Source organism: Alosa sapidissima, chromosome 7, assembly GCF_018492685.1.
Source record: "Alosa sapidissima isolate fAloSap1 chromosome 7, fAloSap1.pri, whole genome shotgun sequence".
In the NCBI taxonomy this organism is placed as follows: Eukaryota; Metazoa; Chordata; class Actinopteri; order Clupeiformes; family Clupeidae; genus Alosa; species Alosa sapidissima.
The window spans coordinates 30546742-30618830 of NC_055963.1; the positions used below are offsets into that span (position 1 = coordinate 30546742).

General features: G+C 42.3%; 1 protein-coding gene and 2 long non-coding RNA genes across 6 annotated transcripts; all 3 read right to left on the bottom strand.

Annotated features, from left to right (window-relative positions):
- Positions 1-3901: 3901 nt before the first annotated feature.
- On the bottom strand, positions 3902-40766 carry spsb1 (splA/ryanodine receptor domain and SOCS box containing 1). 3 transcript variants are annotated; one of them, XM_042097257.1, is made up of 3 exons: positions 40171-40766; positions 8073-9001; positions 3902-6069 (listed from the first exon to the last, which is right to left on the bottom strand). In XM_042097257.1, the coding sequence occupies exons 2-3, from the start codon at positions 8764-8766 to the stop codon at positions 5942-5944; spliced, it is 822 nt and encodes a 273-aa protein (XP_041953191.1). In that variant the 5' UTR covers positions 8767-9001; positions 40171-40766; the 3' UTR covers positions 3902-5941. The 3 variants fall into 3 exon arrangements, with proteins under 3 accessions (XP_041953191.1, XP_041953190.1, XP_041953192.1); XM_042097256.1 differs by lacking the exon at positions 40171-40766 and adding an exon at positions 22702-23165; XM_042097258.1 differs by lacking the exon at positions 40171-40766 and adding an exon at positions 14516-15073.
- A 759-nt stretch (positions 40767-41525) lies between these two features.
- On the bottom strand, positions 41526-42961 carry LOC121713029. Its single transcript, XR_006032720.1, has 2 exons — positions 42519-42961; positions 41526-41638 (listed from the first exon to the last, which is right to left on the bottom strand). It is a non-coding gene; the product is annotated as an uncharacterized LOC121713029 (long non-coding RNA).
- Positions 42962-63257: 20296 nt separating this feature from the next.
- Positions 63258-66905, bottom strand: LOC121713028. Of its 2 annotated transcripts, XR_006032719.1 has the most exons (4): positions 65410-66905; positions 64541-64609; positions 63435-63561; positions 63258-63278 (listed from the first exon to the last, which is right to left on the bottom strand). It is a non-coding gene; the product is annotated as an uncharacterized LOC121713028 (long non-coding RNA). The 2 variants fall into 2 exon arrangements; XR_006032718.1 differs by lacking the exon at positions 65410-66905 and having other exon boundaries at positions 64541-64798.
- Between the last annotated feature and the right edge of the window lie 5184 nt (positions 66906-72089).

Here is a 72089-nt window from a genome sequence, read left to right on the forward strand (position 1 = left end):
TTGTGTAAACATGTTCTAGAATTTTCTAGGAGCTATAATCCAGTCTGCTGTGCAAGACTTTAATCTCTCACTTTAAACATGTCTCGACAACATTATATAAGTCAGCCACATGTAGCAGCAAATTAATGTTTTGATCTTCAAGCCTTCAACGGCTGACATGTATGCTGTTTTGGCCAGAAGAATGTTAAAAGGTCTCACCTGTTTTGAAATCTCTGACTACAGCTCCAGCTTTCGGTAAAATCTTATTCCGAATAATTACAGCATACATGCTGACACAGCAGGCAGATAAACTTCATTGTCTGTAAATGCAGACAGGTTTCTTCACCTCTCCCCAACCACAGCGCTGTTGCATATTACCACAATGCTGAATTTCTCTTGACGTCATGATGTTAGAGGAAAAGTTTAAATAAAGTTAAAGCTGACACTGAGGTACTGGTCATGTCAGTGGTTTCAAAATGAGGTCACCGGTGACAAATAATTAGCTGACCTTTAGCACATTATGGCCTGGGTGTTAAAAGCTACTTTTCAAAATATGACATTTTGAAGCTCTAAGCAGAGAACCTATAAGAATTCAAATTGAATTAAAGGAAACTTTCGGTATTTAGCACTTTGAGTCCCTTTTCTGGTTTGTTTTGGATGAACTAGAGTGGTGGACACCGAAATTGTGACGATTGGTCCTATCTCGACCTTTCTGACTCGTTTTGAATCGCCTTTGACTGCTCAGGGTGGCTGCCAACAGGCATACTGTAGTAGGCTACTCAAACATGTCCTAAAACAACTCTTAACGTTCGTTTTCAAAACTGTGCAACTCACCTAGTGGTTAGTGGTGTCCGTTGATGTTCCAAAACAAGTAGCGTAGCATGACATGTTTCTGTCATGTTTTATTTGGCATTTTGTAAAATCCCTTTGATTTCTGTTGGAAGACTCATTGCACGTTGATATTACTGCGCCACCGTCTATGCTTCAGGTTCAAATATTGAGCGGAAGTTTATTCACGGTTGTGAGGTGTCTGAATAAATAGTTCCACAATAGGCCTAGCAAATAAGACGGCTGGAAATCATACATTGCGCCGATATATTTGCTGTTAATAGTCAACGAACTCCACGAACCACTCGGTGAGTTGCACAGTTTTAAAAACGAATGTTAAGGGTCGTTTTAGGACATGTTTGAGTAGCCTACTACAGTATGCCTGTTGGCAGCTACCTGAGCAGTCAAAGGCAATTCAAAACGAGTCAGAAAAGTCGAGACAGGACCAATCGTCAAAGTTTCGGTGTCCACCACTCTAGTTCATCCAAAACAAACCAGAAAAGGGCCTTAAAGTGCTAAAAACCGGAATTTTCCTTTAAGACATGAAAAAAGGAGACTATTTGAAATCTTACCTGAGGTTAAACACTACTTATAAAAGTATATGATATAGTACATATTTGTACAAAATCATTAGTACTTATAATTTAGTACATATTTGCATTTTACATCCAAATATGTAAAACCTTATGCAGCTTTCCTCGCAGTAGCATAGTACAGTTAAGTTTGTGCTGAACTCTGACACTAAATTCCCTGTAGCAGCCACCTACAAGAGCAGCAGCCTCTGCATCTGTAGTCCATATTTCTATGTCTACCTTTGGAGACGCAGATCTACTTAAACAGGAAATGACACGTCGCTCTGGCTCTCCATTGATCCACAGGCAATCTCCAACTGCCCCTGCATCTTGTGATAGTTAGTGTCCTCCTTTTCTAAACCGTTAACAGAGCTCTATACATAATGACTGGAGCAGTGTCTTGTAAAGGCCCAGTGTGGGAATGCACATCTATCCCAACATGGTCCTCTATACATTTGTGCTATGGCTATCACCAGGCCATTGTGGGGATGAGCATCCAGCTCTTGTGATTCCACAGGGAGCTGGCACCCATAGATCGCCAACTGAAAGGAGCATCCCAGCTGGGGCAGAGAGAAAGAGAGAGAGCAAAAGAGAGAGAAAGACAGAGAGCAAGAGAGGAAAGAGGGAGGAAGACAGAGAGGGAGAGGGAGAGGGGAAAGTCTGAGTCCTTTCTCTGGGCCAGTTACGTAACTCCTCAGGAGTTGCCGATTCTCAGGGAAAAGAACAGTCCTCATTCTCACACGCACACCTCCCCAACCTAGCTATGGGTTCAAGCTCACTATTTGTATATCAGTACTCCGGTACGAAAGGGAAAAAGTGAACAAGGCCTTGTGTCAAGCAGTCACCGGGTGGGTGAGCACTCTGCTGGCCTTTTGTTGGTGGACACAGTTATATTATTGTTATGTGTTATTTTAATGAAAGCAGACAGCAGACAAACTAATATCATGTACTAGGAATTATTCCATAAAGGACATCATTTTAAAATCTCATTTGTCTCTCTCCGAGGAGGTGCAGGGTGAAGGACGCCTCTCTGTGCCCTCAGATATTTAATGGGAGGTTGCTGAATTTTGCAGAGCGGAGTGGAGCCGGTCTGTGGTCCAGGCCCCAGTCCAGTGGCTGGTCCTGCAGTGAGATTTCACACCAGACGAGTGGCTGTTTACAAGAGCTTATTATGCTTGTGCACATGGATGACATCCTCTGTGTGCCATCAGGCACATAAAGGCAGCCCACCTCCCTCTCTCACCCCGATGAAAACACCCACTCACAGGGAAAGCCCTCTCTGTCCAGTGACCTCGTCGCTTACGAAATAAAAGATTGGGATTAGAAGAGTTCTTTTTTTAAAAAGCCCTTGGGGAAGAGTTGCTCAGTTGTCCTCATGTACTTTGGGGTTTTTGGTCATCAGACACCCAATTACAAAGGGAGGAACTTAGACACAAATGTGGTGTTATCTTGGTTACTTTAGTCCTCAAGGCATGTCTTACACATGGCCTGTTGTGCAACAGACTGATGAGTGCAATAGTATCTTTCTTTTTGCCGAATTCCAATCACATCAATGGAAGCCAACAACAACCAAAAGTCCAATGTGCCTTTTCCCATAACACAGGGGCTCAGAGGTGATGAGTATGCTTACTCAAAGTGATGGGCTGGTACGAGACAGCTGTTTTCTAACCCAGGAAAAATGGCGCAAGAGCCTATGGCCCTGAACATTTTGAAACAATATTGAGCCGAAGGAATGTGCCTTGCCAGACACCCAAACACGGAGCCGTTCCAGCCAAACGGCATACTTGAAATGAATGACCTCATCTCCAAGTAGCACATCACTGTGTATGCAAACACAGCGCCATGGCAACAGGCGGCTGGGTGACGTGTGAAGCTGTGATATAAAAGTCACTCGGTGTATGGCAGCAACAGCATTACATATTCACTTTCAGGATGATTAATCAGCCAGCAGAGTTGTTCCACTGCATCATATCAACCTATTAACTATAACAAATGTACAGTCGAGACAACGTTTGGTCGTGTCTGTGGGATAGCTTCTCTGCTCCTCGCCTCGGTGACCCCCTGAATTGTTATGTCTGCAGATAGAGTTTCCACTGTGTATATTTGAGACGTGAATAAAACAATTGGTGACAGTGCAAGTACAAAATGGAGGGGGGGGGGGGGGGGGGGGGGGTCATCTCTTTCCACCAAAGGAACAATGATTCAGCCAGTCAGCCGAAATAAACAGAGCTGCAACACACCAAGTCCATGCTGTTCAAGTGTACACAAATATAGTCTGTCTGAAGCAATATGCAGTCCCTTAGGAATGCAACAAGCAGAGATAAGTCATGAATACCACCAGGACCATGCCTCCCAAAGTGCTAAACTCATTTAGTCATTGTTAGCAGTGTACCATATATTGAAGGGCAGCACTAAGTACAGCCATTAAAATAATGTTGAATTATGATGACAGGCATATTATGTCACTTAATCATAAAACACCATAACAGGGGCCATCAAAAACAAGCATGTAGAGGGGGAAGTAATTTATAATAAACTTTATTAGAGTTAACATTATCTACATCACTGAATACAAGAGAGAATGATCACCTGCAGGCAGAGAGGGGCTATTAAATGCGGCCAGCACCTCAGTCGTCCATACTCAATTACATGAACTCAAACCACAGCTGGCATTCTGCAATTTTCATTTTAAAAAAGCCTATGAATGACAAAACAAGTCTGAGAGAGAGAGAAAGAGGAATTAAAAACAAACAAAATAAAAAGGAAACAAAAAAAACATTACTATATCTTGGCAAACGTTCACCATCTCTGCATCAAGTTTAAAACAGGCCTCTCGTATGATCACAGAAACAAGTTCCTAATCATCCAATCCCTCACCCCAGACAGAGAAATATCAAATGGCTCAAATGGATCGAGAGTGAGCCACCCAATGACAGTGTCAAAAACAAACAGAGTGCAATGTTGCCACCAAAACTCCATTGAACTGAAATAGCATTTGGTGACAAGATTGCCTACATATAGTCCTGGCCTTGGCCTATCGTAGACCCTGGTCGTATCAATACACTTTTTCCCAACATATGAAAACAAAGAGAGAAAAAAAAAAAAAAAAAAAAAAAAAAAAAACACAACACACACACTATCTTTAGACATCCAAGATGGGCTAAATGATTAAAAACCATTGATCAAGTGATTGTACATTAATTTTTCATGACACATTAAAAAGATAAGATGGGGTGGGGTGGGGTGATGCTGGGCATGGATGAAAGCTGTGCAACTTACATCCAGGAGCGACAGGATGCTACAAATTTTCACAGTGACATAATCCTTCAATCATTCTTTTGAAAAGCACTTTTTTTTTCAAAATGGTTTCCTTAAAAACTACCCCCCTCCCAGTAATGCTCTGGTGTTACACTTACAGGCACTTATGTTGCAGTGGGAACCTGAACACTAGGGTATGGGGAGTGTAGCCAGGGGTGAGAAGGGAGTGGGGAGGGGAGAAGGAGGAAATGTCCACCCTGGAGCTACCTCATAGTCCAGAGAGGCAGGGCTAGCTTGGCCCCGTGGTGGACGAGTAAACTGCTGGGAGATTGTTACACCTCACCAGCGCTCCCCTCCACATCTACAAACAGTTCCCCACCCACTGTTCGTATACATCTAAGAATAAGCATGATGTACTCTTTACCCTACGGTAGCAAATTTAATGCATATACAATGACAAGAGGCGTGTGTACGTGCATCATGTCTATATGGGGTATTAAAAATGAAAGTACCACTTTTGAAAATGGCATCTTATGGGCTTAAAATTGTGTCCCAGTCCAAATGAACCATTTTTAGCCAGCAGTTTGGCATGTAGTGACCAAAAGAGACTAGCATGCCTCATAGGCATCATACTGCTTTACAAATAACTCATAACTAACTAAAGGCAAGACATAGTGCCAGCAGATAGAAATACCAATGATCAGCCACACAAGCATGTCAGATAGTACCAGACGGGCACATCATATGACCATGACATCATATCCATTCTGCACAACTGGAACGGCTTTTAAAAAAAGGAAAAACAAAATGGATGAAGCAAGGGGGATGAAGGGCGGAGGATGAGGAGGCCATGGCAGCCATGGATGGGACTCCACCAAAGCTCATTGCACTTTCAACACACTGACAGGTGTGAGACTCGAGAAGAGGCCATTTTGTTTTGCAGATGTCTTGGACCAGTGCCTGTACAGTGTTCAATAAGCTTTTGTTTGATACTACAAAAAAAAAAAAAAAAAGATTCCAGTACATGATCATCAGTATGTGACTGTAAACACGTCAGAAACATTGGACGAGAAAAGTCCTGGGTCAGACTTTGTTTAAAAAAAATAAAAAAACAGAAGTATTGTACCAAATCCAGAGTCAAAGAAATAAAATCCTAGAGAGAGAGAGAGAGAGAGAGAGAGAGAGAGAGAGAGAGAGAGAGAGAGAGAGAGAGAGAGAGAGAGAGAGAGAGAGAGAGAGAGAGAGAGAGAGAGAGAGAGAGAGAGAGAGGTATGCCAGGTGCTGAGGTAAAGGCACTCCCAGCATCATTGGTAGAGCAGGTAGTTCTTGAGAGAGGCTGGCAAAGGCAGTCCGTGAATCTCGCTCAGACGTTCCCGTCCAAGCGCGACGCGCACCGAGCGCCGGCATAGGTCCATCAGAGGCAGTGGCTCCGCTGTAGAGAAGCACACACAGAGAAGGCTATTAGACAGACGCACACACACACGTGGATGAATCACATAAGACTACAGCAACAAAACAAGGCAAACTAGGGCTGGACTAAGGTCAACCAGCAAAATGGCTCCAGCTTGTGAGAAAGTGAACTTCAGTTAACCACCAGCATCACCTGCTGAGTTTTTTTCGATCCACCCAACCAACCTCTCTAACCCCCATTCAGATGCTCACACATTGCCTCAGGAAGCCGTCGTCTGACAAGCCCCAGCCCCCCACTCCAAACTTAACACGCGCACACACACACACACACAAAACAAAGAAGTGAACAATGTGGCGAGGCTGAGCCATCTGGGAGCCGACAAACAGCGGGTGTTCAATGGGAGGAAGTGTGCAGCAGACAGACTGACATGAGACAGACACCACTCGCAGCCCAAAAGGCCTTGATGTCATGTGGGTTGACTAATGCGCTGGCTCGCCGCAGACACGGCCTCTCGTGCTAAACCAGAGGAGAGAGACACAGTGCTCCAGTTCCCACTGAAAAAACAAGAAAAAAAACAAGTGCTGCACCTGTATCCTGTGATGAGGGGCTTGGCGTTAAAGCTCCATTAGCAATATCTTCCTGTGGTCTGACAGTCGGTCACAATGAATAAAAAAAAGAAACAATAGTAAGAGAAATGAAAAGGTTCCCACCACAACAGGGACATTAACAGCATAGCTCTTAAGGCCATACAACCACCACCACCCATGGGCAAAAAAGAAAAGCGTCCCTAAAAGGAGGATGGATGGATTTCATTAGGGCCCACTTTACTAGAGGGCATGCTAATGGACACATGCTTTGAAACCTGCTGCCCCTGCTGCATCGGAGCGGTCGGCAGGGACGAGTGAGTGAGTGATCACGAGCAGCTGGGTCCCCTGAGTCACTGGGCACACGGGGCAGCGTTCATTACCCAGACACCAGACTGCTGAGGTCATCACGACTTGACCAAGCTGTTTTCCATCACCTCAACTCTGAGGGACTTTAGAGGGATATTTGATACATTCGCAGGCCCTGAGAAGTTTACGGCGCCAAAGCTGGGGAAAACGCAGACATACCTGCACAGCTTGGAGCGTTATGTTAAGGGACTGAGGCCTGGCTGCTGTAGAATTATCACACACACGTGTGCATACATGGACTGATACAGGCCATGGCTTCAGGTGTAGATGGATCACATGGAAAGCAATCTTGACTGATTTGCGGTGGAGCACAGCTACGACTGTCGGTTCCACGGGACACATTCATGGAGCCTGGGTGTAATGTGGAACAGCCACCGGGGTGTTCCAGTGGAAAAGGGTAAAGTGTCCGGATTAATGATTGCCTTCCTGGAGCCACTGGCAGAGATGGAGGAATGATGTCACAGACACATACACAGTGTGGCCCTTATCAGGAGCGCTAACCTAGTTTACATAATTCATGGTGGAGAAACAGGAGCCAGTGCACCGCTGACGTCCTGCTCCAAAAGTCAGTGCTGAGCTCCAGCGAGAGGGGAAGAGACACTGTTCCATGACAGAGGTGATCAACTCAAGGCTGCATGAGGATCTACTCACGACTCAACTGAGCCTCTCCGTGTAAACACCCATAAGTCTATGGGTGACTCTACATCACATATACTTTGGAGTTCTGTTCTTGCCCCTCCCTTGAGAAAACACTGACACACAAAGGTTCAACACATTGTTCATTTTAGTAGACACACAACATGCTCTAATGATCTGCCGTCATTACTAGTTTTCCTTGTTTCATTATGTATGCCTACATCTTACTCATGGAAGTATTAGACGTAAACAAAGATCCTTGATTACCGCTTTAACCCTCTCTGACGTAAAACTCCAGAAAAGAGTATTTACATAAGTGCTGGTTGATGAAATCTCATTGTTAACTCCACGTGCCACATTATGCAATGTCTCATCTTAACTTAAGTAATCAATACACAGACACACAAGAGTTCTGAGGAGAAGGCAAATACTCACGATCAAGCCCATTGATGTACCGCATCCTTATTTCACAGTGTCCCCACACCGCACTAACTACAGGGTACAGCTTCCTGCCCTTCAGTCCCCGGAAAGCCACCCCCAGATACTGTCCGTCCACCATAAAACTCAGCGTGCCCTCGTCCATGTCCAGCACCACCAGAAACGAGTCCGGCACTAGAAAGGTTTCGTCGGACTCCAGGAAGGCTGGGTAGGTCTTGCTGGGCTGGTTCTTCCCGTCATGGTAGAGTTTGTTCCGACCCAGGTCCCAGCCCCAGGACTCCTGGTTGTTGCCCACCAGCGCCGTGTAGCCCACCGAGTGAAGCGGCGCCTCGCCAGTGGCCACGCCGACCACGGCGTGCGTGCCCCGCTGCCGCATGGCCCAGTGGATTTCCCAGACGTGTAGGCCGCGCGTGTAGCCCACCCGCCCGCGGATGGCGTCTGTGCTCTGCGCCACCGGGTGACGGTGGAAGACGAGCTTGTTGTCCTCCTTGACGAAGATGTTGAGCGAGCGGTCATCATTGTTCCACGAGTGCTGCACCTGAATGTCCGCTCCTGCCCCCGGCATGTCCAAGAGCATGTCCAGCCGTGAGGGCTTGGCGTAGTCCTGCGCCTGCAGCTCCAGCTTGAGGGGCCGCAGCGCCGGGTCACGCATGTCCACCGCTTTGATGCCTCCCGGAACCTTCTGCCCCATGCTGGGCTGTTTTATCCTCCCGAACACCCAGGCCCACCCCCCTCCTCCGTCAGGGCTGGTGATACAGGGAGAGAGAAACAGAGAGGGAACAGAGGAGGGGGTAGAAAAGGGGGGGGGGGGGGTGAAAAAATGTCTGCCGAGGTCCAATGCTTCGTGCTACTGTCAGCCAATCAAGAGGGCCAGGTGTCACAACTTGCTGGGAGACCAAGTCAGGACAGATGCACGTCAAGCCCACCTTGGGAGATTAGAAGGGACATAAAAGAGCAGAGACACAGGTCTGTGTTAGCTAATCATTACACCTGTCAAACCTCCACTATCAGTCACTAAATTTGCTGTAAAAGCCTAACCCCCCCCCCCCCACACACACACACACAGGGCACCAAAACAAAGCACTACACAACACAGACTATACATGCAAGTGAGTCATCCTGCAGTTGCATAAGTTGTGTGTGTGGTTTCGTAACCGTCAGTGGTGCGTCTGTGCACCTCTGTCTACCAAAGTCTACAAGTGCTGATTACTGTACAGATGAAAAAAGGCAGACAGTTTGCCAGCCCCCACATGGAAATATTCACTTCTTAAAAACTGCTTTCACAGTAATGATAAACAATATCAGGTCTTAAGAGCTTCATCTCAGAGAGTTTCCACAGAGGAGCAAAGGAAAACAGGTTGAAATTTCAGATTGGATCAAAAAAAAAAAAAAAAAAGGAAATCTCATAGGGAGGAAAAAAGAGCCATTTACTTTTATAAGCTTGTCTAGTCTGCAGATAGCAGGAAAAGCAATAAGAAAATGTCTGGCTTAAAAAAATAAATATATAAAGAAATCTACGCAGCCACGTTGTATTCAAGGAAACCACAAGTGACAGTATTTGAGCCGGGCTCCCAGACGAGGCCGAGACGGAGGCGAGGAGCGAGTGCACTGACGCAACACACGCCGCTTTCTTTCCTCTGAAAAATTACAACACTTTTCCACCATTTACCGCATCCCACTGCCTATGCAATGTCAGCCATTTACAAAGGTAATGCCTTGCAGAATGTCAACTGATTCATGAATGTTACCTTGGTCAGAGCGCGATCAATAACCCATCAAGGGTAATGATCGTGAAAAGTGATGCTGTTGGCATTAACATGCAAAAAGTTAATTTTTTTAATTAAAAAAAAATTAAATAAACAACAGCAAAGAAACGGTGGTCTCCTGCATGGTCGGTCACGGAGGGCAGACGTGCCAGGAATGCTGCAACACAAACAGCCCAAACAGAATGGGCCGCTGGAGGGGCCAATCTGTAATTGAATTGTAGACAAGAGTTCATTGAGAAGTGTCTTGGCTCTTTTTTCCCCCGACACAAGTAAACAACCATTGGAAATGGGTCATGCCTCTCCAGCGATGGGCCAAACAGAGGCGGCCCAGGAAAGCAAGCAGAGGGTGGGCAGTTTGGGGATGTAAACAATATCTTTCTCAATGCCTGTCCAGTCTTTAGAAAAGTGGGAAACATGTTCATTTGCACACTCTTGCGCACAAGCCCTTTAACCGTTCCCCTTTCCTTCCCGGGCCTCAGGCTAACACCACAAGCTAACTCAGTCTCCCTCACCCTCATAGATTACACAACCTCAAACTCAGTTCATATTGGCTCAAACATGATTAGTTGTGTAATTAGTTTGTTTGCGAGCTTTATTCATAGCCATAATCATGTGCATACGCCCTCTGTAAACAAAGGGCATCCGCAGAGTAAACGTGAAATGTGACCAGATGGAAGTGGGTGAATGACCTAGACGCTTACAGGGCAATGACACCGCACTACCTGGGTGTGTGTTTAAGTCATATGGTTTTACTTTCTTTGCCTGAGGGCTGAGTCTTTCAGCTGGTGGGGGTTCTCTCTCTGGTCTGCTGCTGTGCTGGTGGGCTGTAGGTAATGAGGAAGTGTGTGCTGTGGTGTGTGAGGTGTGTGTGTGCGTCCTGATTGAAATGTGAGGGTCTGTGTGTGTGTGTGTGTGTGTGTGTGTGTGGGGGGGGGGGGGTCATGTGGATTTTACAGGGCTTGTGGGCGGTGGGGCTACAGGTAGAGGAAACACTGGTGCCCTTTGTGTGGGGGGCCCCCCCATCTAGTCCACATTTAATATGCACACGCACAATTGGACTTTGGTCTGAGCCCCTGCTCTGTTTAAAAGCCCAACCTGGAGGTTCATCCGACCCGGTGAAACTCCTCATCGTCACCCACCCCCACCTCAGTACAGGCGGAAGAGAGTGAGATCACGAAGCCAGCAGGAGATGGGGTGGACAAGAGCTTGATGGGACAAGGAAGGAGACCAAGCTGGGCAACTGTGGAAAGTGTGAAGACAGGTCTCGTCATGAACATGACTGACGACAACAAAGAGGACACATCATGTGGGATATTTTCAACAAGGATATGGAGACATCTGGCAGGCACATGTTTCATATGCCGGCTTGCCTAGGCCAGTAAGGAGATTGAAAATGCCTGCACAACACATTGTGAGCAAAACTGTCACACAGATGCTCTATTCAGTAGAGGCAATTGGATATACTGGCTACTTTCACTGGTTAAAAAATACATAATTTCAATATCATCCATACACACTCTGACGTGACGAATGTCGCTCAACATGTTGCACTGCCTGAACTCCAAGGCTGTTCTTCTATAAATATGGACTCAAACCACCATTCACTTCAGCTTTCAAAAACATTCACTGCCTGCCTCCCAGAATAAACACTAGACACAGTAAGTTGGCAGCTGAAAGTGTGTTGATTACAGAGTCAAACTGGAAGGATCAATTTGACCACATGCTCAATATTTCTGTGAAACAGCTCCTTAAATGAGTGCTTCATATAAGAAATATACAGATAACATGTTAAAGCTTTCCAATAACTTGTCCACATGATCATAAAGTCCTTCATATTATGTCCAATATTGGAATGCAAAAGCAGACAGTATTCTAAGAGCAGTCAGTAACATACCTGCAAACTCAGAAGGGCTGAAAAAGGTGACATATTTCCTCATGTTATGTTGGTGTCTTTCTGCTCCTCTCGTGTCCAAGTAGGCCTACCCCTGGCTGCAGCTTGCAGATCGGGGCTGGGCTCAATGTGGGGCGGAGCGCAACGTTGAGCTCAGCCCAAAATCAGCTCGTCATTCCCTGTTGACCTCTCTGTGTCCGTCTATTTACCCGGACTCGGAGTTCAATTTTTCTCAAGGAAGAATGCTTAACTCTATAAAAGCGTATCCTCCTTTAACTACTGCCCACGTTAATCATGTCCGCCCCCCCCCCTCTAGCGTTCTAGAATCTGTGCTACACCATCGGCGTTTCTTGGGTAATCTAGGCCTAGGCTACGCTAAAAGATCATTACATCCAGTCTGCATAAACATAGGCCTATGCTATAGCAATAACATTATCAATGCATTTTATCTCTAGCCTATAGGTATTTTATTTATAGAATACTTTATAAGGTCTGCTAAGAGTAGAGAACATAATATTGGCCTATAGCCATATTGTTTACATAAATTTAATTGGGTGCGGCACAAAAATCATATAACTCGCAATCCGAAGTGTTCGCGCGATAAAAATCAGTTCATTTTGCCATAGAGAAGGGTGTTACAACTTATTTTCATCATGTTAACTTGAAACAGAGGGACTGAAGATATGAATGACATGTGATTGAAGTCCACACGCTCAAATTTCACGAAGCAAACTTAAACAAACAGTTACTGTTGTCTAACCTCCGTGTTTTGAGTCGAGGAAATGCTTTTATAGATTTAAGCATTCTTCCTAGATTATGTTGAGAAATATAACTTGGACAGTAGGAAACAAGGTAGGCCCTAGGACATGGTCAGCGTGAGAAGACGTGCTGAAGGTGGGCTGAGCTCAACGTTGCGCTCCGCCCCACATTGAGCCCAGCCCCGATCTGCAAGCTGCAGCCAGGGGCTTCTCCTCGTGTCTACTAAGTCGGCGCGTAGCCTACTGTACATTCACTGTCACGGCGGCGGAAGGCTGCAATGATCACATTCCAACTAAAGGGGCGGGTCTCAGCAATAGGTGCGTTATGTCAGTCTACTCTAGAAGCCTAGGTCTCGCTTGTTTGGGCGCTAATTATCAAGAATTATGATCTATATGCTACACAGAAAATAAACAAATTAAACACGCATCACTGAGCAAGTCAAAAGATTTTGCTAGGTCCACTTTCAGATTTGTTGCAAATAACTACATTTGGCCTGGGAAAGGTCTGTGCTCCCTGAGAACGTCATGTCTAACCATCATCGACACATGAAAAATATAGGCTAATGCTAAATGAAATAAGTATAAGTATGTATAAGTAGGCTATATATACTCTTTTGATCCCGTGAGGGAAATTTGGTCAATAGCCCGTGAACAAGCAATGGAAATAACCCGTGAACAAGCAATAACTTTCCAAGACAATATTAAACCTATTAAGCCGAGCTAAATTCACAATCGCACTCAGTGCAGAGTCGTTTTCTTTCGCAAAGCAATTCAAAACGGCCAGCTGCGGGAACATGAATTTGCGAGTAAACACTTGTTAACCTCACCTCAGCAAGTCTTTCCTTTAACACGCCGAGGGCAAGGGAAAAGTAGCCTAACAATATGATGTTTTACCTTGAGTTTATAGTCAGAGAGAGTGTAGCATGTGGCCATTGTTAGCTAACATTTTCTTTTTTCCTTGGTCATATCGCTGCTACAGGCCATAGCCATAGGCAGGCTATGCGTACAAGAAATTGAGAGAGATAAAGCCCGCCCTCAGAAACAACTGATAGGTAGGTCTTCAAAAAATGAATGGCAGTACAGAATAACCTCTGACTAGTTTGCAGGTATGCAGTAGGCTGAGGTTAACATTTCTACCAACCTGTTTGCCCATGACATTTTTGGAGGCAGTGGCGTCTGCTTGAACTCACCCCAGCCCAATGGCACACAGTGGTAAACTCAAGGCACCCTCCACCTCCCTGCTCCGCTCTGACAGGTTCCTGCCTGCTCAGGCACCTTTGCACGGGCGGAGAAGAGAGCCCGCTGTGCATCCACAAGCTTTGACTGGTTTAACCGCTCTGCTGAGTGCGCGGGTGGAGCACCCAGGCCCCAACAGGTGCCATCAGGGTCCGACCATATAGCGTGACAGCAGAGGTGCTGCCAACAGGCCTTGCGTCGGCCTGCATGACTAACCAGGCCAACGGAGCCAGACGGACTACATATAATGCCCAACCTGGAGCGGTAAATTCATTAGCTTGGAATCTAACATGACGTACTCACACCCCCACCTCCCCATGTACGATGCCACATAAGAGTAACGGTCATCGGCCCGGATTGAGGAGTCATGCCAATATAAACACACACACACACAGGAAAGGAAGTGATGAGGGAAGTGTATTCACTCATGAGAAGCCACAATATGACGCTGAGTGCCGCTGCGAGACGGACTTCCTGACTAGACAGACACTGGTGTGTGTGTGACCGCTGAATCACCGGTGGCTTTGAAGCTCCCCATCGGGTGCCTCCTGAAGGATTTGAGGACAAGAGAGGAGACTAAATATGTGCAGCACACAGAGCAGCCCACAGAAACGGCGGGTGATGTCGTCCAAGAAACATCTCACTTGCCATAAGGGCCGATTACAGTGCATACGGGCAGTCTTGTCACAAGCACACACATGCTCTGTTGAATTCCTCTACTTGGAATCTCATTCAAATATTAGTTGTTCTCAGTGCGGAAAAATCTGCAGAATCTGAATGTTTCCCCACCTGTGGTCAGGAACCATCTAGGGCTGCACTTAGGCGAGGATCACATCAGCCAGTGGCAAGCGGCAGCGGCAAACATAACGCAATGCCCAGAGTATAATACGTTTTATCTCGTTCCTAAGCAACACAAACGGTTTGTCAATTGAATACGCTAGTGTTGCGCTAGAACCAACGCTAGCGTTATGCCAGCGTTGCCACCGATCCGCTGCCGAAACATAGAGAACAATAGGAAACCTGCCGCTTGGCGCTGGCTAATGTGATCCCCGCCTTACAGCTTGCCTAAAGGAGACCTACCACTGAGGACTTCACTCACAGTCAGGGAATACAGGAAAGGCTCATATGACCAAGTGTTTCCGCTAGATTTTTTTTTTTACAGTGGCGGCAGCTCCCGGGACGTCACGTTAACCCATGCATTAAACCACATTGTCACTTGAACACTTGAACATACCGGTAGTTCACGTTGACAATGGAGAAACGCTTAGCTTACTTTGTTTATGACAGAAATTAAGTTTTGTGCCAACACGTTGTAAAAACACAACCCACAACACTGCCTTTATTTGGTGCAAATCTCATTTAGCCTACTTTATAGTCCGCGATTCACATTAGGCCAACTAGGCCATCACTGCGAGTGCATACAAAATGTTTTGCAATTTACCTTCGTTACTACCAGCAGTCGTTGCTTTTTTACTGCGTCGATTCGCGATTTAGTGCTCATCTAATGTAACAGCGGTGTGGAGACATCCTCTCTCCAGTTTCATTTTTGCTGTTGTTGCAAGCGAGCTTAGGCCTATAGACTACGACATGGGAAATACTTTATAGGCTACGATCAGCTTTAGAAATGAATGGGTTTTCCTTGGCCTGCATGGCTACACCTTTCCACCAAGTTGTGCGACAACTGTAGTTTTTGCGATGTTGACAAACATGCGTAGCACATGTAAGCTCTTGATAGCGCATGCCACTAACGTCTATAAGAACAATATATTTATGGAATAAAACTAGACAGGTACCGCGGATTAGCATTGCTGTTTATTCTTAAACTGCAATTTTCCGCAGCCAGTGGAGGACATTTAGCCTACTATGCTTCCGGACAATATTTTGCATCTCCTCTAATTATGAAGCAGTGGCACCAATAAATGAAGAGGAAACACTGAGAAGAAAGTTAATGCTTTAAATAGGCTACATGTGAACTGAAACTGGACGGGCCATAATAACCTCTGACTAGTTCAGGCTACTCATTGTTAAATTGCAATGTGAGCGGCAGCCAGCAGGGGAGGATACGTCAGAGGATTATTTAAAAAGCAAATGTGCTGTCCTGATTCTGATACCGTGGCGGTATTAATTAAACCGTGGGGGGCCGCCATGCTGAAATAAACTTAGAGGAAACACTGTGACCAGACTGATTAACATCACCTAGGCTACCTTTAGACTAAAGGGTATTGCCACTGAAGGTGGTACATCTTGATGGAAAAGTGCACTGAGAAGCTGCTCCTTATAAAAATTCTAAAAGCTTTGTCATAATGGTAACAGTGATATGGGGATTCTTCTAAAACATATAGTTCCGGTCCTTGATTGTGATTGGCTGAATCACGTTCGATGCCATTGTAAAATCCAACATAAATTACAAACGGTAGGTATGACTGCATGTTTTGGTGGCTAGCTGAGTAGTTCTGTATTTCAAGGATTGACAGGCTAGAAGTTCGCAATTCAAAATTCCACTGGAGCTCCAAGCGGATTTGTAGCCTACACGTAGCCTTCAACACTGTTTACAGCTCTTTGAGTCACTGTAACATGTATTTTTTAGTACATAGCTAAGATACACCTATGGTGCTTGTGTTTCTTTAGGAATCCGCCGTCTTGGTTTGTATAGAAATTAATATTAAGTGACACTATTAAGACAATATTAAGTACGATGTATTTCAACCTAGCCATTCACATACTGTACATATTTAGGTCAAGAGTGGCGTGTTGGGTGAAGGTCTGGGGGCGAGGTGTGGTTGGTCGTGGTAGTGGGGGATGTGTGCATATGCTGGGGGCCTGGGGCGATGGGTGGCACGCAGGTCCTCCCCTCTGTCAGCTCGTCGCAGTATAACTGCAGGGGCTGGGTGGAACTGTGGCCATTAATGGGTGCCCAGGTTGGCAATCAGTCAGGCAATCAACCAGGCAATCAGTTATTCCTATTATTATACTTATCATTAATAGAATAATTACAACTCCTCTCCTCTGAAACCCTCCCTCTCTATGTTCCAGCTTCTCTCCTCCTGGCCCAACAGCAAGCCAGCCTTATACATATGCGCGCACACACACACACACACACACATACATCCTCACATACTCACTACCCCTCACCCCCAATCCCCATCCCAACACCACCTCATTCACACTCTTAGAGCTACCATCCGCACCCCCCCCCCCCCCCCATCCCCCCTTCTTTTCATTCCGGTCATCAATTTAATCCCTGATAATCATATCTGTAATCATCCTGGACGCAAATCATCCTTAGCCTTTCTGTTATTAATGTTATGTTGTGTTATGTTTGTGGAAGCCAAGTCAATGTGATGTCTTGTTAAGTTACAGTATGTGTTTATGTAATGTACGTCTGTTTGTCGTATGTAGTATTCATGTGCATGTCGTAGTGTTGCATTTTCTGTAATGTCAATGATGTTTGCAAATAAAAAAATAAATAAATACAAAAAAAAAAAAAAAAAAAAAAAAAAAAAAAAAAAGGAAATACGATGTTTGATGGCTAGCTATTAAGTGATATAGTTGGAAATAATGGACAATAATGGTTGATAATAGGCGACATTCCTATTAGGGGTTTGCACCGACGTCACGTTCTGGCCGGTAACTATGGTAACCCAGCACGCGCGGCCATATTGACGATACTCAGTGAATGAAGTACAATGGAGTATTATGCACTTTGGATATCTTATGTGATTTTAGCCGTGTCTAAACAACAGAAAAGCTCATCAAAATGCGTCTAAGACGCAAAAGCATATAGGGCAGGACTTGGACCACAAGAAAAGGCGCGATATTTCGAGAAATTACGGATTATTGGCAGCGCAGATCCATATGAGTTGGGTGAGGGAGACAAAGTACCAAGTTCAACCACAAGCGCCCCCCTTCCTCTGATAACTTTTGGCATTATTGTCCCTTCTCCCTGGTTTTTTAATAACTTTTGGAAGTCGATACCTACACCAGATGTTTCTCAGTCTGACCTGTTGGTACAACCTAAAACACAGCAATAATAAACCATTTTCCTTGACGATGTTAGGGATTTACTTCAGTGCCTAATGCTTTCTAATGAGGCGAGTATCTCCAATATGGCGATGTCCAGATCTGATGACACGCCGTGCAAACCCCTAATAGGTAAGACAGTACATCGATGTTTGGTGGCTAGCTGGTAGTTCTGTATTTCAAGGATTGACATGCTAGAAGTTTGCAATTTAATACTGCAACAAATGTTTTATTTGTTTATATTACAAAAACGGTAGGTAGGCCTATCGGTGTTTGGCGGCTTGCCGGCTAGTTCAATATTTCAAAGACACTTGCGTTCCTTCCTGTACGTTGGGTCCTTCAACAGAAAACAATAAACTCAGGCGAATTATCGAACAGCAAACAACATTCTGACCAATTAAATTCTGGAAGTGCAACGGCTAATAGACCAATCAGTGTTCACTGCAACACTCTCCAAGGGTATTTCTCAATAAAATATTAAACAAGACAGCATTGCTAACTAGACGGTAATATTAGACAGCTTTTGATTTCTGTTGTTCTTGGCTGCTTCAAACTATTTCGAACAAAGGCACTCCCTGCGGTCAGGCACATTGACCGAGTGCAGGTTATCTCTGTGCACCAGACAATAGGCTACAAGCTGTGCAATACCACAGCTCTAAATGACAGCAGCTCTCAACTACCAATTTCACTGTTGCATATGATGGACAATTCATAAATTCAAAAATACTTTTCAATATAGCTTTCTGGTTTAATGATTGACGACTACTAAAGCCATATATTAAAATGGCATCACTTTGAAAATTTTGGATGAGAGCATGAGCAAATACTGTATAAAATGATTAACTGCTGTGTGTCAATTTACATTATGAACCTTACTGAATAATGACCACAACATGACAAGGTGTATCTTCTATCTACAATAAACAGGTCCATGTGGGTCCAACGGGGCAACTACTGAAATTGTAAAAAAATAAAATAACAATGTAAAATGACCAGGAGCTGCAAAAAACGTACAGCAAAAAGGCAAATGTGGAGGGGGCAGAGTACAAAGGAAGTATTCTTATCTTAACACTGAATAACAACAATCTTCTCAACTGCCATCTGTATGATTTTGATGAGATGAACGTGAGAAAAACATACACTGCAGAACAGGTAAGACAACTCGCCAACAAAGGTCCTCGGTGTCAAGTCCATACACTCCAATAATTCTGGCATGTGAACAAAAGGAGTTAATGACAGAGTGGAATTTAAACCTCAGTGGTCTAAATACATCGCCATTCACTGTACTGCCTTCACTTAATGCTTTCAGCGCCAAACGCGCTCCCATCTCAGAGCCTGCCGAGCTGGATTCCATCCTGAGACACTCCCCGTTCTCCCTCTCAAGGCAGAAGTTCTTTCAAAGCGGGGAGGCTCCGGCATAAAACTGGGTGACCTGTGTGAGCACGCCTGGCCTTGTCTCTCCATGATGATGCACACGCAAGGAGAGGAGAGAAGCGCAGAGAGAGTGTGTGTGAGAGAGAGTGTGTGTGTGTGAGAGAGAGTGTGTGTGTGTGTGAGAGAGAGAGTGTGTGTGTGTGTGTGTGAGAGAGAGTGTGTGTGTGTGTGAGAGAGAGAGAGTGTGTGTGTGTGAGAGAGAGAGAGTGTGTGTGTGTGTGAGAGAGAGAGTGTGTGTGTGTGTGAGAGAGAGAGTGTGTGTGTGTGTGAGAGAGAGAGTGTGTGTGTGTGTGAGAGAGAGAGTGTGTGTGTGTGTGAGAGAGAGAGTGTGTGTGTGTGTGAGAGAGAGAGTGTGTGTGTGTGTGTGTGAGAGAGAGATGGAGATAGAGAGACACTCGTGAGTTGAAGCCTTGAACACTAGTGATAACCTTTATCATCAAACTCTGACAGCCCTGAGTGGCCTGGCTGTGGCATGGCTGTAACCTACTTTCTGATTGGGTCTGTCCAGGGCAAACTGCTGAATCCAATCTGTTCTAATTCTACTGGCAGACCACACATTGTGGAGTTGGAAGGGAACTTGATATAGGGTTTATCCAACCCAAGATGTAATATGTGGGGCATCTGGCAAAAAAAATGCTGAGCAAAGCTGTTCTGTTCACATGCATGCACTTCATACAAGCACCACTTTCCTCCAAAGTCCTGAACAGACAACTCTTGCATGCATAATAAGGAAAAAAAGAAAAAGGACTCAAAATACACTGCATGTCTGCATAATGAGCAGGCAAATTAGTCGAGTTACATAACTTGGCAGGCAACTGCCACTCTAAATAATTCTGACAATCACCAATGAGCTGAGCTGAAGTATGTTGTAAAAGCACTACGCTCACACAGGCCAAAATGACATAAAGGTGAATCCTTAATGCATGAATGCAATGTGACCATATAGGCAGACTTAATCTAGGCTTAAGAGATAGAGATCCTCATCATAACAAGGAAAGTGCATGTTTGAAACTGAAGGTCTTTGATCCCATTCTGTACATTAAAAGGTCACTTTATAGACATGTGATAACAGCTGTCCTGTCTCAAATGGGGCAGGTCAGAGAGATGCCACAGGCTATATCAGCTGCATCAGCTGACTGAGAACTTTCATAATTCAAGAAAAACACTGAAAACCAGACCAGTGCCTACAATGCCTGTTTGGATTGTGATTTTAAAACATCTAATTTGCAATTATGTGGAGATAGGCCATGCCTCATTAGGTGGGTTTACATTAAGTTTTTTTTGTCGATCCGAAAAAAAGTCATGCCATCTGTTTACAATGGGCACATTCTATTCCAATTCGGTGCTTACAGACACTCTAGAATCTTTGATCGGAATAGCTGTTGTGGCTTTACTTTTCCTTGAGAAGATATGGCTGTTCAGAGTACACCACCCCTTCCTTCCAATTGAAATTCTAACCGAATCAGCATTTTTATTCCAATCAAGGTGTTAATCATTTTTATTCTGATTGAGCTATTTTTCCAATTCAGAATGAAAGTGTCAATGTAAAGCCACCTATTGAGAGGACAGAAATAAGAACTACGTAAAGGCAGCTTCAGGAACACAGGTCTTAGCACTACAGAAAAAAGAAAAACAACCAAACAAAAAAACAGTTCCACCTTTAAGTTCCCAACATTCTGCCAAGAATCATGGACAACACAATGCATGAATCATGTCAGTTTAAGGAGTCTAGACCAGCCCTAGACCAGTTCCTGTCTTCCAGATATTCCCTGTCATTTCCAGGTACCCGATGGACAATCCCACAAACTAGTGTGATGAAATACTCACAATTACACCTCACATTTTTACCCAGTAGGCCTATTCAGGATTACAGCTACAGTAATGGTCTAACTGGCATACCCTCAAATTTGAGTATTGCACATTCACACAACCACTTGGCTTAAAACAACCAATGTTCCTCAGCATTACCAAGGGACCTGCTTGGGCCTCTGTCTTGAGGAAATTGGACAGCAAAAACAACTTCATGTGGAAGCCTTTAGATGAACTAGTTTGCAGCCACTGGCACAGGCTTGCATCCATGGGGTTTACAGAACAGTCTGTGACAACACACTGGCAACTCTAACTGGAAAATGTTGGCTAAAATTAACTGTTTGTGTGAAAAGGAATGTGACCATGTTTCTTTTCAAATTCTGTAATCTAGGCTATGGTCTTTCCCAACACAATAGGCTAGAGAAAGACTATAGGGTTCTTTCCTGGTGAATTTTGAGCGACTGCATGATGGTCTACTCTACTGTATGGAGGTAGACTACAGGCTTGGGTTATTGAGTCAGGCTAGAACTTTCACCAGGTAGACTAGTTAGTTTATGCTTGTAGTCTACCTAGCGAATGAAATGCGTCAATGGTCACAAGAACGCTAGTTCATGTTGTCTGAGGACACAATTGGCCTTTGAACCAACAACGTTACCTAAACTGATACTGTAACAGAGCAATAGGCTTTAACGCAATAAATTGCCACAGAACCTTGTTCAAGTCAGAATATGAGTGTGGCTGGCTGAAGGCCATAAGTGAGGTGCCATGAAGCGGCCGAAGTGATCCGAAATAAAAGTTCGACAAACGGTCCAAAAGCGATTGCTTAAAAGGTGACGTCAAGCCTGCACTTAAACGCAATATTATTGCTTCAAAATCAGCTCGGTAGGAGGAAACAGTTCAGACAAAGGTCTGACAACGACCGACACTGAAAAGGCTTAACAATTGGTATATTATTTGGAACTTTGCACGAGCTTAGATGCGCAAACCCTTACAGTACTTGCGCATGAAGTGAAGAATGAAACTGTAACAATGTTGCCTCTTCAAAACCGAAAGACTACTTTTAAAGTCGGTGAAAGGTAGCCTTCTTCCCTCTCTAAAATGAAACTGAAGTGTGGTTAGGTTGATAAGGGACAACGGATAGCACTTGATAATCCGCAGAACTTGTCAAGTAGGAACATTTTTCTTCAGAAAACCAAACAAATGTGTCTTAGCCTACGTCAACTGAGTAGCCTATCCCACAATATCGTTAGCCTGCAAACATAGGCTACATTAAACCTTTCAAACCCATTTCTATCCAGAGTATGCTATAAATTTAAGACCGCTTTGCCGTGTTTAAACAACATTTGTCGTAGCCTATAGCCTATTTGTCTGCATTTCAGACAACATAACACAAATATAGCCTATATTAGCCTACCCTTCTAGTATTTCTAAAATGTTCTCATAAAACAGGAAGTGGTGGATGCATTGCCTACCAATTTATTATTTACATTCGGGTGCGGCGGCAACAAAAAAAAAATCTAACGTTAGCTTGTAGCCTATCTTAGCAAGCCTATGTAGTTTAGCGACGCAGATTCTTTCTAAAACAATTCAAAGCGTCTCTAAAACAGCATGCCCCCCTAAAAGCTGGTAATATGATCCGTTTGCACATGCAAACATTCCGAATTTAGGAAGACAAAAGCTTTTAGAAAAACGATTAAGACATTCAAACTTACCTTTACTTCTACAAAAGTAAGAAAACAAATCATAGGTGGAAAAGGCGATGTAATCAAATCTCGTTAGAAAGAATAATTCTCCCGTGTTAATCCATGGTTGGTTTTATCCTTGTGCTTCTTTCCTTTTTTAGGATGGACTGGTATTGAGTGTAATGATGGCTGCTACAGCAAGAGAAACATCACTCCTGTCACGTGGTAAAATAGCTCCCAGCTGCTAGTATGAACCTCCCTACCACAGTGCTTGGTTGATTAGCATATTTCTCCAGGCGCGCAGTTCTAATCTGCAAGAAGAGACCTAATCAGTTAACCTGTGCCTTTTCCTCACAAGGATCGTGATGAATAGCAGCCTGCAATTGTTGACGTAAACATTTTCACAATGCCCACTGATCAGTTTGCCGGACTCCCATTAAAACGAAGCATATTCAAAAATGTTCAGATAGTTTAGCATATTTTATAGGCAGACGCATGCGATTAAAGACTACAGCATTTATTTCAACTTGTAACCTAATTATTATTCAGTTGATCCCATGCGCAAAAATATTTATTTAAAGGAGAATTCCGGTGTGATATTGACCTAAAGTGTATTGAAACATGATACCGAGTGTGAACGTATGTCTCATAGCCCATCTCGACTTGTCCCCTGCACTCCAAAATCTGGCGCTAGTTAGCCGATGCTACCAACAACTTTTTCAGTAGTGGTGCTTCGGCATCGGGCTAGCCATGCAAATAAATCACTGTTTTACACCCATTTATGAGGCTCAATGTATCTCCACACTTCATTGGTAGACTTCCTAGGGCCCTGACATTTAAAACGAGACATTGAGAACTTTGAAAAAGCACTGGTAGTTTACTTACAAGACGATTTATACAGACAGTATCTTCACGAAGTTTAGCGTTTGCAGCCATCTTGAATTTAGTCACGATAAGTCGAGCAACGAGTAAGAATGAACAGCTATGATAAGGGATCAGATTCCAAAAATAATTCAGTGGAAATGCATGGATTCCAGTTGCTGCTACTGGAAGAAACTGGAATCCATGCATTTCCACTGAATTATTTTTGGAATCTGATCCCTTATCATACCTGTTCATTCTTACTCATTGCTCGACTTATCGTGACTAAATTCAAGATGGCTGCAAACGTTAAACTTCGTGAAGATACTGTCTGTATAAATCGTCTTGTAAGTAAACTACCAGTGCTTTTTCAAAGTTTTCAATGTCTCGTTTTAAATGTCAGGGCCCTAGGAAGTCTACCAATGAAGTGTGGAGATACATTGAGCCTCGTAAATGGGTGTAAAACAGTGATTTATTTGCATGGCTAGCCCGATGCCGAAGCACCACTATTGAAGAAGATGTTGGTAGCATCGGCTAACTAGCGCCAAATTTTGGAGTGCAGGGGACAAGCCGAGATGGGCTATGAGACATACGTTCACACTCGGTATCATGTTTCGATACACTTTAGGTCAATATCACACCGGAATTCTCCTTTAAGACATTTCAAAAGTAGCCTAGTCTAACACATTATGGACCTAATCCCACTAGGGGGGCATTAACCATGGTGGAAATTAAATACTTGTTGACCTTATTTGTAAAGATAAATCTGCCAGTGTTTGCGATAGTAGAGTAACGACATGCCCACAGGACACCTTTGTAAAGACTGGCAGCGCAGCTTTCTGCCAGTTTCCGGGTGATGGAGACGGAATAGTTCCAAACACTGGCATTCTCTCTGTTCATTTCCCATGCTTGCCAAGCATGTTCAATGTTAAGTTGATCAAATAACAGGTTTTTAAAACAGCACTAAAAAACTGCTGCTGTCCTTCCAAACCAACTGGGCTCACGGATCATTCATCCCTGCAGCATTACATTTTAATAAATTAGGAAGGGAAAATTAAATCTCTATGTGTGATAATACTGCACTTCAATACCATATTAAAATGCCACTAACCTCACTTTACTATTCCATTTAGAGAAATCAAAGTCAGCTTTATTGTCAATTTCTTCACATGTTCCAGACATACAAAGAGATCGAAATTACGTTTCTCACTATCCCACGGTGAAGACAAGACATATTTTACCAATTTAAGTCCACAGACAAACATAACATTCAAGTAAACAAAAAAAGTAAGTAAATAAGAGGGCACATATAATAATGAAAAAAAATAAAAATAAAAAAAATAATAAGAGCAGCAAAATTTGGTTGAAATTGTGCATAGACAGTCAATAAAATACTAGTGCAAAGTCAGGCCAATAAAAGGCTTGGGTAGTTCTGTTTGACCTAAGAAAGAAAGTGACATAGTGGTGCAAGTTATGTAAGAGCAGCAGAAGTGTTGTGTTTTCAGGACAACAACAACAAGTTGTAAAGTGTACAAGTGTGCAAGTGTGCAAGTGGAGTAGTGCACGCGGCCATTGTGGGTCCAATGTCCAGGATGTTATGTAGCTGAGGGTGGAGGGGGGAGAGGAGGGAGAGAGTTCAGCATCCTTACAGCTTGGTGTATGAAGCTGTTGGTGAGTCTGGTAGTGCGGGAGCGCAGGCTTCTGTACCTCTTCCCAGAGGGCAGTAGATCGAACAGATTGTGAGCGGGGTGACTTGCATCACTCACAATTTTGGTCGCCTTGCGGGTGAGGTGGGTGGTGTAAATGTCCTTCAGGGAGGGGAGTGAGGCACCAATAATCCTTCCAGCTGTGTTCACTATGCGCTGCAGGGCTTTCCTGTTGTATTCAGTGCAGCTTCCGCCCCACACAGCGATACAGCTGGAGAGGATGCTCTCAATGGTGCCTCGGTAGAATGTGGTCATGATGGCTGGTGGAGCACTTGCTCGCCTGAGTTTCCGCAGGAAGTACAGGCGGCGCTGAGCTCTCTTCGTCAGTGATGCAGTGTTGGTGGTCCAGGAGAGGTCTTCGCTGATGTGCACCCCCAGGAATTTGGTGCTGCTTGCTCTCTCCACCACAGCACCGTCGATGGTCAGTGGCAGGTGTTGGGTGTGACCTCTCCGGAAGTCAACAACAATCTCTTTGGTCTTGCTGACGTTCAGCAGGAGGTTGTTGTCCCTGCACCACGTGGTCAGATGGTCGACCTCCAACCTGTATTGAGTCTCGTCGCCCTTGGTGATGAGACCCACCAGAGTTGTGTCGTCAGCAAATTTCACTATGTGATTGTTGCTGTAGGTTGCAGTGCAGTCATGCGTCAGCAGGGTGAAGAGCAGCGGACTGAGCACGCAGCCTTGGGGGGCCCCTGTGCTCAGTGTGATGCTGCTTGAGGTATTGTTGCCAACACGTACTACTTGAGGCCTCTGACAGAGGAAGTCCAGTAGCCAGTTGCAGAGGTAGGTACTGAGTCCCAGTTTGTCAAGTTTGCAGATGAGTTGTTGTGGTATTATGGTGTTGAATGCAGAACTGAAGTCTATAAACAGCAATCTCACATATGAGTCTCCTTTTTCCAGGTGGGTGAGGGCTGGGTGGAGGGCAGAGCAGATTGCATCCTCTGTAGACCGCTTGGCTCGGTATGCAAACTGGAAGGGGTCCAGGGTGGGGGGGAGAATGGATTTGATATGTGACATGACAAGCCGCTCAAAGCACTTCATGATGATGGGTGTCAGTGCCACAGGGCGGTAGTCATTGAAGCAGGATGGAGCAGTTTTCTTCGGCACAGGTATGATGGTGGCAGCTTTGAAACATGATGGGACGATGGCTTGCTTCAGGGAAGTGTTAAAGATGTCTGTGAAGACATCCTTAAGCTCCCCTGCGCAGTCCTTCAGCGCACGACCTGGGATGTTGTCTGGACCTGTTGCCTTACGGGTGTTGATAGCAGCAAGTGTCCTCTTCACGCTGTCGGCAGAGAGGCACAGGGGCTGCTCATGTAGAGGGGGATGGGTCTTCTGTGGGCAGGTGCTGTTTTGTGCTTCAAAGCGAGCAAAGAAGCGGTTCAGGTTGTTGAGCAGAGGGATGTGTGGTGTTGTGTGGGCCTATTGCTTTTGTGTAAGTGTGTGGTTGTCCTGTTGTTGCTTGTTGTCTCCGTATCTGACGAGCTGTATGGTGCAAGATTAATTTGTAAAATGATCAATAAAAACATCTATCTATCTTTATCTCTTTAACCCTTTAACTGGCACACCATGATAAAAGTGATGACAAAAATATTTTGTTGTTTTATCTTGCTCTATTAGGCTGTAGTATGAAAAATCTGTGAATTTTTTTCCAAAGTAAGTAAGTATACTTTTTTGATCCCGTGAGGGAAATTTAGATCTCATTGGTGGGCATTTATCCCAATCCGTGAATTAGTGAAACACACTCAGCACACAGTGAGGTGAAGCACACACTAATCCCAGCGCAGTGAGCTGCCTGCTACAGCGGCGCTCGGGGAGCAGTGAGGGGTTAGGTGCCTTGCTCAAGGGCACTTCAGCCGTGCCTACTGGTCGAACCGGCAACCCTCCGGTTACAAGTCCGAAGCGCTAACCAGTAGGCCACGGCTCCCATTCAATTTCTATGAACCTCTACCAAACGGTTGAGGTGCCAGTTTAGGGTAAAAGTCAGTTATCTGACTTTGGCATGAGATTATTGTCTTTTTCCCAAAAAAAGTGGTATTATCTTGTAGCCCAGAGCTTAAGAAAAATCATGTTAACAAGAAATAAACTCATTCCCACTGTACCTGCAGACCACTTAAGTGAATTTACCATTGAAATGAATGGGATTTTATGGATTTAGGTGAAGAATGTGTACACATAATACATTTTGGTCTGTACCATGAAGAGAAAACTGATTCAACTATATAAACCATATATTTTCTGAAAGCTTAGACCCTCAGGATGTGATCTAACATGACATGAGACATGTCCCACCCTCCTCATTAGTATGCAGCCCATGCATAACACATTGGGTATTGGTACAGTAAATCGGTATATGGCTGATACCTTTGGGTCTGTGCCATTTAGGAAAAACTGGTTCAACTATATATACACCATATATTTTCTGAAAACTTAGACCCTCAGGATGTGATCTAACATGACATGAGCCATGTCCCACCCTCCTCATTAGTATGCTGCCCATGCCTTACACATTGGGTATTGATAAATCGGGTATATGGCTGATACCTTTAGGTCTGTGCCCTTTAGGAAAAACTGGTTCAATTATATAAACCATATATTTTCTGAAAGCGTAGACCCTCAGGATGTGATCTAACATGACATGAGACATGTCCCACCCTCCTCATTAGTATGCATCCCAAGCATAACACATTGGGTATTGGTAAATCGGTATATGGCTGATACCTTTGGGTCTGTGCCATTTAGGAAAAACTGGTTCAATTATATAAACCATATATTTTCTGAAAGCGTAGACCCTCAGGATGTGATCTAACATGACATGAGACATGTCCCACCCTCCTCATTAGTATGTTGCTCATACATTACACATTGGGTATTGGTAAATCGGGTATATGGCTGATACCTTTAGGTCTGTGCCCTTTAAGAAAAACTGGTTCAACCATATAAACCATATCATTTTCTGAAAGCTTACACTCTCAGGATGTGATCTAACATTACATGAAACATGTCCCACCCTCGTCATTAGTATGCGGCCCATGCTTAACACATTAGGTATTGGTAAATTAAGCGTATGGCTGATACATTTTGGGCTGTACCATGGAGGAAAAACAAATTAAACCACCTAAACCATACATTGTCTGAAAGCATAATACCCTCAAGATGTGAAGTGACATGGGTTTTGACATTGGTCACCCTCCTCATGACATGATAGCCCAAAACGGTATTAGCCACTATTTACCAATACCCAATGTATTATGCATGGGCAGCATACTAATAAGAAGGGTGGGACATGTCTCATGTCATGTTATATTACATCCTGAGGGGTCTAAGCTTTCAGAAAATATATGGTTTATATAGTTGAATCAGTTTCCCCTTCATGGTACAGACCAAAATGTATTGAATTGCATTGAATTAGCATAGATAATAAGCCTATTTGATATATTTCATGTGTATGCATGCTTTTTAAACATATATATGCTGTGTTTAGAGTACATGAAATACATGGCACTTGGCTGTGACATCAGAGTGTCACAACTCTCACTTTCTTTATGGCTCCGGGCCTATCTATCTACACGAGCTAGAAGAACATATGATTGGGGTTGATGGTTTGGGAGACCATAGTCATCCATAGCTAGATAGTTGGATTATCCTTCTTAAAATTCCAAATGGTTTTCTTACATCAGAGCTTGAGAGAGCAGCTTCAAGCCGACATCAAACCACCATCACTTTCACAATCTCTTTCCATCATTAGTCATGACTGTCATTTTTGATGAGTGTGCTCCCCTCTCTCTACCAACCACCACCTGTACTCATAGCACACCCTACTCTCTTGTGGTCTGCACCGAACTCCTCTGCCTGAAAACCATATGATTCAGTAGACGAGCATTCTGTGAGGTAATACCCAACCAGGCGGTCTACAGACACACTTATTTGTGGATTTTATGCAACCCGTCACACCCCAGCACCACGCCTTCCTGAGCCTTGGCCTAGTTGGGTTCGGCACCAAACGTTCCCCTGCATCCCTCCCATCGCAAACATCTCATGCCTCAGAATTGCCCAAGTGCTGTACATGCTCTGATGGATGGGTTGGAAGAGAGGAAGGAACCAGGGAGTTTAGTGAAAACCTGGCAGTGGACCACTGTGTTGTAAATGTTTAACAATGTTGAATGTTACAGCTGTTGTGGGAGCTACAAACTGTAAAACGTCTTTACTGTCCCCCTGCGTTGGTGCTGGCGGTACATAGAGCTGATTCACTAACTGCTTGCTCTGACCGTCCTGGTTAGAACTGTTGTTTAGAAACAACAACCAACTATTTTGTAACATACTATTTAAGTTATTTAAGATGCATGAGGAGGCTAAATGTTGTGTATAGTTCTTGTAAACTTTCTTCATTATCCTAGTGATACATCGCTGTATATTAAACAGATGACTTGATGTTGGGGAAGAGTCAGGGGCCGGGCACAGCTGAAAGCAATCCCAGAGAATGGATGAAAGCACATGAATCAGTTGGTTGTTGCAACAGTATCCGTGCATTTGAAGTTACACTGGCCGGATTCAAGCATAAAGATGTCTCATACAATAAGACGATTTAGCTCAGCAAAGGCCTATTCCCCCGTGTCCTTTAGTGCAGGCCCTTTGAAGTCGACAGCAAGGGGAGTAAAGGAACAATTTAAAACACTAGAGGTAAAGACAAAAGGGAAATGAGGAAATACATCTGATCCCTGTCTGAGTAACAACCAAGACACCTGAAGTTTTGTTGCATTACTGAACACAGGCCAGAAAAACATGTGGTCATTCCTCGAGTGGCGCACCAGAACACCTCTTGACTTTGCAGGCCTGTTTTGAGAACTTGAGTCCTTTTTCTCTCTGCTGTGCGCGCATCCACCTCTGTGTGCCATGTCCAGTCCAGTGTGGTGGAACATAGCCGCATTGGCAGGCCCATTCCCACACAGGCAGCAGCATAAGGCTACGGTGACTGGCGGGGCTGCAAGGAATGACTCAGTTCTGAAGACTTTTCCATCAGGGCCTCAGCACTCAGCGTCTCACGAGAAACACCCACCATAGAGAGAGAGAGAGAGAGAAAGAGAAAGAACCTGGCAGAATGCAACATTGTGACGCTACTCCCAACTGTCAGCTATGCTCACATATTTCATTCTCTAGTCACTGTGTGGGAATTTATTTTGCCTATACTGTGAATCACTGGAAATTGGGAGATTGGCATGCTGGGATATTACGTCTTGGAGGCAGTCATCATGAATCAGTTTGATTAAATGGCACTCTGGCAAGTTCTACTGAGTTTTTCTCCATGGCCTGCTTTTCTAGTGTGAATCAAACACACAACATTGCAAGCAACTATTGCTAAATACGCTGGCTTGGTCGGTGTACCTTTTTTTTAAAGGGACACCAGGCAAGCCTGATGCTTTTCCTCGCTCGGTCTGAAGCTCTTTTCCTTTTCTTTGTGTCTTCTGTCAAGGGTTTTCGCTGCTTCTTCGCAGGCTCTGCCATTATACACACGTTTGCAACAATCTCTAGCGTTTCGTTAGCCTGCCTCTGTGCTGTAAACTGATCCTGCTTCGGTCGGCGGGTAGGATACACCGAACTTGTAAGTGGGATATTCTTCCTTAATCCATTACAGGGCGAGAGAGCCTTCATTCGCCCCGTAATGAGTCATTTAACCATATACAGACTTACGAAGATGATTAATTAACACGAAAACGTTGCCTGGTGTCCCTTTAATAGACCATGGCCATGGTTTTATGTGTGTGCTAGTGCCCCCAGTTTTGCAGCAGCAGCTCTTGCTTCATGTCCAAGCTCCATAAAATAGATCAAAAAAGGGCTGCGAGATACAGTGCCCCTTAGTGTGCCTACTGTCTTAAATATACTGTTAAAAGATGATTTATATCTTAGATGTGTCGGGGGGAGGCTGCCATTAATTTTTGAGCAAGTTCAGAGTGCAGCTGCTGAACACAAGAAGGTCCAAAATGTCATCTGTAATTTCTCAACAACAACTTAGCCCGTGGAGATGGATAATTACTCCCAGAGGAGCTGTGTTCAGAAGCATTCATAGGCATTTTCCTCTGCCCCCTGCTAAGAAGTCATTAGGACCCACTGGTGTAACAGAGAAAGAGCTTTACTGCCACCCTGTGGTAGATTATAGCATTACCGTTTACAGTCTAATAATTCTCTAACCTCATTGCATGAGAAATATATCTCATAAAAAATGCTTTGACTAATTTGAGAATGTTTTGTACTCCAGTTGATTCCATTGAACATGCTACTCAGAAACCACACAATTGAAAATGCCAGAGCTGTAAACATTTATGTCAAAGATTTTAGACTGGCATGGAATGTCAGGATTGGCATGGTGAATAGCAATGGTGGCAGTATGTACAGTATGTCTGTGTGTGTGTGTGTGTGGGGGGGGGGCATTCACACAACACACAATAACATGCAACCATCACCACAACCTTTGTTAGCTTTCTAAATAGCGTTGTGTGTTCTTTGCATTCTTTTTATTCAGACAGCAACTAAAATGAGCATGAAGATGACCTTTTAAAAAACACAATTGAGTTTTTCATGAATGAGATGTTTTAATGGCTTTTTGGAGCCAGAATGTCCCTTGTTTTGCTCCCTTGTCCACAGAAAGCCAGGTTGAACACCTTCGAAGGTAAAGTAGCTCACCTTACTCTGCTGGCCGCAAGGCTCACTCCTGAATTAAATTACCCTCCGCTCAGCTGTCTCCTAGTGAAATTCACATTTCCTGTACATCCATAGCCCCTGCAGAAGCAGCACAGACACAATGTGCTAAGCAGGCTGATAATATTGTGCTGCAGGGAAACAACCATTCAGGCTCAGCCACAATGGAAGAAAACGGAAAAGTTTCCTCTTAATTTCTCTCTTCTTCTCCTCTTCCTGCATCTTCTCTGTCTTGCTCTTTGTCTTTCCCTGAGCTATTAAAGGTGCTACATTTTACGGTAATCAATACCAGTTTGCTTGAGGTGCTTTTTTTTATTGGCCTTTCATTGGTTTTATGTGTGTGCTAGTGCCCTCAGTTTTGCAGAAGCAGCTCTTCCTACTAATGTTTTATGTCTAAGCTCCATTGATCAAAGGGCTACGAGTTACAGTGCCCCTCATCCTTATTAAAATAAAATAAAAATAAAAATTCTACAATAATAATAATAATAATAATAATAATAATACATTTAATTTGTATAGCGCTTTTCAAGAAACTCAAAGACGCTGTACCGTTTTTACATTTGTACATAACAAACAGACAAGGGACATGGACAAGGTTACATAAACAGAAAGAAAAACACACAGGTACTCGGACAAAGCAATGAAAAAAGAAAAGCTGAAAAACCAGGAAAAAGCAAGTTTGAAGAGGTGAGTTTTGAGGGCCTGTTTGAAGGATGGTAAGGTGTTTGACTGTTTAATGTGGTCGGGGAGGGCATTTCAGAGGGGGCGTGCAGCAGCTAAGAAGGCCCTGTTGCCCCAGGTCTGGAGCTTGATCCTGATGTCTTGAGGGTGTTTGCATCAACGGACCCGAGGCTGCGGGTGTGATTGTGGTGGATGAGAAGGCTGGATAGTTATGGAGGGGCAAGGTTGTTGGTTGGTTGGTTGTTGTGTGTTGGACTAGGAACTCGAGTTGTCTGGCCTCCCTCACATCACTCCACGTTATATTGGTGAATTAATCCTTTCTAATTGAGGTTGCAGGTCCAATATTTTGTGAAGCTCAGTGGTTCCAATTGTTTTAGTGTTGGTGAATGGTGACCCCTAGTGGCTTTTGCTGAACAAAGACAACATACTCTTTTTTTTTTTTCAAATCATGTAATAGATTGTAGTATGCTATTGTATTGCAAATAAACAAGCATTTTAGATCGCATTCACCCTGGTAGGCTATTTTTTTGAATTGATGAATGTTAGATGCTAGGCCTTCGTCTCGTAACTGTGAGGGGGGACATCAAGATTCAGCCAGTGAGAGTTAGCAGAAGATAGGCTGAATCACAATGTCCCCCCTCAGACATTGATGTGTGTCCCCGCTAACTTCATGAGGGCTTAGGACTGTCCCACTGTGGAATTGCGAAGTGCACAAGGGCTCGCTCGCACTCTTTCTGTGGCCTTTATGTAATTTGGCCAAGGGAATTACTAACCATTCATAGCGCTGAGCTGTGAAACATGGGCTACCCAAAGGTCGGCTGGAAGAATGTAAAGACATCTGTAAACGAATGCTATGAAACGGAAACGTGTTTTTAATTTAAAAACGTCCCAGGTGCTGTCCCATTACTGTCATTATGCCGCTTTCATGATACATCAGATATTCAGAAATCCTGACCAAATGCTGACCAGTGGGCCACGGCTGATGTGCCCTTGAGCAAGGCACCTAACCCCTCACTGCTCCCCGAGCACCGCTGTTGATGCAGGCAGCTCACTGCGCCGGGATTAGTGTGTGCTTCACCTCACTGTGTGTACACTGTGTGCTGTGTGTGTTTCACTAATTCACGGATTGGGTTAAATGCAGAGACCAAATTTCCCTCACGGGATCAAAAGAGTATATATACTTATATATACACATGTGACTGAAGAAAACTGTACCGACTACTGTCACTATCGTATTCTCCAACCACAGTGGCCTCCCTTGCAATTATAGTCTAGATCAATTTTTAAAAGAAATTAACACTGAAGGCAAATCATGTTAATTTTTGGCATACAACATTTTTAGGGGTTTTGAAGGGTGCTGAATTCAAATCTTCTGTATGCCAGGCTCAAAAATGTCCCATAATGCCTCAAAATGGAGAAATCCAATATGGCCGCCACCAGGTCAAAATCTAATTAATCACTTATCTTTTGGACTGTACAAGGTAAAAACCTGAATGTAATGTGCTTTTATAGGTTTTCACATATAGGGAATTCAATGTCATGCTCAGATTTAAGATCAAGACTAGAGAAAATGCTTGAAATGAATGTACATGGTTAAAATTGTTGTCTCGGATAATGAATAATTCATGAAAAAAAGAGGACCATGAAACAGGTTGATGGCTTTCTGAAGAATTGACTTAGCCTGGGTGTTCCCATGCTGCCTTGCGCGCAATTTGATTCACACTGCTAAGGCAGCCTGGAGACCATGGAGCAAATTTTCGCCTGAGATAGGGGACCAATCACAGAACAAGGGGGAAAGCAAGACGATGATGAGCTATGCACAGACGCATTTGATAGACATCCGTGGCACCCAATAAACGGATCTGGGCATTTTTTTCAAATACGAGAAAATTAACGTTTGGTTCCCAGACCATGTCTCATTGAGAAGTGGTGGCGCTAGCCAGGCTAGAATTTACTTGAAACATGTTTAGAAGCAAGGTTGATTACCATATTTTAACCATCTATTTATATTATTTATCTGTATTTATCTGTATTGTAACTATATTTACCTATTTATTTAGTAATTAATCCATTATATTCTTGGTATGAAGAGGTAGGCTACACACTTAGGCTATCCTAATCATCCTCATCCTCCTCCTCTCCAGCAGTGTTCTGACAGGTGCTGCTGCAGCTGCATGACTCCATGCATAACATGCCACTTTTCCTGCAACTGCAGCGCTGGCTTAGACATCCCTTGAAGCAACCACAGGAGGTGATCTCCTTACAAGCTTTTGGAATTGGTGGAAGAGATAGTAGCTGTGGCACCAACTGATCATCCACATTTATCCATCCCATTTCAGGAGCTGGAGGGAGATCAGGGTGTGACATGTCAGCCTGATTCCATACCATGGCTTGGTAATGAGCCTGCATGATATGGAATTTTGCTGCATCCGAAGGTGGTGGTATAGTGTCCTGTGAATGACCAATACAGAATAACTTGACTCTCGCTTTATCACAGCATCTAAGTAGATAGGTAGATGAGGTAGATACTTCTATCAAAGTATCTACCTCAGGCACACCGTAGATCTTACAGATTAACGCCTCAGTTGACCTCAGTATATCTTCTGTTATAGGGCCCTTCCCAAGTCCAAGAAGATCAGTATGATGACTGAGAAACACCTGCCAGGCTGTTTTCTTGCTGTGGCCACTGAACTGAGACACACCATCACAACCAGTGACAGCATGGAAAGCAAGTAATGTTTGTAACTGATCAGGAGACAGACAGCAACTTGTGAATCTCATACACAGGCAAATACTTAGGGGCCTTTGAGGTGCCAGCCTTTATGTAGAGATATTTACATTGCATTTTCTCATAGTGTGCCAGAAGCAGAAGAAACACATGTGTATCTCGTGCTGACACAACAATTGTTTCCATGTGAGCATGCATGCAGTGTAAAATCAGACGTGTCAGCTTCCTCGTGGTCAGCCTGTAGAGAGGAGATTGTGAGCGTGGGATCTGATGACATAACAGTGGTTGCCTCTGTAAACCCCCCAGACACTACAATCACTGGTTCTCCTTTTGGGCTGTGTTTGATGAGATGGTTTGAGAAGAAAAGAGCCAGATCCGCCTTGTCCTCAAGTGCCATAAAGTTGTACCAATCTTTTGGTAAAGCCACTGACTCATTTTCACTTTTACGACATATGGGTTGGTGGCGCTGTTTTCTCTTAATCCTTGTACCTGCTTTTAATTGATTGTTTTTGGTACCTGTCAAAGACTACATCAACTCTCTGAAACGTTACTCCTATCTTGCAAACTGTGTTTGAAAACATGCGGGCATATTCACCAAAAGTTGTTAGGTCAGGTGATTTTCCAAGTGCCATCACAAGTGCTTGGCCATTAATGAGCAAGCAGCTGGGTTTAGCCAGGGTGACATCTGCGGAGGTTTGGACTTGTGTTGTCAGAATGTTGACCATTATAGATTTGTTGGTGGAATGGAGACAGCCATTAGTTGTTGTCAAAGACAGTGGAATGGACATGAGTTCATGCTGGAGGATGTTTTCCAGGTTGATCTTGCGCCCCGCTCTATAAGCTGTTATGAGCCTTTGTAGAATGCTCCTGTCCACTTTGATAGTAGTACTTTGCTTGCCCTTGGAATGTTGCACAACTTCATGCAGTGAAGTAAATGTCTTAGCTTTATAATATAAGAGGCAAATTTTCCTTCTTCTGCTCAACCATAGTAAGCAGTTCTAATAACTCATTTATGCGTTTCCTGTATTTGAACACACTTTTTTTGTTAGTCGGAATTTTTAAAGTCAGGTCTTTCGAGTTTATGGCCGGCATTTAAAAAAAAAAAGACAGAGATGGGGAGGGTTTTTACTGTACTGCCTCTTCCTCCGTTGCTTCTACCTCTGTGTCACTGGCTCTCCGCACCCGGGGTCCTCACCTGTTCATTACAGTGCATGAAAATGCACTGTTCTGTTATCCGAAGTCTTCTTCTTCTTCTTCTTCCCACCAAATTTCTGCGTCTAATTCAGCTTTAACCGTTTAACGTAGAAACTTCGTTCAAACTTTGTAACGTAGGTCTTGAAAAGGACACGTGGGGAATGTATTTTTCACTTTTGTAAACTTTATACTTTTTGAAATATTAATAAAAAACAAGCTTATTTTTCCCCATAGACTTTGTATTAGCATCACAATGGACTAATTAACTTGATTTGCACCTGTATCAACTTCCAGCTGCTCACTACTAGGACCCATCAAAGGGCCAGTTAAACTGATTGCACCTGTATCAACTGCTTTCTGCTTAACTAGGCCAACTCTCTCTGTGTCTCTCCATTCTACAAGGATATAAGGCCTAGTCCACACGTACCAAACCGATCTTTTTTTCCTCCGTCTTCCCTGGAACCGTATCAAGAATATTTGCGTCCAAACGGATCCATCTCAACACGTTACTTCATTCCCCAGGCCTATAGGTGGCACTGTGTCTTTACAGAAATTCACCAAAACTTGCGCTTTAAAAACAGACAGAATAGGCTACGGTGAAATGGCTAGTGCAAGGAAACCAGAATTGTTTGTGTGGACTGATGGTGAACTGTCAACTGTAGCCAACTGTAAAACTAATACACTTTATTTTACGGTTTGTGAAGGGTGCAGTCCCGTCCTTTATTTGGCTAACGCAGGTAGGTCTATTAATCACCTTTACTTTCTTTGGTTGTAGGATAGTCCGTGATTCACATTAGTTTTGGCTATCACCGCAATTAGGCTACTAAACGCAAGGCTTACCCAAGTTCTAGGCTATTCTGTCGCCACATTTATAATATTGCTATAAAACCTTCGTTAGTAACAGTCAATACTTTTGCCTGCATCAAATCGTGCATTCGCATTCAGTGTGCTACCATCGGCTTAACGTGAGAACACCGGGAAAAACAGTGTTCAGTCCACCAAGTCATAAGCTATCGGCGCTGCGCAGCATCAGTTGTGATATTTATCTTAACGGAGTGTAATCGTAGGTAATGTCATGTATGAAAACTAGTATTGTTAGGCAATACTATAAGTGCAAGTCCAGGGCAGCTGAGGTGTGGCGATGACATCATCGATACGCAAGCAGGATGTGCGGTTTCGCTGTCTAAACAAACTCAAACGGGCTACGGTTTCAGATTTCTCCACTCTGGGACCAGGTTTCAGAAAAGTGCGGTTTTGGGCAGTGCGTTTACAGGATTCGTTTGGACGCTCGGCCAAGACGAAGCAAAACCTCTGCGTTTAACCTAAAAAGCGTCTCCGTGTGGACAGGCCCTTAGGCACATTCCATCCAACTTTCTATCCATTCATCCTCTTCAAACCATTCACTCATCCACCCATTAAACTATACATCAACATCCATTAAACAATCTGCCTATCAACATCCATTCAACTTTCTGTCTATCAACATCCATTACACTATCTACATTCAACTTTTAAACTATATACTCTGTCTCAGGCTTTAAGCATACAATCTGGCTCTCTTAAGACTACTATTTCCTCAGCCCACAACTGTTTCAAAATACATCTCCTCACTACAATAATTCACTATTAAATAATTTAACTATTTAAACTACTCAACTATTTAACTGTTCAGCCATTTCAACTGTCAGTTGTTATCAACTATGACTCCTGCCAACTGTTTCCCAATAAAAGTTTGTTTGGCATTTTATGTTAATATACAGTATGTTTATATTTTCATGCACTGGTAATTTCCTCAAAATTACATTTTCTAGTTCCTATTAAAAGTCCCTATCTCCGGTTCCCTCCTGCGCCAAGTTCACCCACTGAATCATCACCATCTCCAAGCTCACCTGCCTCAAGCTCCCTCAGGCTGCCACCTTCTCCTGACTCCCCTGGGTCCTCTCAACAACAACAACACGTTACATTTATATAGTGCAAAACAACTGGCTTATTACTCACACTTATGTTTTACTATCTGCGTTGTCTGGTCATCCTAGCTCAACTCGTTTCACTAATGCCAATCCAGGATGAGTAGGAGCGACTATGTCAAGCCAGGTGTAAGTAATTCAGGATGTGTGCACCTTCTCGTTTCTGCTCCAAAGTGCCCACGGTTGGAATAAAAAAGACACGGAAAATAGCGTCATTCACACAAAGTGAACAACCGCTTTTGATATAGACTAACAATGAAGTAAAGTTATCCTTTTTGGAATGGGGAATCATGGCTATTTCTGTAAAACAGCAGAAGTAGGCGTGGTAGACCAACTGAATGCAAATTTACGTATGCACCCACGTGTGAGTGCTTCCTTGTCTCGGCACGCAACATCATTAAGAAAGCGCTTGCCACTGCAAAGATGCACATAGTATGAAATACCTTAATATTATAGTTGAAAATACCTTCGAAAACTTGCCCCTCCACTCCTAATCAACTACAATAGGCTATTCATCAAACGTCTATCAATAAAATAAGCAAACAATGAGTACCTAGGCCTATGTTAATAATTATAAGGCGATCACAATTAAAATAATATCCATATGGTAGTAGGCAGACAATCTGTTTTGTTTTGCGAGCAAATACATTTAGCAAATAGTTTATAAATGGAATAAAGCTCCTTAGGGAGGTCTGATGTGAATGACAGCTAGCTGAACCAATAAGACCACATAATTACCATTAGAATTAACTTAGCTTGGCTGTTAGCCTGGTCAGGTGCAGAGAATAAATCCCCATGGTAATTTATGTGCCATCTCTTTTGTGAAACCAAGTCAAGGCTAAATTCATCCAGGATAACATAAAAATCCCAGCTTAATCCCTTATCTAGGTTTTGTGAAATACCCCTCTGCTCAAACAAAAGGTGTGCGCATGCATTTAGTTCTGCATTGAGTTGATTCTGATGTGTGTTTACGTGTTTACAAAGTTAACTTTACAAAAAATTGTAAATAGCCTACTGTCATGCAGTTAATGGGATACTGTGCAGAGTTGGGAAGTTATGGTAGGCCAATTTGGTGTGAATACACACACAAAGGAAAAATTGTCTCTCGTTGAGTATCCAGTGTGTATGGCCGTACACCTGCAGGCGCCCCTGGTCTAATCAGCATCTTGATATGCCACACCTGACACAAATTCTCAAACAATATTTGAGAGAAATAGGCCTTTTGTGTACATAGAGAAAGTCTTAAATCTTTGAGTTCAGCTCATGATGAATGGGAGCAAAAACAAGTGTTTGTGTTTATAATTTTGTTCATTGTATTACTGTATACTCCCTAATTAATTAGGTATATGATGTCATGTTAATGACTGTCACTCTAATCAGGTGACTAATGTGATATGTTCTTCCATATAAGTAGGGGCCCCTGGGTGCAGCTCAAATGCTCAAACATGGCTGCTTTACAGCGCATCATAGAGCTCAATAATAGGAGAAGGCCCCAGAGAAGTCATTCATACCAGATGAATGCATACATTCGTATGTCCTTTAAATGTCCATTCAGATGAGGCAATTTTAAGAAAATACAGGCTGCCAAGACAGACCATCAGGCAAGGCAGCTCATTGACAGGTTGGGTCCCCAGCTCCAGCGACCAACAGGGCGCACATATGCACTTACCCCAACAGTGCAGGTGTTGGCTGCCCTGCGGTTTTATGCCACAGGGAGCTTCATGGAGGTAGTCGGAGATGGTCTGGGCCTCAGTAAGCCCTCGGTGTGCTGTGCTGTAGCAGCAGTTACACCTTTGCTGCTATAGTATGCGCAGTCCATGAGCTTCCCCACACTGTAAAAAATAATAAAGTAATGGTTACTTGAAAAAAGGGTGGAAACTCGTTGCCTTAAATAAGTTAAGTAAACAAAACTTTTCTCTTTCAAGTTATGTTTACTTGATGTCTACAAGTAATGCTTACTTAGAAGAAGTTATCCTTACTTAAGACTTTAAAGTTCTGGTTACTTACTTCCAACTAGTAAAGTTTACTTCATGCCCTCAAGTAAAGCTTACTTGAAACAAAGTTGTATTTACTACTGTTAAATGAGTTACCCTTACTTTGAGTTGTAAAGGGTACTTTATGTTGGATAGTAAAGTTTACTTGCAGAATATACACAAATAGTTGGCACTATTAGATTAGATAACTTTGTCATTTTGCAGAGTACAAGTACAAAGACAACAAAATGCAGTTTGCATCTAACTAGAAGTGCAAAAAACCCAGAAAAATGCAATGTGATATACAAAGACAGGTGGTGCATAGACAGGATAGGAAATATGCGGTGTAAACAGTAGTATACAGTTGGTTTACAGAAGGTGGTTTAGAGTAATATAAATTAGGTATAAATATGTGCAGTGTATTAGCAGAATAAATATGGATATATTTGGTATGAACCATATAGACAAATATGTACAGTATACAGCTATGTGCAGTGTGGTAACAGTACTGTAGTGCAGAAACAGTAACATTATAACAGTAGTAAGAATACGTGTATGTGCAGGATGAATAGTATGAAGAGCAGTAGAAAATGGAATGGCTATATGTGTAATTACAGTATGTACATTTGTAAATAAATAGAACACTATGGGTGGGATAGGGTAGTGCAATTGTCCACGGGGGGTGGGTGTCCCCCGTCAAGGTTTCTGTGGTCATGGTGGACACCTCAACAGGCACAGGCAAGGAGGCATCGGGCGGGGGCTTAGTTGGTTGGTTGTCACCGGGATGCACAGCTAGAGTTCAGTAGGGTGACAGCCGCAGGGAAGGAGCTTCCTCTGAACCTGCTGGTTTGGGTGCAGAGAGACCTGTAACGCCTCCCAGAGGGGAGTGGGGTGAACAGTCTGTGGTTGAGGTGAGAACAGTCTTTGATGATGCTGCGCGCCTTACGCAAGCATCACTTGCCCTGGATGGCCTTGATGGTGGGGAGTGAGGAACCGGTGATGCGTTGGCCAGTTTTCACCACCCTCTGCAGTTTTTTTCGGTCGTATTCTGGTGTAACCTCCATGTTTCAATCAGTAGTGTTTGAGCAACTGACCTCTGACTTCACATCCAAACAAGCACAACTTACATGTCCAGTTCATTGCTCTGCATTTTCAGTTTTCCAACTGCAAAAAGAAAAAGAGGGCAAAATTATTATCAATATGCATCTATTGGCCATGTTTAACTAAAACAGCTGATTAAGTTTATCACATTAAATGTTAATTTAAATTATTTCTCCAGAGACCTAATTAATACTGTTAAGCTAAAAATATTATGATTTGGCAACTTAATTTTCTCTATTGCTTCAGGCCTAGTACATTTATCACAATAGAATTTAAAATGTCAATCATACGTTGGAATTATATGATGCCATTTTGCACCTCAATAACGGCACATTCGTTCAAATTCCACACACTGCAACCTAAGTCCTCTTGCTAAATCACAACAAAGATTTTAGATAAAAGACCATGGCTTTCTCGGTCAGTAAGGTTATGAGTCCAATTATCCTAATTGTTTTATCAATACAGTAGGAATATCGACGTAAACCATACACAGTTTAATCTTTACACGTTTTGAATCAACTTAGCATGCTAGCAAGCGTTTCTCATGAGAAATGGCTAACATTAGAACTAAACTTCATTAAGAGAGCTCATGAAGACAACTGCTATTGGCAAATTTATACAGCCTAGTTTTAGACCCCAGGCGCCACCACTTCCTCATAACTTCGATAACAAAAAATATCAAAGAGCTTGAATACCTAGAATATTTGTTTTCTGCTCAGCATGGTCTGAGGCAGTGTTAACAAAGATCTTTGGTGTTAACTCGCATAGCTGCTATCAGTTAGCTGCAAACTGTTAGCAGCTAGCGCATATATCGGCCACTTAGCAAGTTGAACTTAACATTACCCCAGTTGTTAATGAAACCGAATGTACAGTTTTGCACAAATGCTGTTAGTTCAACCTATACTGTAAACATTTGACACATTAATACATACTGTAAACTTACCGGACAGAGTAAGTCACTGGTGAAGCTGTTACACTCCCATCCCAAAAGTCAGCCACACCGTAACACTGCCGACCGTTGGCTGTGGAATCCAGAATGCTCCCTCTGCAACTGTGCGCGTGTGCACTGCGTGAGTCCAGTTTACTCAGGTCTGAGTTGTGAAGCTTACTCGTGTATCTCAAGTTTTAGACCCCATTGTTGCAAGTTCGGCACATTACTAATGTTACTCTAGTAAGAACACTAGGTCAGCCTATAGTAAGTAAAGTATACTTGTGTTACTGCAGTAAGATGTAGTGTTATTTTTTACAGTGCACCACAGCAGAGAATATTGTGCAGGCCAACTAGGCTTTCCATACGATAGCCCAACTTCCACGGGTGATTGGAGCCATTGATGGAACGCTCATCCCTGTGGCCAGTCCGTCGGAGAACGAGCCCATGTTTATTTGCAGGAATAATAATAATAAGCTTTATTTGTATAGCACCTTTCATACACAGAATGCAGCTCAAAGTGCTTTACATTTGAAGCATGTAACACAATAATAGTCAAACAGCAAAGAAAAGTGATTGATAATGACTGACTATGATCTACTCAGCAACATATCAAAAATATAGAAAATGACGTCATAAGACTGGCAGCCTTAACCCTCTTACCCCCCACAAGCACGCCATATGGCAACTGTGGCAAGGAAAAACTCCCATATTCCAGGAAGAAACCTTGAGCAGAACCTGACTTAATAGGGGGAGCCCATCTGCTTCTGGCTGGCTGCGCCCTCCAATAGTAGCAGATGTAGAATAATCTGAAAATGTAGTCTACAGGATAAGATGAGTTAACTAAAAGCTTTCCTGTACAGGTATGTTTTCAGATCTTTTTTAAAAATATTTACTGAACTCGCCTGCTTGATGTACAGAGGCAGGGTGTTCCATAGTTTGGGGGCATAATGGATAAACGCAGCTTCTCCACTTTGTTTGTGGAGCACTTTGGGTACGATTAAAAGATTTGAATTGGATGATCTAAGTTTCCTTTGTGGTTGATAAGATATTAAAAGCTCAGAGATATATGAAGGTGCTATGCCATTCAGAGCTTTGTAATTAATTAACATAACCTTAAAATCAATTCTATAGGAAATAGGGAGCCAGTGCAGTTCAGCCAACACAGGGGTGATGTGTTCTCTCTTCTTAGTCTTAGTTAAAAGTCTAGCCGCAGAGTTCTGTATGAGTGCCAATTTATTTAGATGTTTTTTGGGAAGACCAGTGAAAAGTGCATTGCAGTAGTCTAACCTGCTAGTGATAAAGGCGTGAATTAGTTTTTCTGCATCTTGTTGAGTTAAGAAGGGCCGCACTTTGGCAATGTTTCTCAAGTGGAAATAGGCAGCCATTTTTTACCATTTTTCAGACATGTCTGAGTAACTTTACTGATATGGGGCTTAAAACTTAACTCTGCATCTAGGATGACACCGAGGCTTGTTACTTTTGATTTGACCTGGTGTGCCAAGTTCCCCAGATTACTAAGAATAATATCTCGCTTTAGTTTTGGTCCAACCAGAAGTACCTCTGTTTTGTCATCATTTAGTTTCAAAAAGTTTTTGCTCATCCACTGATTAATGGAGGTTAGGCATGCAGTGAGGGAGCAAAGGCCATCTGGGTTAGTTGGCTCCACAGAGATATACAATTGGGTATCATCTGCGTAGCTGTGGAAGTTTACATTATGCTGACTTATGACGTTTCCCAATGGAAGCATATATAGAGAAAATAGCAGGGGACCAAGGCAGCTCCCCTGGGCCACACCAAAAGGCAGGGGTACCCTGCCATCAATGTTCAGGTGATGTGCGATGCATGTGGCCTGTTCACCAGCGTGGTGGCAAAATGACGTGGGAGTAGTACCCATGACTCCTTTGTGTGGGCCAACTCTGGGCTGCATGAGCTGGCCGAAGATGGGCGGTTTGGCGACAGCTGGTTCCGGGGTGGCAGTGGTTTTCCTCTTTGCCCCTATCTGCTGACTCCCGTCTTGCCGCCAACAACACTAGCGGAGCAGAGGTGTAATGAGGCACATGCTCGACTTGTACCCGCAGCGTAGTGGAGAGGGCCATTGGGGTGTGGAAGTTATGGTGGTGACCGCTCTGCTACACAACCTGGCAGTGCAGGCCAATGCTCCTGTTCCCGACGAGGAGTGGCTTCAGGAGGATGTTCCACCCGAGCCAGGCAGACCCATCCTGCTGGAACAGAAGTTAGGAGAAGCCTCATTAATCATTTATTTGCCAACTGATATTGGTTCAGTTGTACTACATTTATTTGTTTGGTTTCTTTCATTTTGTCTTTTTTTGGCTAACAAACGAAAATGTACAAACAATACATGAACATGTAGCTAAGAGTGGGGGATGCAGTGCATACAGACTTCAGGGATAATGAGGAGCCACAGGCTGGCAGCAGAACAAATGCTCGAGTCTACCAGCGAGGGGAAAAATAAAAAAGATGCACATTTTAAAAGTGCGAGCAAACTTTCAACGTTGCTATACTAAGGAGGCAACTCTTATTTTAGAGACTGCTCAAATGACTCTTTTAACCTGTATGGATGTGATAAAAGCTGTGGAGGATAAGATGCTATATACCGGGAACGAGTTGCACGGACGGCACTCACTTTTTAAAAGTAACATTCTTTAGGGACAATGTATCCCTATAGTTTGATACAGAGAGGGCCGGGGTGTGTCGGTTTAACACTAGTGTTAACAATAACAACTAAAGTGTTCTCGTTGACTGAAAGGGAGGGAAATCGGTGATTTTGTTTGATATTGACATAGCAACGAACCGTGAATGTAACAATATTGTGCAGGCTACGGTTATGGAGTCAAGTGAGGTGGAAAGTTATATAGGCTAAATTACTCAGATAGACCTACAATATTACATTTTGAAAATGAACGAACTAAAATAAAATACAACCGCATCAGAGGGATCAAAGAGCCGCATGCGGCTCCGGAGCCGCGGGTTGCCGACCCCTGCTCTATATCCTGGTCGCTGAGCTTCTGGGCTTGGCAATTAATGCAGACAGTGGAATAAGAGGAGTTCCGGTTGAGGCTTTTAGTGTTCTGAATTCTGAGACTAAAATATACTGATGATGAAGACAGTATAAATAATAGTATGAAAGTTTTAGATTTTTATTGCAAAGGGTCTGGAGCAAGAATGAATGTGGGCAAAACTGAGTTCATGAGGTTAAGAGGGGGAACTCTGTCAAGGGTGTGCCTTTTAAGGAAGTTCAAAATGACTTAAATTCTGGAGGTTAGAGTAGGGCCGGATGAAGTTTTGACCACCAAGCAAACATGGGAGGAGATGATTGGCACAGCAAAGCAAAGATTAGCTTTTTGAAGGAGGAGGAGCATCACGCTCAAGGGCAACATTTTAGTGCTGAACTAACTTTTTGTCTAAGATATGGTAAGTCCTTGGCTCAGTCTGTTTGCCAATACCTGTTGCAAATGTTTTTAAACGTGTAGTGACAGATTTTGTCTGGCAAGGTAAGCCATCAAAGGTAAAATAGGATACTCTGATCGGGGCAGTGGAGGAGGAGGGTCTGGGATTGCTAGACCCCATCCTGAGGCTGAAGGCCCTGAGTTAAAACAGTTAAGAGCTTTTTATCCAATAACAACATAGAATGGAGAACAACAACAACATACGTTTTTAGTAAAGACTGAGTAAAGTGGTAGAGTGTCTTCAGCCTCATGGATGGGGTTGAAATTACATGGCTGTTGGCATCCCAGAATTTTATAGGGAAGTTTTAAGGGTGTGGGTAATATTTAGAGAAAGTTTAATCATAAATCCAGTGGGGAGGGAAGCAATTTTAAACCAACCGTTGTTTTTAAACCCAAAATTGAAAATTGGTTGGGGGTCCTATTGGAAGGTCTGGTACAATGCTGGTTTTAGAACTGGTTTCAGAGATCTTTTTTATGAGATAAGGCCAGGGCTCCTGACTTTTCAAGCTTTTGTGGATGACCTAAAAGAAGTAAAGGATGACTACGAGACAGATAAAATAAAAAATACTTCATTAGTGCAATACCAAAGGAATGGAAGGAAAACATTGAAAAGAACAATGATACAGGAAAAGAGGTTTTTGAAATTGTTTTTAAAGAAGGGAACAGGTGTTTTTGATGTGTTTTAAAACAGTTTTATTTATTTTTTAGAAATCTTGCTTTTATAGAACCTGTGTCAAATATTTATTGTTTGAGAAAATTTGTGTAAAGAGGATATATGGAGGAATGTAAGGCAAAGTTTGAAATGTCCAGTCCTGGAGAACTTTGATTTTATGTTGGGTCACAAGTGTGTTTCTAATGAAATGAGGCTTTTCAAGATGGGAACAGTGACTTGTGCAGAATATGTGGAAAAGAGAAAGAAGGAATGAAACACATTTTTCTTGTGTGATGAATTGAAATGTTTTGAGAATAAATTGAAGGTTTTGATGAAGCAGAAGAATATGTGAAAATAATTGGGGAAAAGTGTTTATGTTTGAAGCCTTTAGAAAGCAAAAGAAAAACAGACAAGCAATACAGGTAATTTTAGCGGTGACAGATCTACCTACAGAGGAGTAGAAAAGCAAACAGGTGTAAAAATGTACAAAAAAGTAAAAAAAAAAGTTTCAGTACTCTACCCACCTCTGTCTATTTTAGTGAAAAAGGAGATTTGGAAGTCTCAATAAAGTTTTAATTTTTACTAACCCTTTTATTCAATTAACGTGGGATGGTATAACTTTAAACTTGCCAAATTGTTCTTAAAACCAATGTTGCTTGTCTGTTTTTATGTACCTTGCATATTTATTTATTTATTATTCTTTTGGTTTTTATATTGAGAGCATAAAGCCTAGCCTGATGTTGACATGCTTAAATTCTAGTCAGAATATGATTCTGATACTGCTCCATTGAGACGTAATTATGGGGCGTGTTGCAACCGATACATGTGTGTATAGAATGCCTCTGCACTCAAATGGATAGACCTAACCAATCAGAGCAACGAAATAGCTCACCGTGAGATGTAAGAAGAACACACAAACCATCCTTCTTCTCTACAAATGCCTTAAACATTGTTTTCTGGCCTTTTGTAAAAGTTACTGTGCCGTCAATATCTCCTACAACACTCATTAGCGAAATATAAGAGATAGGCCTACGTAATAGAGTAGGCTATTAGGAAAAAACTGATAGCCTATATCACCTCCGTTTTTAAAAATAATTCCGTTGAACACTGATATGCTGCAAACATGTTATAACCAGCTGGGAAAGGCTGTCGCAAATCCCTCTAACAGCTGGTCAATCAGAGATTTCAAACGAACAAGGGAACAACATGTCACAGTGCAACACAGTGTTTTCCCTTGATAAAAGCGAAACCATGAGTTTTCCCACATCTCAACTTTGGCCAAAGTTTTCAGAAATAATCATTTTCAGTGATAAAACCTCATTGAAATAATATGCATTTTCCATATTAGGTCTTAGAAACCAGCTGTCTCCTTCTAGCCACAGCGTTTTTGTTGCAAACATAATCAACCTAAGCGTGCTCAGATGACGTGATAGATGAGGCGCTTGTTGCTCACCTGTCCATCATCGTAAAGCCCGATTTAATTGGTACGCCCAGCTCTGGGGCGAGCATAGTTGCTCCATAACGGAGCAATGCCAGACGAACTTCCTGACCTCAAATGTTGTGGGCGGGACTAAGTTCGACTGGCACCCAGGCTACATAAAGCCTATTTTTTTTATTTATCCTTTATTTTACCAGGTGATGTCCCATTGAGATATTTAAATCTCTTTTACAAGGGAGCCCTAATATCATTGCAACATTTTGCACATGTGTGATGGACCTCTGGAGTATATCTGTTGGCCCCTGCGTGTTTTGCGAGTGTTGGCCCCTGCTCTTGCCGTCAGGGTTGTGCAGGCGGACCCAAGTGCAAGACTCCTCCAGGCAGAACTTCGAAAAACACACTTTATTGACTGACAAACTTCTAACCAACAGAACTTACTGGGTAAACAGAGAGACAATCCGACAAGGAACAGAGAAACAGGAGGGTAGAAATACACATACCAATTAATAGAAAGACAGAGGACTGGACGAAACCAACGAGACAATAACAGGGAACAGGTGAGGAAGCAGAAAAGGAGGGAAAACTAACAAGACAGAAAGCACAGACTAAATAAGGAGATGGGACAGAGACAAAGACAAGTGACAGGCAGGTAACACAAAGCACATGGGGAACAGACAAAACACAGCACACACAGGACACTACACAAAGTGGCCACCAGGGTTCATCCTGACACTTGCACATTTATTTTGTGTATAGATGTTGGTTTCTGGTGCATGTGGGTCTGTTTATTAAAAAAAGCATATGCACTTCAGAATGAGGGGTCAATTTGCAATTCTGCACATGTTATTTATTTGTGGAAGTGGTAAGTGTATGTATATATCTAAGACCTTGTGATTTTTTGCACAACTGCGTCGTTGCACACTTTTGTATTGTGTATGGATGTTTTGTTGTGTTTTTTGTATTGGTCGTATCTATTGCGTATGCACATGGTTTTAATGCTCTTATTGTACTGTTTGCACATCTGGGGGAAAAAAATGGACTTGAACTGGACATTTTCTTGACAGTGGACAAATATGTCGATTTTTGCCGCTTGCAGGCAGACCAGGGGCCTCATGTACAAAGCTTGCGTACGCACAAAAATGCTGTGTACGCCACTTCTCACGCTCACGTCCGGATGTACGAAGACTGACTTGAAGATTAGAGGATACGAATTAAAAGGGAATGTGAAACCTACAGTATAGCCTACACATATAGATAGAATAGATAGGCTGACTAATAAGCGCGGATATAAGCCATTTCCCTTAGTGTGATTGACTGCATAGGATACTTTGACTTTCCTCGAGTAAGCATTCGCATTATTGTTGTCACACTCCAGAAATCGTAATGTTGTGGCGATGCGGCCTAGATCAACTTTTATTCCACCTCGAGTGCACGATGCGTGGTAGCCTACTTGGACACGATTGATTTAATGTTTTTTTTTTAATTAATGCAGTTGTGTTGTAATGGTTCAAATGCATCAAACCCAGTTATGCGAACCCTGTCACCTACTTGCAGACTGACCAATAATTCTGCCATGGTCTCTGACCCTATAGCTAGCCACTGCTACGCTCTGCCACTACTGTTTTGTTATTAATTACAGATGATAAAGACATAAGATTCTTGCCATTTCGTTGGATAAACACTTCTTTCTACCTCACATTCGCTGGAGATAAACTTTTTATTTTTTATTAATTTGATAATTTAAATTATTAAACTTTGGAGCAAGTTCGAGTATGAATGGATCCACAAATGAGTTTTCATTTTATTAATATTGCGGGATAGGCCATTTTGTCTTCGCAGAGATCTGCGCTCGAGTGGCCTTCTAGTTAGCATATTAAAATAAGTGTGATTGAGGGAGGAGAGAGGGTGGAGTGTAATGCTCATGCATGTACGCTTAATTTCACGTTAATTGGGATGTACGCAGCAGTCCACGCAGCTTTTCTTTGTACATCCCAATTAACGTGAAATTAAGCGCGTGAAATTAACGTGAAATTAACCCCTCATTAAAAAAAAACATTAAATCAATCAGCTTGTTCATTGACAACACTTGCTCAGAACAAGTAGCCTATGCCTAGTCATAGCCTACTTTCCTTCACACGATGACTGACATATTGTCACATTCTAAACATCTCTCACTCCAAATAGGCTTAATCATTTTATTAGCACTAAACAAATTAAAGTGTATTGCATAGCCTATTGTTATAGGTCACTTTTAAAATCATCATATAATGATATCCTGACCATGGATGCATTAATCATTGCATCTGTATTCAAAAATGTCAGGTAAAAAGCAATTAAGCATCCTCTCATTCACCCTGAGAGGAAAGCCCCCTAAAAGGTCCAGGTTAGTGGATGCTCAGAGGTGGTGAAAAAGCCCATTATTGAATTGTCAGTGCCATGTGTCAAATATTTTCTTTTGCAAATCTGAGCAATTATAAATTATACTTTTGCCCCATTTTGACTTACATACTGTAGCCAATAATCAAATGCCTGCTCTCTTTTGGAAAGCTGAGACACTATTGGAAAACAATTAGAATAACTGTGTGATGTAGCCTACTGACACAAAGTTACAAAGGCTAGATTATTATTTTATTTTTCTACTGGATAACAAGCATCTTTGAACTGACCACATTTCAGCCCTCTAGGTCTTGACTTGATATGACTTGAGTCTTAGCATTAGGTCTTGTCATGCTGTGTGCAAAAGTAGATCAATATAGAATGACAACATGAGTACTTTAGACCATTATTTGCCAAGATATGCTCATGCATTTTGTAAAATGCCCTATGAAAACGCCCCATTTGGGTTATCCAAAATGCATACAGTAGGCTACTGGCAATCAAATGCCTACTGCATATGAATCCCTTATAAGCATAATCTTGGCCTCAAATGAAAGGTAATACTCTGAAGTTTCATGCTTGCATTTGGATTGTAGGCTACTTCAGGTTCTGATATAACTACACTAAATATGGAATAATTACAAAAAATACAAATCTTTACAATTTCTATTTCAATTAAATTGGTGTGTATAAGATGGGATATATTTCTGCACAACTAATATTGGATCAACTGTTGACCGACCTGGGGCTGGTGTATGCTAGCTGGTGATGCTAGTTGCGCGTGTAATTCCTCACACCCCTAACCTTAAGAACGGCTCTAACCGCTGAGTTGGAAGCTTGGGCTTTTAGCTCAGTGGTTAGAGCACTCGACTCCCATGCCGGTGTGTTGAGGTGGCGGGTTCGAGGGCCGTGAGCGGCGGACGAAACGACCTCTGGAACATCTGAAGGCATATTATTAAACAGCAACAAAAAGTTGTAGTATTATTAATGAAACACCCCCATTCTCGCAACCCGTCTGACCAGCCACCCCTTTAACCCCCGGACGGGGGGGGGGGGGGGGGGGGGAATTGTCGACGGGGAATGTCACTCTTAGCCTGGAAACCAGACTCTCTGACTTTGCAGAGAGTCTGGCCTAGATCCATAGGCGTTCGTTTATTTCCGGGTGGGAGGGCACAGTTTGAGGTTTAAAATCATTGGAGTTCCTTTGAACCAATCACTAACAACCGGCGTTTCGTCATACAGAGTTAAATACAAAGTTTCTCTGCAGCACGCCCATAACAAGCACGGGTGCATCTTATCAGCAAACAATCACAATGTTTCATCTGCGTAACTCTCGCCAAAATGCATTATATAGTGTTTTGTGAATGTACCCAAGTCAAACTTTCATATAAATGCATAAGTACGTCCAAAGCGCCACTTTTAAGCTTGTATGCGTTGTCGTTTTCGGGTGAAATGACCTTTTGAATGGGATTCCTATAAGGCTACTACTTTTTTGATACAATCGCGTCAAAATCGCTATTTTTCAAATACTATGAAGGCTCGACACAACATGAAACTTTGATCGAAGTATCATCAGTGTCTCTACACATGAACTCGAGCATTGAGAACATTGTTGGTGTACACAGAGTTTACTAAAAGAGAGGTTTTTAACAACTCTTTTTCTGCTTGCTGCCATCTTGCCATCTTGCAAGGAGTGAGTTGTCCAAAATCTTTCTTTTTAGTAAACTATGTGTACACGAACAATGTTCTTAATGCTCGAGTTCATATGTAGAGAAACTGATGATGCTTCGATCAAAGTTTCAAGTTATGTCGAGCCTTCTTAGTGTTTGAAAAATAGCGATTTTGACCCGACCATGTAGCCTACTAAACTACAGTTTGACTCGGGTGCGTTCGTAGCCTATTTCAAGTGACAAAATCTATGACTAAAATTTAGCTGACGATATAACACACTCCACTGTGACTTCGTTCATGACACTCCTGTTAATAGGCTAAACTATTATTTACATTTGCTCAAAGATTTCCTTTAGATTTCCTTTAAGTCCTTTTCGCTCCCTACGTTGATGTATTCCAAGCGATCTGCTTCAGGGGCGGGGACGTAGTAATTGAAACACCATGCCTGGGTACGTAATCGCTCTCAGGGACGCCCTCTGTTTGCTGGTTGGTCGGCTGACCAACTGCCGAAGTAAACGAGCGTGAATCAACCTATTCCAGACGGAGTTCTGTAGGGAAAAGAAATTGACCGGAAGTACGTAGACAGGCCAAGGCCAGGCTATGTCACTCTTGCCTGTCCTCAAAACTTGAGAGCCCTGTGATTCAAATGTTTCTGACAAGGAAGGAAGAAAGGTAGATTTAAATGAGTCGATGGATAACTTAAGCAAAAGGAAATTAAAAGAAAGAGAACAAAACAACAATGATGGATGGAACATATGTGTGAAAAAGAGTGGTGGAATAACAAAGGACAAAAATCTAAATGAAAAGATGAATGCTGAGGAGAGTACAAATGCAAATGGAAATGGAAACGGAAAAAGAGAAATGATGAAAAACAGAGGAATGCAAAAGTATATCTAAGGGAACTAACGATCGTTTTTAGAAACAGAGAATATTATGGACATGAACATAATGAAGCTGATTAAAGTAATCGAGAATGAGGTGGGAGTGGTGAAAAGCCTGTCTTGGGTTTTTTAGTTTTGTCCTGGCTTGACCGCTGCGTTGTATTTTCTCCAAAGTCATCTCCATTGCTCTCAGTGTCCCAGGTCGAATCATACTCGCAAACCAAATCGTCCTCCATCACTGAGCGCAGTGTATGTATAAATTCAGGAAACTTGTTTATATGCGCAAAATCAACTTTTGCACGATCCACTCCTGGCTCTAAAGGCGAAAAATTATCACCCGGTCCTTCTGTAACAATTTCCCGAAAATTCTATAGCCGAATGGGCACAGAGTAAAAGTGATGCAGGAGAGAACGTGGGCCCGGTGACAGTGGCTAATGCTTGCTAAATTAGCGCTAGCATGGCCAGAGTTGGGTGCCCTCTTGTCACATGGTTCCTAAAGAGGATGTAAAATTGTTAATGCAACGTCTAGTCTGGCTTCATCTCAAGTAGGCAAAAACTAGGGGTGTGACTTTCGAAACCGACGTCTCGAATCAGTGTCGAGGCTTTGAAGCACAAGTGTTTCGAAACACTGCTTCGAAACGTGGTTCAAAACAGCCATGTCATGTGACCACTGCTTCGAAACATCGTTCAAAATCCCCATGTCATGTGACCAAAGTTAAGTGAACCTTAGGTGCATTTCACCGGTGTCGGCAGGCGTGCCCGCGCGTTCAATTAACAGTGTAGCTTTCTCTTAAGCAATAACCATAATGGTGTAGTGGTAAGTGAGGGTGTTTTTTGCACGGTAGCCCAGGCTGCTCAAATGTGGTTCGATCCCCGTTTGATTTGTAAGGTATTGTTTCAGATCGTATCTGTTTATGTTTTCTTACTTCACCATTAACCACACAGTTTCAACTAAACTCTCAGAATGGTCAAAAATCGAGAGTTTTTAAAAGAAGAAAGTGATTTAGAGAACACATAGTGGCAGCAATAAGACTCCCTTTATTGTGACTTCATGTGGTCTCCCATCCAGTAATTGACCAAGGGCATGCTGCTTAGCTTTTGACAAAGACTGAACACAGGTAACACAGCGAGCCACGAACTTTAAAGACTGCATCTCTAATACGAAGCATTTGACCGACTTGTTTCACCCTAAACAGCTCTGAGGTGTCGGAATTGGAACAATTCGGCAGAATTGAGAATCTCTAGGAATGAAAAAAAGAGAAGCAGAACTAATAGTGGTAGTAGTTTAAGTGCTAAATCTCTGAAGTTGGGTGAGGAAGATACTAGGGCCCCGTTTACACGAAGGGAAGACGCAGATATTTCCCTGCGGTTTGGCCTCTCATTTACACGAAAACCCCGTTTTTATCACAGAAAACGATTATTTCTAAAAACTCCGGCCAAAGTGGAGATTTATGATAACACCGGTTATGTGTTGTCGTGTCAACTGGGAGAAACGGGGTTTTAGGTTCTCAAACGTCACATTACGCGCCAGAAAATGCTTAACGTCATGTGAGTGCCCTATGTTTACAGTTTGTTTGGCTACTGATTATGGATGCTATTAAGGTGGTACACATTTTTACGTTTGTGCAAACGCTTTAGGCCTGTTTGCATTGGCAAATATCATTCAAAAGAGAAATAGGAAGTGATTTGTTTCTGTTGTTGCTAATTTCGGGATTCTGATTGGCCAACGTGGGATTGAGCTTCTCCTTACACTGCCACCGACAGGTTTGGCATGCTCATGACGGCATATATACACGGGGAAACTTCTCTGAAAACTGACCGGTGTGCATGATGTTATTTTTGAAAACGGAGAGGGTGAAATGTCCGTTTATGAAAATAACCGGCCATGTATAAATGTAGCCTAGAGTAAACGTAAGACTTCAGTTTGATTCGCCGTGTTCTTTGAACCCATTGAAGCTATCAAAAGTGTTATATGACGCTGTAGGAACTGTGTCAGTTAAGCCATTGAGAGATGGAAGTTTAATCATTACATGTGTTGATAATAGACAAAGAGACATTTTGACTAAAATGACCATCTTGGAGGGGAAGAATGTCAAGTGTGGTGTATGGGAGAAGAAAAGAATAGTGCAAGGAGTGATCACAGGGGTCCCAACTGAGTTGACTAATGATGAGATTATGAGAAATGTGACGGGAGCTAAGGTAGAAAGAGTGAAGAGGTTGACGTATAACAAAAACGGGATTAAAGGAGAATTCCGGTGTGATATTGACCTAAAGTGTATTGAAACATGATACCGAGTGTGAACGTATGTCTCATAGCCCATCTCGACTTGTCCCCTGCACTCCAAAATCTGGCGCTAGTTAGCCGATGCTACCAACAACTTTTTCAGTAGTGGTGCTTCGGCATCGGGCTAGCCATGCAAATAAATCACTGTTTTACACCCATTTACGAGGCTCAATGTATCTCCACACTTCATTGGTAGACTTCCTAGGGCCCTGACATTTAAAACGAGACATTGAGAACTTTGAAAAAGCACTGGTAGTTTACTTACAAGACGATTTATACAGACAGTATCTTCACGAAGTTTAACGTTTGCAGCCATCTTGAATTTAGTCACGATAAGTCGAGCAATGAGTAAGAATGAACAGGTATGATAAGGGATCAGATTCCAAAAATAATTCAGTGGCAATGCATGGATTCCAGTTTCTTCCAGTAGCAGCAACTGGAATCCATGCATTTCCACTGAATTATTTTTGGAATCTGATCCCTTATCATACCTGTTCATTCTTACTGTTGCTCGACTTATCGTGACTAAATTCAAGATGGCTGCAAACGCTAAACTTCGTGAAGATACTGTCTGTATAAATCGTCTTGTAAGTAAACTACCAGTGCTTTTTCAAAGTTCTCAGTGTCTCGTTTTAAATGTCAGGGCCCTCGGAAGTCTACCAATGAAGTGTGGAGATACATTGAGCCTCGTAAATGGGTGTAAAACAGTGATTTATTTGCATGGCTAGCCCGATGCCGAAGCACCACTACTGAAAAAGTTGTTGGTAGCATCGGCTAACTAGCGCCAGATTTTGGAGTGCAGGGGACAAGCCGAGATGGGCTATGAGACATACGTTCACACTCGGTATCATGTTTCGATACACTTTAGGTCAATATCACACCGGAATTCTCCTTTAAAAAGGAGAGTTTGTCTATACTGTTGTCCATGAGAGAGGAAACATTACCAACAAGAGTAAGAGTAGGTTACATGAGCTACTAGGGCTGTCACTTTACGTTCGAAAATCGATTGGACCAACCAACACAAGTTTCGAAAACTAAAATAGGGAATCGATTTTAACCAAATATGTACACTATTAATTTTAAACGAATTAAACAAATAAAAAATCTAGATGTAACAAAACTCACAAACGAGCAGAAAAATAACAAAGAATTCCGAAGTGCAGTAAGCATTGCGAAAGCTAAAAAGAAAATTCCCACCAATTTTATGCACCGGAAACAGCTGTTTCAATCGGCTGCTGTGCTGCTGGTGTTTTGCCAAAAAATTGAGGACAACGCGATCAACCTGTGCGACATGAGAGAGACGAGTGATAGGCCCTAATAACTTGAGGAGTTCGATATGGAAGCACTTCGGGGTTTGGGTATATCAAACTATGGAGAAGGACAAAGCGGTATGCAAACTGTGCAGTCGTGAGTTCTACGTAGGCGAAATTTGTTTGACATTTCTAATAGTAAACGCAGCCACGTTGAAGCCTGCAGTAATGTTTTTCACTGATGTTATGACAGTCCACGCTGCTTATTGTTTTTCGAGAATGTTGCACTCCTGTTTGTCATTGTGCACGAAACTTCACGCCAAGAAATCATCAGAATGCTGGTTTGTCCGTCTTCAAGCGCCCCCTTTACGTTCATCCTAATGCCTGTTAGTTGTTCGTGGATTGGCCTATATTTGGCGTTGAAAATTGAAACGTTTCAATTTCAATTCAAAACGTTTTACAATCGATTCAATGAACAATTATGTCTCAAGAATCGAACAGGATTTTTTCACAAAAGTGACAGCCCTATGAGTTACCAAGTACGTGAGTACATCCCCCCACCACTCAGGTGCTTTAAATGTCAAAGGTATGGGCACATAGCAGCAGTATGTAGAGGAAAAGCAAGGTGTGGCAAGTGTGGAGGGGAGGATCATGAGTATGTTAAATGTAAGCAAGGTGTTAAGGCTAAATGCTGTAATTGTGGAGGAGAACGAAGTGCTGCGTATAAAGGGTGTGAGGCGCACAAACGTGCAGCAGAGGTCCAGAGAGTTAAAGGAAAAGGTGACATATGCTGAAGCAATTAAACAAGTTAAAGGAAAAAAGGAAGCAGTGTTAACAGCAGGAGTTGGTCCAGAAATACCTGGACAAAGTCAGCACTGGCACTCTCAGGAAATAAGACAGATTGGGAAAGAGTCAGAGTCAAGTCAAAATATATCGCAGTGGACAATGTAAAGTTTATAGCCTTCATAGCAGAAGTTATCAATTGCTCTGCTCAAACAGCGAGCAAGACTGAGAGGATCAAAATCATTATAAAAGCAGCACAGAAGTACATTGGTGTGGGGGAACTAACTATATAGACAGCATCAATGATTTACTACTAGCAGGGGTTGGACAAGAGGAATCAGAAGCAGCATGACTGTCTATTCTTCAGTGGAATGCTAGAAGCTTAATAGCTAATGGTCAGGAACTAAAGCATTTTATTGAGGAATTAGAAGACAAACCCAATATTATCTGCATACAAGAGACATGGTTAAAACCAACACTGGATTTCATTATATATGGATATACAGCAGTGCACAAAGACAGGGACACTACAGGAGGTGGAGTGGCTACATTTAAAACAGGGGATAAATTATAGAAGTGTAAACTTGAATATGCTGATAGATGTAGAGGTACAGTAGTCCTGGTTGATATATGGATAGGTAAAAATAAGACTAAAATCATCAACTTTTATAATCCTTGTAAAATAATATTGAGAGAGATGCTAGATAGGATGTATGAGGATGAAAATGGAAAGGTAATATTATGTGGAGATTTTAATGCTCATAACACTCTGTGGGGAGGAACAAAAGTGGATAGATTTGATGCATATCATGGAACAGAATCTGTGTTAGATCTTACGATAGTATCTGATCAGATAGCAGGGGTTAGTCAGTGGGAGGTAAAGGGAAGTTTTCTTGGCAGCGATCATTATGTTATCTGGTTAAGTGTTGGGAATCAAAATATGTGTTTAGAAGATAATTGGTTTCCAAGATGGAAAATGAGAGAGGTAAACTGGGGGCTGTATAGTTATAAAGTGAGTGGTAAGCTGATGGACATAATATCAGGTAGGAGTTGTGACGTTGATGAATTAAACTCAAAAATAACAAATATACTATGTGAGGCAGCGGAGGAGGTTATTGGTAAATCTTCTGGCATGAGGAAAAGGAAAATGGTACCTTGGTGGTCAGATGACTGCAAGGACGCAGTAAAAAACAGAAATAAAGCCTTCAGAAATGTAAAATCAAACCAATCATATACCAAATTAATAGAATTTAAAAAAGCACAGGCAAAGGTTAAACAAGTTGTAAGAGAGGCTAAAAGGAAATATTGGCGTGGATTTTGTGATAAGATAGGGGCAGAAGTTAAAGTGGGTGATGTTTGGAGCATGATTAAAAAGATGGGAGGAATTAGAAGGGAATTCTCTATACCTGTGATTAAACATAAGGCGGTAGAGGCAGTGACTAATCAGGAGAAAGCTGAGATGCTTGCAAAAGGGTTTACCAAGGTTCATGGCTCAAAAAACTTAACAGACGGAGAAGTATCTTGGAGAGTTAAAGTAATGGAGGAAAATAAAAGGATTACTAGGGGAAAAGGCAGATAGTGAAAGCGTACTTGATAAGGAGTTTACTTTATTTGAGCTTAAGAGGGCATTAAATGGGGTCAAGAATACTTCACCAGGGAAAGATGGTGTAGGCTATGCTACAAAATGATTACCCAGAGGAAAGAAAATGTTAAAATGAGCGCTCCTCTCTTTCTCAAGTGTTTCTCCTAGACAATAATGAGATCACAGTGATATAAAAATGAGATTATTGCTTTTGTCTCCCGCTTCTAAGGTTTGTCTCTGGAGCAAAAGAGTTAAGTTATCTCAGTGTAGACTCTCTTTAATCTACAAATGAGAGCTCATCAATATTTTAAATAATGCTCAGTGTTGTCTAATTTATATATACATTTTACTCAGGCTGATCTACTAGAGAGCTCTCTCTGTAAACTCGTGCAATTCTCATTTCAGATCTTTTTGGTAAATCTCAGATTAGGCTCCATCAGTTCTGTAAAAGAGATCTCTTCACAAGCTTGAACCGTTCTCATTCTAGTTATCTCAGTTTAGTCCTTTTTTGATTTACAAAAGAGATTTCAGCAAAGGCTTATACAATACTCAGACTTGCTCAATTTATATATCTCATATTTTACTCAGACTTGCAATGCACCACCGTAGATAGGCTTGTTTAGGTAGCAAAGTTAGATTGTTAGCAAAGTAGTGATAGTACTGTAATTTTTCAAGTGTTTACACAAAATGATGAAGAATACTATGTGTATGGACAATGAAAAGGTGAAAATGTTGCGTAACATTTCCTATAGACCATAACGTAATCATATGTGTCGTGATTTCACTGGCAGATAACTCACATCATGCAGTTGACTGGCAACAGCTAGAAATCGCTAGCCTAGAAATCTAGACGCACCCTAGCGGCAGGGCTAGTCTAGCAACTCTCCGTTGCCTTGCGAGCTCGAAAAATTAAACTTCTATCAGGCCAATCAAATCGTGTAGTCATTAGGCGGGCTTAACATAATGATTGATGGCAGAGTTGCAACGGTTTGGCTTGAATTCCCTGCTACTTGAAAACAAATAAGATAATGTTGCTGTTGGCGAACAGTGTGACACGAGTTAAGCTTTTATTAAGTTGGCAAAAGTTTGAACTAGCCAACTAGCTCCGCTGGTGGGAAACGCATGGGACTCAAGCGCGTAACTGAAGCGTACGCAACGCGTAAAATCAATTTTAGAAGAATAGTCTTCTGAGCTAGAAAGTAATATTCAGTTTTTTTTTTTTTTTCATATAGAATTTCACTGCTAAATGGGAGAAGTTCTTACACAAGGTAGCTTTAAAGAGTTTTATCTCGGCAATTGACTTGTGATAAGAACATGAGTAGGCCTATTTGTAAGCATTGAAAAATCGGCTTTGGCCGGTGAAACACTGTAAGATTTGAGAGAAAAAGCACGTCATCCGTGACCACTTGAAAGAGAGAACAGGCCCACAGCGCCTCGTGGAATGAGAAGTACGTTGGGCCGTTCTCCTGTTGATCACGTGTGAACAATAGCCCGGCTGGTGAAGAGTTAATTGGTAACTGTTATTACAAACTCTATTAATCTGACTCCATTTTAATTAACACTTTGAATACCACGCTGTTTTCGGAAGCTTTGGCCCAGAGTGCCAGCAATCTAGATCATTGTTGACAATTTTTGTAGAGCCACGGCGTATTTTGTTCTAGCTATGTACACATACTATGGCTCATTTGAAAGGTGAGACTTTAAACTAGTGTTGACGAACTGACCGATGTGTCGGTTAATTAATCCGGTTCGTGTTACTGAGCCGGGAGAATCGAATGTCAAACGTCAATAAACCGACTCAGTGTTTCTAACATCATTCGTTTTCACATACAGAGCAACACTAGCTTGATTGGCTGTGCTCGAGTGTTCTCGTCGCTACTCTTTAATCTTATCGTGTATTAGCGTCTCTACTGGAGTGGTAGTATATTCAGTCAAACTATGATGAGCCTGTATGGCTCTGGGCCTCATAACCGTGGCTGCCAAACGAGTCAAATAGTTTGCTAGGTTCTCTGGGCCTCGTAACCGTGGCTGCCACACGAGTAAAACCGTTCGCTAGGTTCTCGGCAAGTTCCAGTAATCAACCGATCACATAGAAGCTAAGCCTTTCTAGTGCAAACTAGATGATTATGTTCATGGACATTTTATCGATGGGAAAGTATTATATCACATACCTACAAATACACAGAGGTCTAATGTTATCTTGGTAGTTACGTTAAATAAATGCTTAGAAGTGAATGACTGTAGGCTGCAGGCTGTCACGAGGAGACTGAATGAGACCGAATGTAACCGTGCAACCGCTGTACCCTTTATCGTGTCTTGGTTCTTGGCAAGTTTGATTCATTATAACCACCAGCATTGTTAGTGCATCGTAGCCTATATGATTTGTTCATGGCAATTCACACATTATCGATGGGGAAGTAGGCCTACATCTCATAGGCCTACTAGCCTACACGTCATATTATCGTAAAGTTATAAAGTTAAATGTTAGAGAAGTGAATGTTGCTGGCTTCATAGTAGCTTAGTCACGACCGTGCCAGGCTGAACGAGACCGTAACCGAGGGTGAGTATAATGTTATCAAACGGTCTAGGTTCTCGGCAAGTTTACCCACACAGCAAAAGGTCCTTTTGCTGTGTGGGTTCCGGCTGGGTATGGGTGGGTATGACGGCTTCCGGAACGGACCCGCTACGAAGGCGGATCGCGGACCAGCCGTGGCTCCGCACTGCATCCACTCCGCATCCGCGATTAAAACCTTACCTCCGCGGCGGGTCCGTTTGGGATCCGCAAATTGATACATAAATCCGCCGCGGACCCGCAACGGACTCAAAGGCTCATCTGGCCCGGGTCCGTTTTGGACCCGTTTATCTCATTTTCAAAATTCCTTCTGTTCTTGCTGTAGGATAAAACTAGGCAACTATAGGATAAAAGTGAAACTATCACTAGGCCTAGCCTAGGCTACTACAGCAATATAGGCCTACGATTAATCTGCATTGCCTCGTATTTTTAACTTAACAATACTGTCAATAAACCTAACAGAAAAGGTTTAAGTCAAGACATCAATTTACTGTACAAACGTGATCACTACTCAATGGAAATATAAAATGGACATTTATGGAAAGTTACAGGTTATAAGCTATTCTGTTTTTGTTAAGTAGCCTACATTGCCTAGGCTACTTTACATTCATTTTGTGGTCAAAACCTAATTTAGTGCTTTATAGGCCTAGGTCAGTGCAGACATGAAATATTTTATCTAATAGGCTACAACTTCAATGAAATACTGCGCTATGCACAGCTAAAATATCAGAAAATGAATAACTGGTGAATGACAAGAAGTTCAATAAAAAGATTGTTTAATGCTTATTTCTCCTATTACTCCATTTGTGTGGATGGAGGCGGAACACATCTCCTCGTTGCCCGATCCACCGCCGATTGAAACACCTGATTGCGTGTTTGGTGACCTCAGTGTCCGTGGCAGACCGTGTCACCATGTTTTTCCTCACAGCACCTGTAATCAAACAGACAGATATGTTTATGTTTATGGTATGTAGCATCCAAAGCCAAGTATACTTACACAATACAATATATGAGATAGGTATTAAGGAGATTAAATTTAAACATGACTTACAAAGCTCCTCTGTTCGCTGCACGTTGAGGGCTGGTGTGGGGGTGGAGGGAGTTGAGGAGGGACTGCCGTTCCTGGCCCATAGTGAGGTGGGCGGTGTGCGAGAGGGGGAAAAAAATTGTATTAAATGGTAGTTATCTGTTAACCATGACTGATAATACACATGGGGCCTTTCTATTCACTAATATTTCAGAGATCAGTCCCTACCTTGAGTAACTCTCCGTATGTTAAATGCAGGTGCAGGTGCAGGGAGTTGAGGTGGTGAAGAGTGTTGCGGTCCTGCCCCATGGTGAGGTGCTAAGGGAGATAAATGGTTGTGATCTGTTAACCATGGTAGGCTGAGAGCTACAGGGCCAAACAATGGCAAACAAAAACAAATCTCTGGTCATGCTGGACATGAATTTGTATGTTTCAATATTTTGGTATGCACTATCTTTATCAACTCCATGAATGGATTGACATTGAAATCAGTGTGTTTCAATACAATCTGATAATAATGAATGAACTTTTCAGGCAATATTGCATGAATGCAGATGTTTTAACTGACAAAATATTTGGCTGAGATTTTGAAAGTAATGGATAAAGTATGCAGAAAATCTGAGATTGTAATGCAGATGCAATCTGTTGATCTGAAATGGAGTGACTACTGCTGTGTTAATATAGATGGGGCCACTGTATTCAATATTATTTCAGAGATCAGTCTTTACCTTAACAGTTTTCTCCAGGTTGAGATGGTGGAGCTGGTGAGATCTCGGCGAGATGGTGGAGCTGGAGGAATAGATACAAAGAGAGGGGAATGTCTTTAGCACTAAGAATGTTAACCATATCTCTAATATTAATATGATAACTATGATTTAGTTAATCATATATATATTATATATAACTATGATTTAGTTATTTCAATGTTAAGAGATTATTACTTACTTTGCCAGTGCAATTGGCTTGGGCTTGAGGCTTCAACTGATATACCAGGCGAGTTGGAAGGTACCTCAGAGATGCAAAGTCACCATTTTCTGGCTCTTCACTGTCATCAGAGTCCCCGAAACGATGGCTGTTACATAACAATATCATTATGGTTATTGCAATCCCAAAATTTCCAAATATGCATATAGTACAAGCAGACCCGGCGGCAGACACAAATTCACAGGCGGGCATTACACCTTTCCAGGGGGGGCACTGGAACTTAAATTGATCACGGTAGTTTAAGCTTACAATTGACAAAACATTCCAATATGAAAATGTAGATCCAATTGTTGTAAAATGGTGCAGCTCCTTTAAGAGAGCCCTGTGCGCAGGGATGGAGAGAGAGAAAGCGAGAGGGGATATGTGTGTTAGAATTAAGATGCGTGTGGAAAAAGTAGACGTGCTGTTGAGACTGGAGCTAGTCATATTTAAAAAACAAAATGCAAAAATAAATCTGCAGATAAAACCAAAATCCTCGTTCATTTGCTAACCACTTTCAGATAGAGTGTTAGGGAGTTAGCCCCGAAGTTACGGATAACTTCGGCCCTGGAGTGGTAAGCTCCCTGTTCTCCGACTAGGTCAGAAGAAAAAAACTGTGACGGTTAACGCTAGCAAACAAACCCAGAAACTACTAGGCATACTTCTACTAACTACGATATGAGATATAGCCTACCTGCGAGCCGATAAGCTATATTTGTCATCGGATGACAGGGGTTAATGCAGAAGTGAAGTAGACTGTGTCACGTAACCTCCTCTCCATTTAGGTGATGGGCTTACCTAATGTTCCTGATTGATTAGCTACGGAATAATACAGATTTTACAAGTTTTATTTGCTACTTGCTAGACTGACAAACGTATAGGCTAGGCCTACATTTAATAAGTGTTCAAAATCAATCTATGGGATTGGGGTTGGTTGGAGCAGCCAAGCTCAGATGACTTCCAGGACGGGCCTGGCCCCCCAAAGCCCCCCTATGCCGCCGGGACTGAGTACAAGCATCTCTGGTCTATTTTGGAATGCTACGGGAATGTGTTCACATTACTTTTTAACAACCCAGAAAGTATCTTACTTGATCAAGCAAACCCAACAGAGGCAATCGTAACGTTAGATGCTAGAATCCAGCCGATAAAAGTTGACGCTGCAGAACAAACAAAATAGAAGATGGGGACCAAGTTCCATAACGTTACAGTTAAGTTACGTTAGCATAATAAATCACAAACAGATGCCAATAGTTGTCTGAACCGACTTAAACAGTGATTAAAATGCCGAGGCTTTCATTACAAAGATGGCAGATAGACACTAAAGTTACGTATGAGACCAAACTTGGCAAAATGCAAACATTAATGCACAGCTAGCTAGAGGCTAGGGCTAAACCATTATCAGTGAGTCAACATGCTAAAGTTGTAGGTAGCTATCATAGCAGACGAGTGCTTCACTGACTTCATTGACTGAAATACCAGTGCCAGTATCACCTTAATCAAGGTTTGCATCGCAAACGTGATTTCAATATATGTATAGCACTAATAGACATTAGCAATAACTTATGCAATTGCGCCTAGCAGCATGCTAGCTAGCAGCTATATGCCGCTAGCATAGTAGCACTATATGGACAACACCGACACATTAAAACAGACAAGACCAGACTAATGTTAAATAACAATGTGTGTTTTTTAAATCACACTAGCATAACATATTCTGCCGAAATTGCTATCCCATTTTAAATCAGATAGGCTACAGACTCATATGAGCATCACAGCTAACAATAACGTTAACTTAGCCTGTTGCACAAAATGACAAACGTCTCTGGTTGCACTAACGTTAACGTTAGTCCTAATATCAAACAACGTCATTACAATCAATAAACATGATGATTATAAAACCACAAAGGCCAATATTTAGCTATTGTGAATGTCGCAATATATAATAAATATTACTTACTCGAGAGGGTTCAGCGCAACCGTGTCCCAGCAAAGAAAATATCCACTAGTATGACTCTTCTTGGCTCTTGGTGTACAGTCATGTTCAACCGTTACAGTAAAGGCGCGTCCGCGCCCGCGGATCCGACATGAGTCCACTCAGGATCCGCTGTTTGACAGTAGAATTTACGGGGCCGCCTGGAGGCAGAGCTGATCCTCTGTGCGGCACCAAAACGAATGCGACAGTCACGCGGGTTTGGCGACTTGAAGGCGGATCCGCCTAGGAGTCTACTGCTGTGTGGGTAGTTATTAACCAAGCCTTATTCTAGTAGGCCTATAGATGATTGTGTTCATGGCAATTCACACATTATTGATGGGGAAGTAGCCTACATCACATAGGCTACAAATACACGTTATCTGGGTAGTTATAAAGTTAAATGTTAGAGAAGTTAATGTTGCTGGCTTCGTTTGTCACGAGGAGACCGCGCATCAGGCTACTTACTGAACGAGACCGGTTCGCGGCAAGTTATTAACCATGCCTTGTTTTTAGTGCATCATAGATGATTGTGTTCATGGCCATTCGCATATCGATGGGGAAGGCGATCACTAGCCTACAAATACACGTCATGTTATCTTTGTAGTTATAAAGTTAAATGTTAGAGAGGTGAATGTTGCTGGCTTCATAGTAGGCTACTTACTGAACGAGACCGTAACCGAGGGTAGGCCTAGGCTATGAGTCTTATCAAACGGGTGTTATCGCAAGTTTGAGTTATCAACCGATCGCTGAAACCTATTTATTTCTCGTGCATCTTAGGTGATTGTGTAGCCTACATAGAAATTCATAGGCTACATTACCGATGGATATAAAATACAAATAAATGTCATGTTATCTGGGTAGTTATGTTAAATGAAATGTTTGTTGGTAGGTAGGCTGTCACGAGGAGACTGCACCAGGTTACGAGACCGTAACCGTGCTAATGCATGAGTAATCAAACGGGTGTCTAGGTTCTCGGTAAGTTGAGTTAAACTGATCCCAAAAGCCTTTATGTTTTGTGCATCTTAGAATTGTTCATGGAAATTCATAGGCGGAAATATTATATGACATGAAATATTATATGACAAGATGTTATCTTGGTTAAATGTTAGAAGTGAATAGGCTATTAGGTAGGCTCACGAGACCGAATGTAACATGGTCAGTGCTTGAGTTTAGTGTCGGTCAATATGAGTGTGTATGTCCGCTAATGACATGGAGAGCAGGACATTTGCAGTTTGAGGCTATATGTCTTGGAGCGACTATGGCGGGGGAAGTAACGTGCGATTTTTATGATATACCGAACTCGGTAGACCAACAAACGACCGTCCGGTTGAACCGACTTCCGTAAAAGAGTCGTTGTCTCATCACTACTTTAAACTCTGTGGGTTTATTTCTACATGCTCTTCAGTGTTTCCCACATAATTTGATTGAATTTGTGGCGGTAGCATGAGTTGGGGGGGGGGTTTGGTAGTGAGTGCCTGTCACTTTAAGACGTTCGTGAGAACCCTTGCAATTAACACAGTTAAAAGGCTGCTGATGTGTGGATGCAATTCATAACGTTTTTTTTAGTAGTTAGTTAAAATAAAGGTTCGTACTTCTCCTTGGGACAAGCACTTTTCTTCAAAGTCTTGGAAAACACTTTTTCATTTACATTGGGATTTTGAACATTCAACATTCAGTGTCAGAGTCAATAAAATGAGCCCTGCATGAGTAGCGAAATTGACAAGCAGCTGTAAGTAGGCTAAGCATTACATTACATTACATTACATTACATTACATTTGGCTGACGCTTTTTAACCAAAGCGACTAACAACATGGTAAACAGTAAGTTTTAGAACAATTCTCACAATTTTAGGACAGTTTAAAAAAAAACATTAGAGTACAGTAAGAATAAGTGCGTCGGTGAGTGCTGTTTTTAACATTTACTTGTCAGTTTAAAACGGCTGGTGAGTGCTAGGATCAGTAAGACTTGTTGTAAGTGTTGCTATGAGAGTAGATGTTCTCTAAAGAGCTGGGTCTTCAGGAGTTTTTTGAAAGTGGAAAAGGATGTCCCTGCCCTTGTAGGAACTGGCAGTGTGTTCCACCAACGAGGAACAACAGATGAGAAAAGTTTGGATTGGTTTGAGCGCACCGGTGGTAGAGCTAGACGTCGTTCGTCAGAGGAGCGCAGCGGTCTGGAGGTAGTGTAAGTCTGTATGAGGGCATTCAAGTAGGTGGGAGCAGAACCGGAGACTACTTTGTAGGCAAGCGTTAGAGACTTGAATTTGATGCGGGCCGCCATAGGTAGCCAGTGTAGCTGGATGAGCAGCGGGGTAACATGTGCCCTTTTGGGTTGGTTGTTGTTAAGCATGCTAATGTTGGTTAGCAGAGTTGGTTGTTGTTGTTGGTAGGTAATGTTGGTTGGTTGTTAAGCATGCTAAACTCAACATCCAAACAGTATTCTAACGTTAGCTTTGAGATACTTGATTGCATAACTTAACTTAGTTTAGTCTCATCAATGTATGTTGTGATAACCTTAGCAGACTTAACTTTAATGCAGCAGTTTTGAACAAATTTGCGTAGCACCGTCACGATGCTAAGCGGATTTAATAGCAATTTAGCCCATCGTCTTCTACAGTACGCCAGTGTTTTTCAACTTTTTTAGACGCACCCTAGCGGCAGCAAATTACATTTGCTTCCAGGGCTAGTCTAGCAACTCTCCGTTGGCTTGTGAGCTCGAAAAATTAAACTTCTATCAGGCCAATCAAATCGTGTATAGAGTCGTTAGGCGGGCTTAACGTAATGATTGATGGCAGAGTTGCAACGGTTTGGCTTGAATTTCCTGCTACTTGAAAACAAAGAAGATGGATGTTGCTGTTGGCTAACAGTGTGACACGAGTTAAGCTTGTTTTAAGATGGCAAAAGTTTGAACTAGCCAACTAGCTCTGCTGGTGGGAAAACGCATGGGATTCAGCGCTGTCCTATTGCATGCAGAGGGAATTCGAAAGACAACCGATTATCCCGCCCCTCGGACTGAGCACTGCGAACGGTGAGTGCCCAGACCCTACATTTTAATGTGGGTCTGGCTCGTCAGGCTACCACGGCACACTTTTGACACTTAAAATGTTCCACGGCACACTAACATCCTGTGTGAAGAAAAAATAAACATAGCATAGCCTAAAATTTCAAATAATACACAAATATGGCCTTAGTATGGCTTCTATGCAAGACCTGCTCAATAAAACAAGTGCCCTCTGTTTCATTTGTAGGTGACTAGATTTAATTGTTGTTATGAACTGGATATGTGATGATTCTGTGAATACTGGATATGGGGCCCCCGTTGTACAATGCCTGCATACCACAAATAGTGCAATCATACAATCAACTAGAAAATACAATTCCAGGGAATTACCATTGCATGTAAATGCAAAAAAGCTGCTGTGTATAACATTATATTACTTACAGTATGATTATTCAGATTACAGTCTTGCAGTATTCTTGAAAACCACTTACTTGGTTAGATGTTAGCTTAGAGTATATGACAGTCAGTAAAAATAAATGGTCAATTCAATATTGATCAACATTCTTTGTTTTAATACAGCAGAATGATACTCAGAATACACTAATGAACACTTACCAATGTAAGCTTGAAGTAAAAATCAGTTGTGTGTGTAATAATATATATATATATATATATATAGTATTCACAATTTCGTCGCCGTTTAAAAAAAAAAAAAAAAAAAAAAAAGTCCAGTCCAGTCCAGTCCACTTCATTTCAATTTCAAAAGAAATACTGGACTATGTTTTTTTTTTCTCGCGTTCAGCTGTTGATAATTGCTTTCAGCTGCAGGTCACGTCATAATGCTAAAAGTTGCCGCCAAGGCGGTCAATGTTAAGTCAATGGGAATTTATTGCTCTTTTATCGTAAATATCTCAAAAAGTATAAAGTTCACAAATTGGTCGGAAGAAGAATAATAACAGATAATAAGAAGAACAGTGATAATAGTCCATTGCATTTACATGCAATGCAATGAGAGAATGTGGTTATAAATTCTACGGACTTTCTCCTAAAGATGGCAGCAAAGATGGCAACATTTCCGGAAAGGTACTGGCTTGATGAAATTCATTCTGGACTCTCTATCCGACCACATAAAGACCTCGGGATACTTCGGTTTGGCTTTAGGGACCCTCTACTCACTACCACGTAAGTGCAATGTTGTTTGGAACTGTAGAGGAGGTATAAAAATAGCGTTTTGTAGCGGCGAAATAATATGCCCTTCTCACTTCCACGCTAACGAACTTTGACAAAAAACGGTAACATCGAACTTTCTCAAAACACATCCGAATGACATGATTTGGATGTCAACTCAACGTATGTACTCCCAATCATCCGTAAATCGATCTAAAGTGCATTTTACTCCGGATAATTCCTTTAAGTGAAGTTGTTACATTACATTAGGCTGACACATTATAACCTAACGACTAACATGGTAAACAGTTTAAGCTTTTTAAACAATTCTCTCAACAATTCTAGGACAATTAAAAAAAAGGTAGAGTAGGCATACAATACAAGTGTTGCACCATCAAGTTAAATACTAGCCTATAATATTAAATTGCAAACAAAGCAGAATTCTGTGTTTTATTGTTTAGTATAGGTGATGGCTAATCATATTTTTTTTAAATATAAAACGTAAACAGCTTAGAAAACTTTGCAGGCAAAGGGTCTGTTGTTGCTGTTGATAATCATATGAGTAAGGACAGATCATTCTGATACTAACGGTGTGTTTCCACACAGCGAAACACCTCGCGATTTTCGGCCAGCGAAATTTCACCTTGGGGGCGTGACGGCGAAACCGCTAACCTTTTGACTGCAGTGTCTAGCCAGTGGTGGCAAGCGAGCTAATTAGGCTAATCAGCTAATTCAAACGTTTAAGTACTTAATGAAGATATCCAGGGGTCTTTATGACTTGACTAAGACTATGTTGCCTATAAACAACAATTCATGTTCATAGAAACAACAAGGTCAATATGACATAATATATTTCATACCTGTGTTGCAGCATGTAGCCTAGCTGTCTAGCTAGGTTTACAATGCAATCCAATGTCCTAAAATACTAGCATTTCGCCTGTCAGCTAGCTAAAAAGATCGAGTGCTTAAACTAACATATATAGTGGTCTATTTAGTGGTGTATGTGCTCTGACTAAGTTCGTGTGGCATATAAACCACAATTCGTGTTGATACAAGTGCCAATGTTCGTGTAAACATTTTAATCACATACAAATGTTTGTGTTACAGCTCAGGTAGTCTCCGCCATCTTGGTCAGACTTTTTTGTAACTCCCGTCTCCAAACACAAAGACGCGGACCTGATTGGTTCTCGAATGGTCCTCATTTAAATAAAGTTAAACTTTGGCCAACTTTGTTTCGCCTGCCTCGGCGATTCGCTTTCATTTCGCCCAACTAGGGTGAATTTCGTCTCCATTCAATGAGAGCGACGCGAAATTTAGTTGTGTGGAAACACACCGTAAGTATCTTGATAACCAACTGCTATAACTTAAACAGCTTGCTAGGTCTGTCAGCCACATTTTTTCCTACAGATTACAATGTACTACAACTGAAAAGTTTGATTCACGTGCCAGGCAGTGGTGGAGGAAGTACTTAAGTAAAAGTACAAATACACAGAGAAATATTTACTTTAGTAAAAGTAAAAGTACCACAATGACAATCCTACTTAAGTAAAAGTAAAAAGTACCTGCTTTTAAATGTACTTTAAGTATTAAAAGTAAAAGTATTTGCATAATGATTTATATACTATATTCTAAAACGAAAAATCAGTATGGGCTGTGGCATTTTAATTAAGCTAGTTTTAGGTTATACTCGACTAGATAGTTTTAAGCTAATGCAATTGTGCTTACCATCTGTGGCCCAGTTTACATTCTGACCTACAATTCTAGCGACTGTAATTCTGGTTATCTAACTAGGGTGATCTGCTGAGTAATATCAGTCAGCAAAACACGAGAGCCTGAAGTTTAACGGGGTAGACAAGGGAAACGTCGGGTGGATCGTAATGCCAATTATGCTGATTGAACAGAAAAGTTGCTGAGAAAGGTGTCTTTATGATTAGGTTCAGACGCATAGACATTGAATGAACGCTCACATTACTACCCCCCCAATTGTAGGCTATGCATCTTTATTTGATCACACACAATTAAGGAATATTTACTAATCGGGAAAATGTTACGTTTTTTTCCGGCCACCGGTTCATTAATAGTCTACCATTCATTTGTGCCGCAAATGATCAGACGTGTGACAGAAGCATAGCCTGTAACTTCGCTGATCCGCGGATAGCAATCTCATCGGAGAGGAGGCCCTAACGCTGCAGATAACAGACAGAGAAAGGCACAGAACACAGTTGCATGTACAGTGTAGCCATGGGTCTGGTGAATATAGCCTACCGAATGCAGATGGCTACAAGCTCACGCTTTGCCTGGTCTAGACTAGAAGCTTATGTTTCTAAGAATGCACATAGCGCTCCAGAATCTTTGGTAGCAACCCCGCTCCCTGGTAAAACAAACGTGTTTGTCAGAGAGGAAAAAAAAACTGATCCATAAAATGTATCGTAAAAAGGAACGATGGTGTTGTAGAAATGTAGCGGCGTAAAAGTACAGATAATTGCTGTAAAATGTAACG

What these genes read in the sequence shown, in the direction of transcription:
- spsb1 (XM_042097257.1), bottom strand. Translation starts at nt 8,766, where the DNA reads ATGGGGCAGAAGGTTCCGGGAGGCATCAAAGCGGTGGACATGCGTGAC. An exon ending in GTACATCAATGGGCTTGATC is followed by an intron (nt 6,070 to 8,072) that starts GTGAGTATTTGC and finishes GCTTCTCTACAG; the next exon opens with CGGAGCCACTGCCTCTGATG.